Source organism: Mercenaria mercenaria, unplaced genomic scaffold, assembly GCF_021730395.1.
Source record: "Mercenaria mercenaria strain notata unplaced genomic scaffold, MADL_Memer_1 contig_3049, whole genome shotgun sequence".
Taxonomy (NCBI): Eukaryota; Metazoa; Mollusca; class Bivalvia; order Venerida; family Veneridae; genus Mercenaria; species Mercenaria mercenaria.
The window spans coordinates 1-67,144 of NW_026461153.1; the positions used below are offsets into that span (position 1 = coordinate 1).

At 34.1% G+C, this 67,144-nt stretch overlaps 1 protein-coding gene and 2 long non-coding RNA genes across 4 annotated transcripts; 1 reads left to right on the top strand and 2 right to left on the bottom strand.

Moving 5' to 3' along the window:
* Positions 1 to 27,555: 27,555 nt before the first annotated feature.
* Positions 27,556 to 31,438, bottom strand: LOC123546215 (uncharacterized). Of its 2 annotated transcripts, none has more exons than XM_053533744.1 (4): positions 31,178 to 31,438; positions 30,232 to 30,344; positions 28,519 to 28,667; positions 27,556 to 27,793 (listed from the first exon to the last, which is right to left on the bottom strand). In XM_053533744.1, exons 1-4 carry the CDS (start codon positions 31,295 to 31,297, stop codon positions 27,591 to 27,593), a joined length of 585 nt encoding a protein of 194 aa, XP_053389719.1. In that variant the 5' UTR covers positions 31,298 to 31,438; the 3' UTR covers positions 27,556 to 27,590. The 2 variants fall into 2 exon arrangements, with proteins under 2 accessions (XP_053389719.1, XP_053389718.1); XM_053533743.1 differs by having other exon boundaries at positions 27,576 to 27,793; positions 28,519 to 28,670; positions 31,178 to 31,416.
* Positions 31,439 to 32,267: 829 nt separating this feature from the next.
* Positions 32,268 to 35,736, bottom strand: LOC128552698 (uncharacterized). Its single transcript, XR_008369144.1, has 3 exons — positions 35,646 to 35,736; positions 33,535 to 33,708; positions 32,268 to 32,369 (listed from the first exon to the last, which is right to left on the bottom strand). It is a non-coding gene; the product is annotated as an uncharacterized LOC128552698 (long non-coding RNA).
* A 4,737-nt stretch (positions 35,737 to 40,473) lies between these two features.
* On the top strand, positions 40,474 to 60,302 carry LOC128552697 (uncharacterized). Its single transcript, XR_008369143.1, has 3 exons — positions 40,474 to 40,517; positions 48,685 to 48,763; positions 60,185 to 60,302. It is a non-coding gene; the product is annotated as an uncharacterized LOC128552697 (long non-coding RNA).
* The last annotated feature ends 6,842 nt before the right edge of the window (positions 60,303 to 67,144 follow it).

Below are 67,144 nucleotides of genomic sequence, written 5' to 3' on the forward strand. Positions count from 1 at the left end.
AATCTTTGTAGCCGCTAAATCATCTGTCGTCATTAAAACGCGAAATATAGTGTTCGCGAACGTTTCTAGGTTTACAGTATATTGTTTTCTACTGCCTGAAAATATCAAGTAAATATTTACGCTAACAAAAGTTGTTAAACCCAACAACAAAGTAAATCCGTTAGAACTTTCAGTTGAATAAATACAGTAATTAGGAGTACACTGGTTGAACACGTAGTGTACCGTCCGATGCGTGAATTTTTTGCGCATAACTTAAGGGTCACGATGGGGATTGTTTTTAAATATTGACCATGCATTCGAAGGTAACGACGCATGTTAACCTTTGTGTGAAATAATATGGTTGACATGTTTCAACAAAGCCACTTTTCTATCCTCTGGTTTAGTAATATGTAATCCGCAGAGCGCGTTCAGTCAGAGAGTCGTCTCAGTTAGGACGTCAGAGGTTATTTCTAAGGTCACGTTTATTTGGTCAACATGTGTTGATAACAGCTTTCGAGGTCAGTTGCTCAGTCAAGTGTGACTTACAACGCTAAGTGTTCCTTCTCAAGAGAAAGAACAACCATAGATCTTTCTGTGTATGTAATCAAAGACGTAATCCTATACTGTTTGTAACTAAGTACATTGTACAAGTGCCGACAATACGTTTTTCCACTCTGATCCCAAACAGACAATTTTGTTAATTAGTGTCCAATATATTTACATTGGGCAATTAGTTTCTTCTCGCATACATTGGTAGCTAACTTTTCCAATATGTTCATTTAAAACACGATAGAATGTCAGTAATGATCTGTTGTAAAGGAAAACTAATAGGTCTTAGTTCAAGAAAAATCAAAGATCAAGGTTCACTTCAAGATCATGATTACCTTGTTTATGTACTTTACGTATATGTTAATTATCTACATACCCCTTTAGAAATGGGACGGGAGAAGGATGCGTTCTAGGAAGGTGGTACTACTAATTTGATACATATTATTATTATTTATCAAACGACACTATTTTCACTGACATTTCAGCATCTGAAAAATGCGTAGATGTCTTCTGTAGTATCAAATACAAACGGGTTTTTTTTTCTTTCGTAAGCAAATTAAAGTCATTTAAGGGCTATGCTCATTAGAATTCTTCTAAACCCGTTGCATTTTATTTGTTTGAAAAATGACGCTGCTGGAACCTCAGAAATTTTCGGTAGAGCATAAACAAATCTTTCTCTTTCATTAGGTAAGTTGATGGAGATTTCCAGCAAAACTTTTTTCTCTAATATATTAATCTGTTCTTTTAATATGTATTGTAGAATACAAATAGAAATGATATTGTTTTGTTGTTTTTTTTTTTGTAGGTTTACAGATAGTTTAATACTCAGTTTATTTGATATGTTTTAAATCTGAAATGAAACGAGCAATGCCAGTCGACAATAACAATCAAAGTGATGCCTTCTTTCTCCACATAAATAGGACTATGAGAGATATCTCTATGTACGTCAAACCTATATAAGACTACACGATATAGAGCACTCTGTGGCAGAGTTGTCAAGGTCGCTTACTTCGAATTACTTGCTGCCTTTCACCGATGCGGGTTCGAAACCTCTCTTGAGGTATAGGATTCTTTGTTTGAGAAAGCCATTCAGTTTATATTTTACCCAGGTGCCTGTCCGTGATCATGATGAACAATGCCCGCAGTGGCACCTTGGGTCTTTGCCGGTGTGTCTCTAAACTAAACAATACCAACGACTTCAAGGTATGTCAACGTATGTACCAAACGGTCCTAAATTCAGTTATTAACTATGCATGACACCTAAAGATGCGCTCAAGACTAACTCTATTCTTTTGAATTCCCTTAATGGTAATTATACATTATTTGAATGAAACATTGGGCAATTTACAAGTACTTAATTTTAAACTGACAGTGACATAATGCTTGCCCAAGACAATGTGTTATATATCTAAACATGCAACAGTATTTTATGGATTAAGTCGAGTTTAGACCACACTTTGTTTCTACAGTGTAATATGGTTAATTTAGCTATGTTTATAAAATAATATTGGAAAGAGACTGACAGAATAAGTTTGCAGGTGAAGCTGTAAAAAAGCATTTATTTAGGGTCAACCCAAATAGTCAATCTGACATCTTGCTTTTCTGTATTATACTGGTATTATCAGATTAAAATGTTGGCTGATTTAGAAAGTTTCGTTCTAAAATATCACATTGGGGTACGCTTAATTTATGTACACAATTTGTTTTGTCGTTTCTGGCGTGAGCATCAGCAAGCTACAACAAAAGTTTGAAAGTTTGTTGTGTCGTTCTGACGTGCTCGCCAACTCGACAAACGAATGTAACACGACAGACATTAACAAAATCTAAAAAGCGACAAAACGAAATATTTTGTTTTGTGCTATTTCGTGCAGGAACAAGCGAAACCAACAAAAGAGTCGTACTGACCTGTAAGACAAATTATAATGTTTCGTCATGTCGCGTTGGAATGCGCGCGGCTATGTAGCACCTATAGAAGTCTCGTCCTGTTCTGTGCGACACAACAAACATTATATTTAATATTGGTGCGGACGCCAACATGCCAAAACGAACTCTGTGTTAATGACGCGCATGGCAACGTGAAATAGAATGTTTCGTTCTGTCGCGTGCTATGTTTCGTTAAATCGCGTTGTTAGTTTCAATTTTTTGGATTGGCGCAAGCGCCAAAAACGACAAACAAAACTTTCAGGAAGACATTACAAAATGTGGTACACAAACAATACCCACGCCAATGCGACATAACGAAATGTCATTAATAAGCAACCATATATTGACTTTCACGAAATACATTTGGTAGAGAAAAGTAGGCCCCCTGCATGTGGCGAGTCTTAAATTTATTGCTTTAAATAAGTAATAATATATTTAGCGTTAGATCATGCGGATTGTATCTGGTCCTTTCTTTTTGCTTAAACATTTGTCTTAAGATTTGCGTGTTAATGGTCACAATATAAACTTGGCGTTACTATTTCTTATCTAGTTCTACAAGAGTCAACTAGCAAATCCCTAGGTCATATGTAAATGAAATTGAGAAAAATAAACCAGAATCTAGGTCGTTTGAAAGTTAAGAGATACATTAAAATGCATCTTTAAATGATGTATTTGTAACAGCTATTCAAAGAATAATTGACTGGACAGGGAATTTTCCCAGGAAATGTCAGCGTGCTAGGTTGCGGTTTGAGAAGGCTGAAGTTACTTGTTGGATATATTTCCTTGTTTTTTTTTGCGTTCCGCATTTAAAGGGAAAATGTTTTTATGTAAATTATACCTGCCAGGAAGTCTTAAATCATTTACAGAAGTAGAGGAATTTTCAAAATCGGAAATGAGAAAGTTATAAACATTGAAATATTTTATCAAAATGGCGGTCCTTTTTTTTCATCAAACTAGCGTATATACTGATTTTTTAGATATATATTTGAAGTGCATTTATTTACTTCTGTAAACACATGTCTCCACTTTTTCTAGCTATTTTGAAAAAAAAGTCACAATATTTTACATCTTGCCCTCAAGGAACATAAGAAAGTAACCTATTCAAAATGTTTTTTGCTGAATAGAGAATAAGCAGTGTGTAAATGACGTCATAAACACACTAAAATTGCTGCCTCAATAATCAGCCATTTCCTTAAATTTCAAATTGCCATATCTTTACCAACAATGGTTAATCTTATTGAAGACGAACATGTAGCTTTAATTGAGAACACATTTGCAAGAGAAAACGTTAATTATCTGGCTTGCAATGAAACTAGAGCATTCTTTTCTAACAGTGTATTTAAGAGATACAACCTATGGAGTTGTGATCAAGTTTGTGAAAGTTTCTACTAGGTAATATATTTATCAAATTTGGCAATAAAACTTACAGACAAGTAATTGGTATCCCGATGGGAACCAACTGCGCCCCCTTCATTGCTGATTTATTTTTATACTGTTATGAACGAGATTTTATGCTTAGTTTTTCCACTGAGACACAATTTGAAATTATTGAAGCTTTTAATGGAACCTCAAGGTATCTTGATGATAATTTAAATATGGACAACCAATATTTTTCAGAAATGGTGAAATATATTTACCCTAATGAGTTGCAGCCTAAAAGCCTAATACTTCGGATTTAGAAGCGTCATTTCTGGATTTAATTTTAAAATTGTCAACTTTCCCCATCTTGATGGAGATGTCCCTCGAGCAACATCATACGGTGTGTATATTTCACAGCTTATTCGTTTTACAAGAGCTTGCTCAAAGATAGATGATTTTAATGACAGAAATCTTCATATCACCAAGAAATTGTTACAACAGGGTTACCGTTATCATAAGCTGCGGAAAGCTTTTAGTAAATTTTACTACAGATCGTCTGAACTGTTAGAAAAATAAAATACGACCCTTAAAACACTTTTAAAACTTGGACTTACACACCCGGAATACTATGGAGATGTAGTTTATAAAATTCGGAATACGATGCGAACATCGTGAAGCACAGTGCATGTTTAGTGATTGACCCCTCCTATTTGATGGTGCAATGACTAATAAAGTGTAGGACTCCATGATGCTTTTCTCCTAAATCCTACATACAACGGATGGGGGGAGTTGATTTTTGTCTTACAGTTTTCTTAGTCGTGCCCTTAAAAATTAGGCTCTTGTTGTTCTGACTTCAGACAAGTTGTTGAGTACAATTGTGTAATTGTACCTTAAATTTACCTTAATTTAATGTTTTGCTTTATTTATCTGTTACTTTGGCACTAATTTTAGAGCCTTTCTCAGCGGGGATTTTATTTACATTGTGTTGTTTAACTTGTTGATAATAGGGTAAGTGCGAGGTTGGCATGCCCTAAACGCGTTTAAACCCCCAGTTTCCTTTATTTAGGTTACTGACCGTTCCAAGGCGGTGCCCCTATTTTCAACTGGTTGTTTGGTCTGTCTTGTATTGTCTGTTGCGTATGTTTTCTTGTTTGTTGTAAGCGTTTTCCTCCGCCCCACTCCCCCTATTGCCCTCTCTTTTCCCTTGCAAGTTATCTACCGGATGCGCAGGCTGGTCTGGATCAATGCTGGTCGCAAACGCACTATGCTGGTTTTCTCATGGCGCGGCTCATTTTACTTTCAAATTGAATCATTCAGAAAGGTATTGTGTTTAATGTTTAACTGGTCATTCGGTCAAGACAGACGAAACAAGATCAACAGTTTTGAAAGACAGGGACTACTGGAAAACTATGTTGTCTATGTTGTATGCAGTCAGTAAGTCTCAACTCGTGCCCTTACGTGCCTCATGTGCCGCCTGTTTGTGTCATCTATGCACACAATAGGTTGGCAATGGTTTTGGTGCCATAACAAAGAATCCTTTAGAGTCAGCCTTAAGATTTGTGTTGTTTGATTTTAAGTCACATCGACATAATGTAGGTTTATGTGCAAATATGCAAATGGTGCCCTCGAGAATGCTCTTACAGCCCGAAAACGCGTCACTTTTGTTCTACGGACCTATTATTATTTTTGTATTGTTGTTGCTATTTTTGTTGTTGTTGCTATTTTGTTAAAAGGAACATCATAGGTTTTATAAGCTATCACAAAATCAGTCTTAAAGCGTCGTGTGGTGCCCGTATATGGCTTCCCGTACCTGGATATAGCGATATTATATTTTCCGGTGGCGTTAAGGGTGTTTCGACTTTCATTGCAGCTCAAAAACGGATTTGATAAAACTGACTTGACTATTATTTTGTTTTCTGATATTATTTATCTGATTACAAAGGTTCTTATGGATTTTATCAATTCTACTGATACGCGTATAAAGTTGTGTTCTGAAGTAATCATCCCCCAAGACCTAGATTCAGTTTTCGACCTTGAAAAATGGGGTCTAAGAAGTCCATGCAAAATATGTTTTAGTCCCTTCAGATAAAGTGTTAAGTGATTTTATTATCATTTGACGCCTGCTACTTTTTTAGATAATGAATTTGATATAGCTGATTTCCGATAGTACTGTGCGACTACATCCAGCTTAATGCTGTTGCTTAATACATTACTACTGGAGTCAAAGTTAGTGGCAAGCAGGACCCATTACTTATTATGTACTGGATTCCACAATTTCATGAACAGTATTATAAGGCTTGTTCCTTTGCAATATTTCTTTTCCAACCCTATAACATCGCGTCTCATTGCTGTCAACGACGATGTGAATAAGTATAAAGTTATCTTGGTCAGTAAAGAATATAGTACGGGAGGTCGTGGGTTCGATCCCTGGCTGCGTCATACCAAAGACGTTCAAAAATGGTACTAGCAGATTCCTCGCTTGGCGTTCAGCATTAAGGGGATAGTGCTAAGACTGGTCAGCCCGGTGTCAGTATAATGTGACTAGGCGGGGTATCATGCAACCTGTCTAACGCGTGATATTCTAGTGAGGCAGTACTATAAATGTGGGCATTGTACTCACTGCTACAAGTAGACACCGTCCTTTATATGACTGAAAAAATGTTGAAAAAGAAGTTATACCCCAGTTACACATACGGCGCGGAAAGCTACGTCTAGCCACGGATAAAAACGTAGTAATCCGTATCGACCCGTATTGAAACGTACCTGAGACGTACCTTAATGTAGTAAGCCGTATCAATTCGTACCAATTCGTACGGCTCAGGTACGGATCGATACGGGTTACTACGTTTCTATCCGTAGCTCGACGTAGCTATTTGCGCCGTATGTGTGACTGTGGTATTAAACCCGAACACACACTCCCAGTAAAGAAAAGCACAGAAATGATACATAGAATTATATTGTTTTCACCAATACAGATTACGACGGAGAAAACAAATAAACTTTTTATTTCACAAGGGATAGAAGGACAATTTATAAATCTGAACATTAATGTGTATGTTTATATCAGATCTCTATGTGACAACAAATTCTTTAATTTCAACAATGTTAATGCTGTGGGTTCGGGCGCGAAAACAACAGGATGGTGATTTTCTTTAGTAGCCAATAAAATGAGTAGGGTCTGTTAAAAGTACGTCAAAAGAAAAAGGCATACTCATCGGATGTGTTATATCTACACATGACAAGTTTCTAATTACAATTGAATACAATACAATACAATACAATACAATAATTTTATTTAGCTTTAAACAATGTTACAATGTTTCTGGCTACAAATAGTCGAAGAGAACATAAAGAGAACATGGAATTTCCATATCAAATTATATCTTATATATATTCATTGATAATCATATTTAGTTATTTCAAAAATAAACCTGATAAATGACATCTATAAGAATAGCTTAATATAAAAAAAGATTGGCTAAGACTTGACATAGAACGTTAAAGGAGAACATAGGTAAATTTTTTCCATGAGTACTTTGGAGATTTTACAACTTTTATTATCTTCCGCGCTTTAGGTTTGCAAAGTAGATAATATATCGTTGTTTTTTGTGGGGTTTCTTTAGGTAGTAGATATGATACTTTCAAACTTTTTTATAGTTGGCCAATGGCAAAGATAGGGTTTAAAAAGTTTCTTCTTAAATCCCGGAAATAAGGGCAAACTAACAGAAAGTGACACTCGTTTTCAATTTGGTTCATGTTACAAAATCTACAGAGCCTTGCCTCCCTATCTATATTTTCAAATCTATCAGTTTCTTTGAACATTACAGATTAATATAGATTATTTATAAAATCTTATCTATATCAAAATATTTGTATTGAAACATGTTTGTGATAATATTATCAGCTGAAAGAAATTACGCACGTTTATGCATACGAGACGGTTTCAGAACATTTGTAAATGAAGTCAGTCAATCAATTAGACAGAATCTAGATCGATCTTTATAAGTGATGTCAGTGGCGCAATTTAGTTATTTAGAATCTAGATCATTCATAAGCGATGAGCGGCGTAAATCAATTAGCCTAAATATATGTCATTCAAGCGGTAATTGTCCCATTTTAAATAATATTTTTCTAGATAATGTTGTATTCTCGCATTACACTTCATTCTGAATAAAGAAACCTAAAGACAAATAGATAAACGGCCTAAATGAGATGTCATAAAATAAAGCGATACTCGTATTACTTTCACTGAATCTAATAAAGTAACTATTTTATTCAGACCTGTACGTTTCACAGCCACATGTATTACAATATTTCCTCAGACTCATATGCTTCCTGTCTCCAGAATGTAACTAATGTGCACAATTTTGAGTTTAAACTCATTAAGCTAGTAAGTGGTAACCATATTCTTGTCAGACCGTGTCCTAGCTAAAAAAAGTAAAAATATGTCTCATCTCTGATTTTCCACCTTATTCCGCGTAGGTTGGAATATTAGTATTCACGAACATTCAAAATGTAGTTCATATATATAGCAATCAGCATTTTTTTCTGTTGAGTAGGCAGTCATTATAATAATAAAATATTTACCAAAACTAATCTAATTAGCCATTTCAGGCATTTGCGATAGAAATATTCAAATTTGAAAGTAGACATCGTTTGTTGAACGTAGCTAATATATGAATGCACAACCTTGCAGCTACGGTAACTTGCTTCATTTTTTATCGGATGTTTTAAGCTAGACTATCAAACTACAATTGTGTAGACAACAAGTAATTCGTCAACAACCTCCCAGCTTGACCTAGATGAGCTTATTTGAAAGAAGTAATCAGCGAAAAATTATATTTTGCTTGTACATGACATTGTGTACATCTATTTACATTAGCAAACACCTCTATAACCAGGCCACGAAAACATTTTCAATCTCAGCTGAGTTTGATAATGAAACTTTATTTGTCATTTATATCTAAATAGCATGATTAAAACTAAATTTTAAGTCAATAACGATTTTCAAACGACTTTTCAGTAATGAAGGTCAGTCTTAGTTGGAATTTAATATTGAGGTTTTAGTAAAATTGATACTAAATTGAATTGATACTAATTGAAACTCAAACTCAGCTGAGACCGAAGAATGTTTTGTGAACACGGGGCCAGGAATATTGTATACACCGGAATGAATGTATTATGAAGTAGATCAACCTTTGCCTAAAATCAAACACCTAGAGATTTTAAATACAGTCTTGACTCAATTTGCAATGACGATCTATAGTCCCGTAGTACCGGTTTAAGAAAGATATAATCCTCAATATGTATACATACATTGCCTCCTAAATTGAGGAAATCTTCCACAATTTAGTTTATAAAAATAATAAACGAGGCAATAGGTATGTTGTACATTTGTAAAAATCTGTAGATTTTATGAAACGGCGTCACCGTTTGGAACTAAAAATATATACAAGATCAAACTATTGCAATAGGAAGTAAATAGTTATGACTAAATAAATATTCTTGCGCAATTCATTTCAAACGCACTTAAAATGATGTAAGATATTCGTCGCAACAAAAGCACATATGAAGTTACATACAGAGAATAAAGTGGGAAGTTCTAATGTGGAGGACAAATGATTTCCAATTAGAATGCATCAATTTATTGTAGACAGTCTGTTCAAACTTGCCAATCCAATTTTAAATTACATTTCCTTGGATGGCTTTGACCAGTTGACTATGACTGCTTTGGCCATTTCACACAACAATCATACTTGATACATTAAAACGCCTTAAATTCGACGGCTCGTCAAAGATAGTGTACAAGAACTGAACAAATGCGAAATACTATGAACTGTGCTCCTGAAAATTGATATTTAGTTGAAATAAAAACGAAAAAGAGTTGCAACCAGGTTTGCTATTTTATGGCATGCGAAGAAACAAATTATTGTGAGCGTTTCTGAATGGTCAAAAAAAAAATATTTGTATGGGGTTCATTGTCTTTCTTTTTTGTAACATTACTTTTTTGTCCCCTATTTCAAAAGAAACACTGTTAGCACCATGCGTTTTCAAGCTATAGTTTTCAAATAAAGTGCAAACAGTCCCTGTTTTCAAACTTAAAGAGATATCACTTAGATCGACAATAATTAAAGGGCGGAAAATCGTACTCAGACAGAAGTCATAAAATGCACACAGTTGTTATAATTTATTTTTAGCAAGCCGTTTGCCGAAGTGTGGAAATGTTAAATATTTTAAAACTAATTCGTTTTTAAGCAGCAAAACTAAATATTTTTCAAGATCTTTGATTTGATAAGGTATACTAGTTATTTCCTTTTGAATTTGAAATATTAGATTTTTTTCTATTTATTACACCTTTACGTAAATGATGTTAAAAGTTTAATGAATATACCTTAATGTGTGGATTTAAAAATAATTTTTAATTCTGATTAATATGATCACGGTTGCTGTAAGTTGTATCACTTTTCCTGTAAAGCCTTATGCATTTTATAATATAATACTTATTATATGAACAAAACGCTGTGCTGTGAAATTATTGGAAGACATAAGGCATAACTGTAAATCTGTTTTACGCATAATTGTCGTTGTTCTTCTTTTAACATTGTGTTAAAACATGGCTATAATCAACGTCGATTTCTTGCTGTTACTACCTTTTAACCAATCAACAAAAATAAGCAGTGATTTCCAAACATATAGACAAAATAAATTTAAATTTGAAAAGCAATGTTCAAGTTTGTATAATTTGATTTGAAAAGCAATATTCAAGTTTTGTATAATTCAACTGATTACTAGGACACTCTAGCTGCCTGTGCTAATCTGAATGAAATCGAAAGCCCGGTCTGAAGATATTACCACTGTAACATATTTCAAAATTTAATGATTATCACGAGGTATAATGACCCTCAGCAAAATCCTGATGAACAAGATGTGTGTTCCTTGAACACTTCTGTATCTGTTTGTCTGGTTGTTATTTACTGAAAATGCAACATTAAATAAACTTCATTGTCTGGTAAAATTTGGGATGTTATCTTATAAGAAATTATATTTTTTATTTACAAAATAAGATTTCGTTTTAACGAACAGATATCACTTTATTTGTATCAAAGAAATAAAATAATAATAATTATTATAAAAATAAAAACAATAATAATAATATTTGGATCGATGACTTGCACGAAATTTTATTTCATTCTTACGAAATAGAAAAAGTACAATTATGAAATAGAGTTGGATACGGTGTTCCGTTGGGGCCATCGCAGTTTCGCGTTGTCGTCCTAGGGGCGAAATCGCGAAAACGCGATATTTTTACGCGAAAACGCGATACTTCCACACGAAAACACGAAGCTATAAAGCGAAAACACGAAACAAAAAATATCGCGTTTTCGCGCTCTTAATATCGTATTTTCGCGTTTTCGTCCTCGATTTGCCATCGTGTTTTCGCGTTTTCGCCTTCGTGGTAAGTAGGGCGGAAACGCGAAAACACGATATTGATAGAGCGAAAACGCGATATTTTTGCTTCGTGTTTTCGTGTGAAAGTATCGCGTTTTCGCGTTTTCGCCTTTGTTTAGCTAAAACGCGAAAACACGATATTTTTATATCGTAATTTCGTCTTCCGGTTTGACTTGCGCAAACGCTTGAAAGACATTTCTAGAGACCGTAAATTCCACCCCGATACATTTCAACCCCAACTTACGGTGTTCCTTGGCCATTTCGACCCTTCCTTGGCCATTTTGACCCCTTTTTCTTTTACATTTTCACACTACTGGTAGAAATAAAATAACCACCCAAATCGCAATAATTATTAATGAGTTTTATTTCCAAAAAAAATGTAAATAGCACGTAGGCTTGAGTTTCGTGATCAGTTGAGAATAAGGCCAGTGTCTTAAAATGCTCTCTCTATATTTTATCCATACATTGGGTGTCGTTTTGTGTGTCATTTGTCTGTCAGTCTATGTATCTGTCTTTGTGTCTGCCTGTCTGTCTGTTTATATACTTATGTATGTTTGTATGGCATTTAGTACAGATGGAGTCTGCGGTAGTTTGTCCTTGAAATGAACAAATACCCTGTGACAACTAGCGGGAGCTAAAAGCAGCAAATTCAGGTTGTGACAAATGTTGCATGACGATATGCCATGTGCAAGTCTTTAATAAAATTCCATGGAGCATTATTTGACCAGAGAAGTTCCATATAAGGAAAGTTAAAAAAACATCATGGCAAAAATTGGTAAAAGCGTGTATATATATTTGTATATCTTATGTGATTACTTTTTTAGTGAAAACACATTTGAAATATGACTAATTGTTTTATTGTTCCCGTTTTATTGACCTTCTCGGCCTTTTCGAAAAGTGACCGAAAAGAATGTGAACGTGATTTTAAAATAAACATGTATTAAATTTCATTCTATTCATTATTTATTTGGTTGTTGTTTTATTCATTTTTATTGACGTAGTCCTAGCTAGTTCAATCCATTGCTAATCAATTATAAGTTTTAGACACATTTTCAATTACAAGGCAATGCCTGGGTACCGTTGTAAAATTGCATTGTTTTTATAAATAAGTGCCTTTAATTCAGTTAAAAGGTATGGGTATATGCAAATGAACAATTTTAAGCACTGTTCTACATAACCTAGTTCTGCACAATTTTATTACCGAAAGTTATAAAGTAACTTCCCTGTTCTGAATAACATAAAATATAGCCTAGACCCGTAACATATGATCAAAAATCTATGTATGAATTATTGGTGTTCATGTGTATAATAATTGTAATTGTCACTTTCTATGTAACAGTGTAAATGTTAAGATGTTGACAAATAAAATGATTCCAATTATGTTTTAAAATCTGACATGAATTTAGTCGTATATTTCATAACATTTAAAAAAAGCACATAGAAATATACATTTAAGTTGGCCATATATTCCAATTTATATATCATTAATTCCAAATGTTGATAAGAATTTTTAATAAAATCTACAATGTAGAAAGTTTTATCATTTCAAAAATGTTATATTTTTTTTCAGCTACAAGTATTATCGAATATTTGTGGTTTTGCTTTCTATATACATACTTAATGTTTTCTCTGAAAAGGTCACATGTCCTACTGAATAGAACATCTTTATAAATGCTTCTTCTATGTTAAAATAAAAATGGCTGGCTATAAATACATATGCGCTTGTTTCATACCAAGTAAATGACACATAATATTATATCCCTGACTGGAAATGTGGATCTATTGTCTGTACAAAAAAGAACCCTCCAAATACCCTAAGATCGCGTTAAATTTGTTAGACTATCCTAATGAACGACTTTGATGTCCAAAGATGAAATCTTTAAAGGGACCACACATTCTAACATGACTCGATCTAATTAAAGAAATAATTTATAGCAAATGAGTGTATTTATGCACGATGGGCGTACGTCTGGCGTAATAATTTCACGAGGGCCCACCGAGTGTAAAAATAGTGTTAAAATACGGCTTTGGCATGAACTATTTCGATGCTAATATGCCTTTAATATAAAACACTAGATAAAATATAGTAGCGCTCTTTAAACCATTGATGTCACCGTACGTTAACGTGACATCATTCTAGCGTAAGAGTGTTTCATCCGTTTGTTAAGTGATTAACACAGCGAGCACCTGCGTATTATATATAGATCATCGAGGCGTGTCTGCACTTTTAGCTCATAACTATACTGCGGTGTCCCAGAGAGATCCGTTTTTATCAATCAGATATTCGTCAAAATCCCGTGTCGCACAATAATTAAAAATATTCATATAAAGCGTTTAGCTTGTATAAAATTGTTGCATATTTACGTCTAATTTTTAATCAAATATTTTCGATTTTTGATTTAATACGTTTATTGAGATCACTTCTTTCTTAATAACTATTTTTTTCTTTTGTTTTATTATATTGTTTTTATAGTCACATACTGTCTGCGCTATTCATCATTGTTTCTATTTTTAACAAATTTATTTCTAGTTTTTTCACACGCTCGCTAAGATTTTCTTAAATTTTGATAGAAAAGTCACAAACTAGTTTCGCCGTGAATGGCTCATCAGTGTGTCTAAATATATGGCAACAATAAATACATTAGAAATTTACATATATATTTTCTTGTATGTAGGTGCTACCAAACTGAAAACTATTTGTCTTTTATCATGAAGATTTTTAACATTATCTATTTTTGTAGCTAAAAGTTGCTGATATTGGTAACTTTTTGTATCATCCCATTTTATAAATCTTTTGTCGTAGTTTATTGTCCCTTCTCAAGGGAAGGAACAGTTATGGTGAACATGTCTCAATTGACTGAGCAGGTAATGGATACAAGGGTATCATCAAAGACATCTGAATTCCAGTAGGGCGCCGCCATCTTGGACTCATGCATATTCTTTACCAAAAAATAAATTATTATTAAGAAAGAAGTGATTAATAAAATTATTTCTGGTATATATATATTCACTTTTAAATATTTCTAGTTGCCAATCTTTATATTGGATTGAAAAGTTCAAGAGGGCATCTCGTTGGAAGAATCAAACAACAAAATCGTCGTGTATATAACATCAAACAACGAAATGTTGCTAGTACCAAAATATTTTTGCAATGGGATGTTTTAGAGGTTAAAATTCTTAATTACTGTATAAATTTATGTATATGTGCAAATCAATTAACATCCTGTAAAGTGTACGTTTTGTACAGAAATTACATTTTCACGCACGGCTACGATTTTTTCGTCACTATAAACTGGCACTGTACCTTCGATATTTTTTTAACAAACAACGATAAACATATAATACCGAAAGCTGAGTGAAGATAAATTATATGGCTACCGACTGGACGTTATTGTTTGAAAATTTTTATATCATAAACACACTTACTACTGCAAAATGTTTCCTCTGTTAGGTCAAAAAGTAAACAAATAACGCCATATTGAACTGCAAACAGCATTTTTCTCGCCTAAAAGGCAGGAAAATGCAAAATACGTCCACCCCCTGATTCAATTAACGGAGGGCCATTTCAAATATACCAAGGTCATTATCACACCCTATAAACGACTGTATTCCCTCTTCCTCTTGCGAGTGATCAAAACAATAAACTTACAGCTAAAAGCTGAAAAACAGCATTTTAAAGTGACTGATTTGCTTTGAATGTATGTATATTTACATTTTATTGGAAGCTAAACATGATTTGCTTCTGTATATAATGTGTTTCTGATGACAGGTAGAATTATAGCAAAAAACTCGATCGATGACTGATTTTGTCCAGAAATTGTACACTGTCGGCGTCAAAAGCACTTATTTTCTTGCTTGAAGAATGACCTACATGTAAATTCCACTGTTCCATGGATAAAGAAACAATACTAGTTTAGTAAAATACAATAAATCTTTTATAAATTAATCCAATTTGTTTATAACCGTAAATGAAAGAAGATTCGGTGTTATTTCCTGACTGTATGCACGCTTGCTTAATTTCTGTACAAGTGCTTGCGAGTTTGGTAAAAAGACTGTATGCCTGTTTGTGAGTGACTTCGTTACAAAATATCGGCGTTTCCTGTGCTCCTTTAGTATTTCTTCATATTTAGAACCCGCAACCAATGTTTGAAGGAGGGTGGTATAAAGCAATCATCATGTGGTCTGTCAGTTCAGTCTATTTGTATATGTGTCCTCATATATTTGGTCGTGCAATTACTTCAACGCTATTGCACCTACCTATCTCAAAGTTTACATACAAACATCGGCCATATGTAGTTAATGTCTATCTTATTATTTTCCTTTTTTCTTTTTAAAGTGACAAATGTGAAACATGGTCTGTTTTTCATGTCAGTGACATAACTTCTTTGTTCATTAAGTGATTTTGAAATAACTTGTCACAAATGTTCGCCATCAAAAGACCGTAATGCGACGATGTGTCGCATACAGGACTATATTTTCAAGAATTTCAAACCATTGAAACCAATATATAATCGCAACTGCAATTAATAAGGTGTGAAGATATGAACAGTAAATGGGGTGATTTGGAGTGAAACGGCGCCAGATCGAACCCGCTAATTCTTTGTAGATCGCTTTCATGACACCGTCGCACAGTAAACAGCTCTGTTTTAGTTTTGTCTTTTTATTTGCCATAAACGCATGCATTTTAAAATGAAACTTGTCTTATTTTACTGAAAATACATTCTGCGAATGACATTTATAAGTCCCCATTTTACAAGCAAAAGTGCCATTAGAGAAAAAAATGAGAGTTTATTACCTCACCTGAGTAAGTAGTGCTCAAAGTGAGCTTTTGTGTTTACCCTGTGTCCATCAACAACAACAACAACACCTACTACTTTTATTAGTGTCAGATTACATACATGTAATAACATGACTCATTTTTTTTCAAACAAGATGTGGGTTTAGATGGGGACCGGCATAATTATATATCATATTATATATAGTAGTCATCCGTCGTTAACAATTTGACTGTTAACACTGAGAGGTCACATTTTTGGTCCAATCTTAATGAAACTTGGTCAGAATGATACCCTCAATAGTCAATAGCATCTTGGACGAGTTCGATATTGGGTCATCTGGGCTCAAAAACTATGTCACCAGGTCAAATCAAAGGAAAAGGTTGTTAACAGTGTAGAGATCACAATTTGGTCCAATCTTAATGTAACTTGGTCTGAATATTACCCTTAATAAAACCTTGGACCAGTTCGACATTGGGTCATCTGGGTTCAAAAACTAGGTCACCATGTCAAATCAAAGGAAAACCTAGTTAACACTCTGGAGGCCACATTTGTGACCATTTATTAATGAAACTTTTTTTCAAAATGTGTTTTTAATGATATTTAGGTCGAGTTCAAATCTGGGTCAGATGGGTCAAAAATTTGGTCACTAAGCCAAATTAAAGGAAAAGCAAGTTAAGACTCTTGAGGCCACATTAATGAACATATCGTAATGAAACTTTGTCAGAATATCAATCTTGATAATCTATAGGTGAAGTTTAAATATGAGTCATTTGAGGTCAAAAACTAGGTCACCAGATAAAATTATAGGAAAAGCCTGTTAACTCTCCATCGGCCATAAATATGGCAATATCTCTAATGCCTACCCACAACTACCTGCTGTGATTTGATAATCATTTCTCATACATTTATACTTACCAAAATTTATACTTACCAAATAACACACAGCTTTCTATATAAATGTCGGAATTTGCCGATCATACTGAAACAAAGACGAGGTACAACTCACGCCATTTTTAAAACAACGGAAGTGGATTGAGCAAGACCTAGCAGGCTAGCAATGAAAACGACCAAATCCGCAAGGACAGATTCCCGGCGAGTGTGCGTTATCACTATCAAATGTAAATTATTTCTAACATTAGAAATAGAGGTAAATCTTGACAAATAGTAAACACAATGGTTGTACTATTCGCGCACGGTATTTGTAATGATAACATGTTTATGTTATTATTGAGGAAGGGGGAATCGGGTATTCGAGACAAAATAGTTGTACTACTTATGAATTTGGTTAACTGATTTACCATGAAGTAAACTCTGAATTACTAATAAGGACTTATTCGACTTTTCCGATAATGTTTTCGTAATATCTTTTTCTATTTACACGTCCATTCGCTGAAATATTTTTTTTTTCAAATCAAAGGATTATTTTGTTGCAGATGGACAGACAGACGGGGGTCAGCCTATAGTCCCCTACTTTCTCATCTCATCGATATTTAGAAATCGTAAGGTGACATTTCTTCGTGTGATTTCTATAGGGAATCGACAGTTAATTTCTTGCATGACATAATAGGGACCCTGTGTATACATTCAGTTTCTAATTCATATTTTATGATAGTATATTTGTGTAACACCAACACTGAATACGTGCATGTAAACGACCCTGAAGCATTCAATTAACTATTTAATTAAGTAGGATAGTGAGTCACAGACCCTCCACCCTAATCCCAATGGATTAGTACAAGCATCGCACGGGGATTTCGACATTACATGACATTATAAAAGAAACAATTTTGTATGCATATTTTTTACGCCTTTTAATGACATAAACCGCCTATTGTACTCGCAAGATGGAATACAGTATCACTCGCAAATACGCATTCACATCAAAAATCAAAATTGGCAAGTCGGCATACAGTAAATGTTTTTTCACCGACTAGATAAACATTAATTTCATTCAGTAACGCAACAGAAACGAAACATTGTATTTACATATATTTATGGAGTATGCATACTTATTACAAAAAACATCATGAATAATTGGATTACAAATCAATTTGGCGTGATATTCATCAGTTTCCTGACTTAGTCGAGTGAATTTTCATGCAATGAGTGTGATCAGTCATCATTTTATAAGTATTACCTTTCAATTTCATTTATTATATCACCATACACACACATTTATATTAGACTTATCGTTTAACTTAAATACACATACAGCGTAAAGCCAAATGCTGAATTTAAGACTATTCTTACTTTTTGCGTGTCTGTTTATTGTTTTGATCACTCGCAAGAGGAAGAGGGGGAATACAGTCGTTTATAGGGTGTGATTATGTAATGTAGAGTTACCTAAAATAAACAACATGGATTGACTTTATCACGAGAAATTCGTGTTGGTATATTACCATAGGTTGACAGGTTTGATAAATAAGTTTTGTGATTTATACACTCAGTTCCAAAAGAAAGTGTGCACTTAGTTTTCTGTTATTTTTTCTCGGTTATTTCAAAGAAGTATAAAATATAACTCTTTGGTTATTATCATGAAAACTTATAATGTTTGGTACCAAAATGTAAATCAGTTCGTAAACAAATTGGTGTGCAATTTAGATTTTGAGTTATACCTGAGAGTTAGTGTATGAAAAAATGAAACATAAACGTCGGGGAATTTTTTTAAATATTTAATCTTAAAAAGTGCACACTTTCTTTTGGAACTGAGTATATATTGGCCGTACTATAAAATATCAGATAGCCTCTACATTTATAACGCGACTATTGAAATCACTTAAAAGGAAGCATTTGCCATTTGAATATAATTTTTCGATAACTGAATCAATCTCTTCGTAAAAATCTAAATTTTCTGTGATAATTAAGTATTATTAATTGTAAGAAGGTAGAAACACAGCACAAGAATACATGTTCACCAAATGCATTCAAATAAATTTCTAAGTATTTGGATAATTTATCCCATTACAGATCTAATAGAATAGGTCGCTCAACATGACAAAAACGAAAATGTTGCAAACTCGGTTTAATTGAGCATGTTCTTGGACGGTAGTGGAAATGCATGCTAAATCATTTTTATAATGTCTATTCGATTTTGAAATGTCTATGAAGCAAATATTTATAGTGGAGGTTTATTGCTCCACTAAATCTCCCTCTACTCACATTTTGACTTATTTTAGGCTTTCTAATAAATGTACACTGTCATTGATAACCTTGTAGATTCTATGTCAAGGTTTATATTACTGGTAGATCTATTACTTTTAGATTTTAGAATGCATAACAGACGAATGTAGGACAAAAGCCCCTTGGTCCAAAAATGGTCATGTGGACAAAAGCCCCCTGATGTTTTTTTCTAGGTGGACAAAAGCCTCCTGATCAATTTGGAAGAGAGGACAAAAGCCCTCTGATATATTTTTAGGGTGGACAAAAGCCCCTTGATGATGATATATCCCCTATATCTTTAATTCGAACTGTTTTATCAATGTGTTTTTAGGTGTTAATTAGGTGTAATTTCAAACAGGGTCTTTCAAAAATGAATCTGAGTTTTGAGTGACCCTGTTTCAAACAAATACTGTATTATGCTTTTTTATGAAGTGTGTTTTGTCCACTTTAAAAATCCCGGGGTGTGTGCTTTTGTCCACTCTTCCAAACTGATCAGGAGGGCTTTTGTCCATTAGACCATTTCCAGACCAGTGGGGCTTTTGTCCGAATAACAGACATAGGGGAATTGGATAACAGAACTTCTATGCCAAATGAAGTTTGAATATTCTATAGAAACATAAAGCTATTTGTAAGGGATCGAAACGTCTATATGTATGTGTTAGGAAATTCAATTTTGGGGTCGAAGTGTATTGGGATTGGAAAGTGTCTTATTCGCGCGAAAAAAAAACAACAAAAAGAAAAATGGCGTCTGAAGAAGAGACACGTTAGTGATATTTATGCATCCTTTGATATTGCCCAAAAAATAAACTTAGCTCAGAGCTGGAGTTGAAATATTCATTGTGACAAGGAAAACCAATTTTGAAAGTGAAAGTATCCGTCATTGACCGTGTCAAACACAAACAGAATGCCCCCTTTTTTTCAACTTCAGTGTTTTTTTTTTTTTTTTGTTGTTTTTTTATTTTGTCACAACGGTATGGCGGTTCAGGTTTAGATCATTTTATCACAGAAATATTTGATATACAAACAATATCTTTAGTAAGCATATCTGTCGCCGTACTGTTTCGTGTTATAAATACTTGTTCTGAAAAAGTTGTCCCCCTTTTTAAAAACGTATGTCATTTGCAATTGAAGAAAACTTAGTTCCATCTATTTTTGTGAATACTATTGAGCGTTTTATATAGACTAGCTTTAAGTTTTATATAGACTAGCTTTAAAAATCTTCTAATGTCTGAAACCATACGACCTAGGCTTTTGATAGTTGGTATAATGGAGGAAGGTCAAGGTCGCTTTAAAAAATGGTGGTCGTTTTAAATCGGCTCGTGAAAAAATAATATTCTTCATGATTTATGAGGACTTATATGATAAATAAACGTGCATAAATACGTGGAAATAGTGTTGAAGTGTGATAGGGTATATAACTAAGCGAAATATGGTTAAGAACTATGGAGAAACGAAAACTTTCTAGTGACTCAGGTGAAACGCCCGACGCTAAAAACGCGCGTAATGGCGGCTCGCCGGACAGTTTATTTGGCTCTATCAGGGAAGCAAACAATGTATTACTAGATGATTCTATACAGGATTTATGTGGAAGTATGTCAGGAAATACGGGTAGTGCATTTGATGAAGGTAGTACATGTACGATGGAGAATGAGGTAAATAACAAAACAAGCAATGGATGCAGTGCTTCCAGTAGTTTTAATGAATCACATGAAATTTTGCAATATTTGAAAAGGATTGACAAAAGGCTAGATAATGTAGAGAGCAAATTAACCAAGTTGGATTCGCTGGAATCAAAGGTTTCTAGTATTGACTCAGATGTAAAGAAATTATGGATATATGTTCAAGATAATATTGTCAGTAACGATGAAAAAGTAAATACGTGTATGGATAAAGTCGATGAACTTCAATTTGCCTTAGGGCAGGCCAATGACTGTATAACCAGGTTGAGCGAAGTTCAAGAAAAATATAACAGTGAAATGGACTATATGCGTTCACAGTCAATGCGCAATAATCTTATAATAGGTAATGTCCCAGAGGCTATGAATGAAAAACAATCCGTAACAGAAAACAAGGTGCGTGATTTCATGGTCAAAGACATGGGTATCCAACAAAGTGTGGTAGATCAAATACATATTGAACGCGCACATCGTTCTACATATCCGCCTGATGGTTGCAATAGCGCTGATTTCACATATGACGACGATTCTACCGACGAAAGTCCCCGTCCCTATGGTCCAGCACGCAAGCCCCGTAACATTATTGTCAAATTTACGTCTTTCAAGGACAGAGAGCGTGTTCGCAATGCCAGTAGAAATCTTAAAGGTTCGTCCTATTATGTGCACGAGCAATTCCCGAAGGCAGTAAATGAACGACGTAGGGCTTTGATCCCAAAGCTCAAGGAGGCAATAAGCAATGGCAGTAGAGCTTGGCTCAGTTATGACACTCTGTATATTGATGGGGTTCCCCAGCCTCATAATGCTCAGGCTCCTATATCCCAGGCTAGACATGCCTCACGTGACCCTGAAGTTGGCAATCCCAGTACACCTGCTGGCGGACGTGGTCGTGGAAACGGTGCTCGTTCTGGTCGAGGAGGCGCACGCGGTGGTCGTGGAAATCGTGGCGGCAATAATCGTGGCAGAAGACACTGAGGTTCTGCGGGGGTGGATCTTCGTATCCTTTCGTGGAACATACATGGCTTGACTAGGGCAAAACTGGAAGACAATGACTTCATTAAATATATAGCAAACAATGATATTTTATTTCTATACGAAACTTGGGCAAGTAAAAATAGTGTTTTTGATATTTCTGGTTTTACATGCGTGAATTTCTATAGGAAATTTCAAAATAGAAGAGCTAAACGTTGCAGTGGAGGTGTTGCAGTATATATAAAAAATGAGTACGTAAAAGGTGTGAAAATTATAAAATCAGTACATGACTCTGTAATATGGCTAAAACTTGAGCATGAATTCTTTGGCCAGGATGAAGATATCTTTATTGCAGGCGCATACATTTGGGTGGAAGGTTCACCAGCATATGACGTAATAATTTGTGACTTTTTTCAGTTATTAGAAACAGATATTATTAATTTTCAAGAATTGGGAAAAGTACTACTATGTGGGGATCTAAATGCAAGGGTTGGTAATACAAGACCTGATTATATTGTCTTTGACAGACCTGTAGATTATTTAGATGGTGAGTTTTATATACCTGATAAGCCACTTCCTAGAATGTCAATCGACTCTCACACAAATGCAAATGGTTTAAGACTCCTAGATCTCTGTAAATCCACATCTATGAGAATTGCAAATGGGCATCTGCCTGGTGATCAAACTGGTACTTTCACCTATGTAAATACAGCAGGGTCTAGTGTTATTGATTATTTACTTTTACAGGAAAACAACTTTGATATTGTTAATAATTTTAGCATTGATAAATTTACAGAATGGTCAGACCATGCGCCTATTTCCTTTGATATTTGTTGTCATAATTCTATAACAAATAACAACAGTGATGAACAGCCCGGTAGAAAACGCAGTCAGTTTACCTGGAATGAGCAGTTAAGAGATGATTTTAGAAGGAAATTAATTTCAGTTTTACCAGAATTGAATAATGTGGTACAAAATATTGATATTAGTCAAAAAGAATCTGTTAATAATAGTGTTAATGCTTTTACAGGTATCATCAGAAATGTAGGTGACCCATTGTTTGCCAAAGAATTGAAAAGTAATACTCAGCCTCGTTATGATAATTCTTGTACGTTAAGTAAAAAAGCAGACTGGTTTGATGATGAGTGTATTGCAGCAAAGTCATTATATACAACAGCTCTATATCAGTATAATATATGTAAGTCTGACCAGAATAGAATAGCTATGTGTAACAAAAAAACAGCATACAAAACACTTATCAGAAAAAAGAAGCGTAGATACGAATATAATAAACTTAAACAGATTGAAAAGCTGAGACATGCCAAACCAAGAGATTTTTGGAAATTATTTTCAAAAAAGAAATCTAAACAGAGTAACATAAAAGTAGAACAGTTTTTTTGAATATTTCTCCAATTTAAATTCTGATTTATCAGGCACAACAGTACCGGAAGCAGATGATTTTTGCTCTGCTGGAGAATGTGATCCGGATGATGCTACTTTTGAGGAGCTTGATGTTGTAATTACTCTTGGTGAAATTAAGTCAGTTTTAAAGACTCTAAAACGTAGCAAAGCATGTGGCATAGACTGTTTGTTAAATGAGTATTTTATTGAATCATTTGATATCATAGGAGGGCATTTAGTTGATCGGTTTAATTCTGTTTTGAATTCAGGTTATTTTCCAGACCAATGGTCTAAGGGAATTATTGTTCCGCTGTTTAAAAAAAAGATGTTAACGATGTAAACAATTACAGAGGCATTACTCTTGTTAGCCGTCTTGCAAAAATATTCACTGGTGTATTAAATACTAGAATAAATTCTTGGATTGAAAATAATGATATTTTAAGTGATAATCAATTTGGTTTTAGACGCAATAGATCTACAGTCGATGCAATTTTTGTGTTAAATGCAGTTGTACAAAAAATTTTGAGTGAAAAGGGTCGTTTGTATTGTGCTTTCATTGATTTAAAAAAGGCATTTGACAGCATATATCTAAATGGGTTATGGTTTAAGTTGGCAAAGTTAGGTGTTACAGGAAAAATGTTTAATATTATACGCAGTATGTACCATAAAGTCAAATCTTGTGTACAGGGTTGTAAGACATACTCAGAATTTTTTGAATGTGCTGTTGGTTTAAAGCAAGGTGAAGTAATGTCACCAGTTCTGTTTTCATTATTTTTAGATGATTTAGAATTATTTTTGCAAAATGATCAGACTTGCGGTTTAACGATAGATGATATTACCTTTATACTGATGTTGTTCGCAGATGATATGGTCATCTTTGGTAAAACACCACAAGACCTTCAGAATAGTTTAGATTTGCTGAAATTATATTGTGACAAATGGGGGTTAGCTGTTAATACAGAGAAAACTAAAGTTATGATATTTAGAAAAAGGGCTAACATTAATAATGATGAACACTGGAATTATGGGGGCACTGACCTAGAACTAGTAAATAATTTTAATTATCTTGGGAATGTTTTTAATTACACAGGAAATTTTACATTAAATCAGGAATATCTAGCTGGAAAAGGTCTAAAAGCTCTGAATGTATTAATGATAAAAATAAAACAACTACAACTGAAACCAAAAACAGCATGCCAATTATTTGATGCCTTTGTATGGTCTACGTTAAATTATTCATGTGAAGTATGGGGTTACTCCAAATCAAAAGAAATAGAAAGAATTCATTTAAAATTCTGTAAACAATTATTGAATGTAAAAAAATCAACAAGTAACATGGCAGTATATGGAGAACTTGGCAGATACCCCTTGTATATAAACAGATATGTAAGAATGATTAAATTTTGGTGTAAAATTATAAATAGCAATAACATCATTATTAATACAATGTATACAGAATTATTCAATATGATAGGTACATCTAATGGCAAAAATTGGGCAAATGAAATAAAGTTACTTTTAGACAACTACGGATTTTCTTATGTTTGGAACAACCCAAATACTACAAACCTGAAAACTTTTCCAATTGTGTTTAAGCAAAAAGTCTATGATAAATTTGTACAGACATGGAGCAATAATTTATTACAAAATACTGGTACATTGTTTCTATATAGGAATTTTAAGACATTATTTAATTATGAGGATTACCTTAATTTATTGCCTGTCAAACATCGAATTGCTCTGTCAAGGTTAAGACTGTCATCCCACAAACTACGTGTTGAAACTGACCGGTATTCTCGGAATAGAATTGATCGCCAACTCCGTTACTGCACAAACTGTAATGAAAGAGATATTGAAGATGAATACCATTTCATATTAAAATGTAAAACATATGAACAATTAAGAAAGACATATATTAAGCCATACTTTTTTAGGAATCCTAGTGTATTTAAATTTAACGAATTAATGGAATCAAAAAATCCTAGAATCCTCAGAAATTTAGGTAGATATGTATATGAAGCTTTTGCCCAGAGAAACCAAGTGCTAAATATATTATAGTTTTACTCTTTAAACATTTCCTATTTTGTTCGTTTTGTTCGTTTTGTACATGACATAGATTGTTTAAGTATGTACACACTAGTTATTAGTGTAAGATACATGTAAATACCAGTGTATATAATGATATATGTACAGTTCACTATTCAGAAATGAATAGTATTAGTTAGAATCCTACATGTTTCATGTACGTGTTAGAAGGTTATGGTCATATAAGGCACTAGTTTTATATATTTAAAATACTGTTTATTTGCCAATTGTTATATTATATATATATAATTAAGCAAAAAAAAATATTGTAATCTACACATTATTGTATTAAACTATACTTTTTTGGTTAATAATGTTACCTACCTTATCATCCCAACTTTGTAGATCTAAACCATTTAAGATCTTGTATAATTATCCATCTTTACTGTAAACAGTCAAATACACAACTCTGGAGATCATATTCTGTAACAGAAAGCATGTACAAATTATTAATGTGCTAGATCTATTTCTTCTTTTTATGACATTATGGACAAGTGTGTTCACTGTTTTAATGAAATTTGACTGTACATAAAAATATATACATTATAATTATAAATCATAATAATGGATGTAAATCTAATCTGTCATATATGTACATCTAAATGGAGCATAGTTAGTCCATCTATTGGTAATCTGGTGACAGTGTATGACGGATTTGACATATGTGTTACCATAATTATAAACACGTGTTGCACTGTACCACGCGACCCTGGTGTGACGGAAGCAAAATGATATTTTATCACTTTCTATGAAAGTGTGAGACAAAAAGACAATTTAAAAATTTAAAACATTTACCTCTCACAATTACTTACCTGAGTTTTTAGTCAATTTTTCCTTCAAACAAAACATCCGCTTGTTTATGATCCCATGCGCTCCACTCAAACACCAGGTGCGCACGACCTGATTATTGGATTTCCTTATATGGTACTGATTACTATAGTTGTGTAATACATTTTAGTACGGATATTTCGATTGGCTACTGCATACGATCTAGTAGTAAAAATATTTAATCAATGAATCTAGTTAATAATGATAGGCCTACATTACTTAAATTGTATTAGCTACTGTGACTACTATTTTTTGTTTTTCTCTTTGTGTTAGTTTATATACGATTGAAAGAAGTTCATTCTTAGGACCACCCTCAGAATTTATATAATTTATTACTTAGATTTTGATCTGTATTTTTTGTATATATTATAATTACGAATTGTATTGGTATGACGAGAAACTGTAGTTTATATACGATAGAAAGAAGTTCATGCTTTAAAGGACCACCCTCAGAATTTATATAAGTTATTACTTAGATTTTGACCTGTATATTTTTGTATTTATTATAATTATGAGTATTTGTATGACGAGAAACTGTATAAGTTTAAGTCAAATAAAACATTCTTCATCTTCTTCTTCTTCTATAATGCATTGTCTAGTAGTCCTCTACCAAAATTGTTCAAATTATGCCCCTGGGGTTAAAAGAGGTCCCGCCCTGGGGTCAGTTAGTTATTATTTAAGTTATATAGGAAAAATACTTTAAAAAATCATCTGATCCTATTTCCAAGACTGTTTAATTATAATTAACTGATGACCCCAATTAATATGATGTCACTTGACTGTGACCTTGACCTACTTTCTTGTTTTTTAAGATACAGCCTTGAAATTTTTATGACATACTCCGTTTTGCACACAAATTGTAAAACTGAATTTTATTGAGCATGAATGTGACCTACTGACTTTCTTAATATTTTATCATCATTTTGACATTTGAAACATGTAGCTCATATTACTCAGGTGAGCGATCCAGTTGTTGATAGATTTCATCTATCATTTACAAAACTATTAATTGGTTGTTTTGAAGGGAATACAGATCTATGATACACAAGTTGTTGCTTTTTTCTAGGCTTGCTTTGTAGGCTCCTACGTAGCACCAAAAAGTCACTTTAACGTTGGGCCTGTTTCGCTATTTGCTTCAAAGAAACAGTTAGCCAGAAATCACAACAACAGATGTTGCTCAGAATACTTTTCAACTTTCACTATTTTCAACGATTTCTTAGAGAGAACATGTCAATTGTCGTATAAAAAAGAACATGGAAGTTGAGACTTTATACTTCATGAATCACAAGGAATTGAATTGAATTTATAAACTTTATAACAAATCAACATCTTTATTTTTTCTTTTAAGGAAATAACAAGACCGACGAAACCGCCCCACTCTCAGTAAATCTTTAGAACGAATGCCTTTAATGGAATATCATTTCTGCTCAAGCAGTCAGTCAAGTTTGCTTATAAGCCAGGTAAGCAAGTCGATGGCTTCAGCTGATGTATCCGGCATACGCATTCCATCCAGTTTCATCATTTGAAGAAATCTTCCTTCTAGTTCTTCGTCTATTCCAGTGCTAGATGGAACGTCGCAGCTATCACCCAGGCACTCGCAGTCTGCCTCATCAACTGGGAATTTGTAGTCATAAGTTCCTGTCCGGTTGAAAAAAAATAGGTGGATAGCATTAAAGGTTACTAGCATTAGAATAAGGTCAACAACGGTAAATAGGTTTTTCAACACATGACCATCACGTGGCATAATTTACATTCACTCTGCTGTCACAATTCTGTGCACATAAGTAATGTCAGTGTTCCATTTTAACGAACATGACATTCCCTTCAATTTCAGTTTATTTTACCCATGTATTTCAGTTTCAATACGGAGGTACGAAGTAGAATATAATACGTTACGATCTCTAGGGAAAGGTAATCTTTACGATAGGCGGTCAACTTCGGTTGAACACGGAACAGTTGCTAGAGTCATTTTAATATGGTTGGCAATGTAAAAGACCAAAACAAACTGACCATCAAGGTTTCGAATCCCATCCGACGTGTTGATTTTTATAGAACAACTAACTCCACTTTAGTTGCAGTTAAATACTGACATCTGTTTTGCATGTTTTTATCAAAATCATTGACGTATGAAGTCGCATCTATTCCACAGTCCATTCACTTTTCTTGCTATACTTATTGTATGTACGCAACTTTTGTTGGGTCATTGTTAAGCTAACTTGACCTATTCCTGCAGTGTTGACACGGGTATACATTTTTACACCACAATTACAAGAGCAGAATAAATACTTAAAAAGTTCGTTTTTGTTCCCTTTTCACTCAGTAAAAGGTTTATTGTGGCAAGACCATAATTAAAATTCGTTTACCATATAATTCTGGACACAAATATAAAATGTCTGGCTTTCCACAAGGTGTTCCTTCCCGTGTCTGCCTCCTTATATAATGTGTATTCCACTCTGCCCGTATTAAGTCCAATTCATGCTGAATAAGTTGCATAAAACAGAATCTGACGCAACTTCTGCAACAAGAATCAAACACGATAACAATTATAACTGAGAAAAAGTAACAAAAAGTAAAACTGGCAATTGTTTTGCAGCGCAACCATGTATTGTCCACAGAATATGACATAAGGCTATCAAAACATACATTTACAAAATAAGTTTTCTGTTCCATAAAACCTTTTTCTAAGCATGCTCGGATCCAGTGGCACCCACCGCAGTCGACTGTCCAGCGACCACATATTCTTTCAACATAGAGCAATTGAGGAATATTGTAACAAATATCTAAGGTACTAAGTAACAATCAAGGTACATAGTGACTTGCTAGAGATTATTATGAGTGCCGATTTGTGGGGAAGACACGTTTTTGACTACACTTTCTTTATCTAAAACATTGGAACATAGATAAATTATGACTCGAACATTTAGCTGTTAGCCTATGTATCACATGTGCCATACTTGTGTGTCGATATGTATTTGAAACGGCATGTATCGATATTATATCGATCTTCTGTGTATCGACATCCTTAGTAAGAAACGGTCATTTATGACAATTTAAGGAACATATAACTATGAAAATAAAGAGCATGACCAGAGAAATACAGAAGATGCAAAAATTTATATCGTGAATTCTATAAATGTAATTACAATAAATATGTCTGAGGAAGGAGCTCAATATGAATATTTCAGGGGCAAATAATTCCGCTAGGCTGGAGAAACATTTCAAGATGCGCAAGTTCACATCATGATGAATATAAATGAAAGGTTTCATGATTCTACAACAGAACTTTTTTTATCTAGGACTGGTGTACTAAAATCACAAAATGGGCAGCCTTTTTGCTATTTCAAGGACAATAACTCTGCTTATAAACAGAAGGTGTCGCCTGACGAAATTAGGTATGCGAGTCCTCATAATGACTAAACATGATTTACTGTAGGGATGGGCGCACCCTAGTGCGTCGCCAACTTTCATGTGGTTTATCTTAAACATATTCATTTTACAACGACTGCAAAGCAAACTTTCACAAGTTGGCACCGGTATTACAGGCGATTGTTGTCTTAAGAAGTGGGAGAAACAGGATGGCTCAGAGAAACCCATTGTTCTGGAATATGTAAAAACAACCAAAATCACATACACCCAGAACAGGAGTAGAACCTAACACGGATTCAGAACTAACCACTTCACCACTGCCCTAAGCAGACATTTAATATTAAAAATAGGTAAGATAATAATCAATGGGAACCGACAATGTTTAAAACAAGAGCTGCCGGAGGTCAGCAACGCTTGACTATTCAACAGTCTTGTCAACAGAAACACGTCGAAAAAGGAGCATAATTCTGTAAAACTGCATAACAGTGTTATGAAACCTAATCACCGCATGTTAGAGCATCACAATGAACAAATGTGTGAAGTTTCAAGCCATTCCCATTAGTGAGTAATAACAAACCAATTTACATATAAAACTTAACAAAGTAACAAAGTCGAGACTCCGACGACGAAGCATACATGCCAATCCAATAGACCAACTTATTCTTTTAATAGTGGAGCTACTAATCTTCAACCTTATAACAATAACTTACACATGAATACCGTCTGCTGTTGAGAAAATCCCTTGCTCTTCCATTTGACAAAATTTATCTTTCCATGCCGCTATGCATCTTTGATGTAACTGTCGCCACCAACACTCTATCCTCTAAAAATAAGGAAACAATAATGTGTATGCAAATTTAAACTTGGAGTCGCCAAATCTTTTCAATCAGTGTTTATACCTATTTATTTGTTTGCTGGTTTGAATGGGGTTTAACTTAACGCCGCTTTCAGCATATCGCTAATCAGTTTACCAGTACTAGTTGCTGAATTATTCAAGTACCTGACAAGTTTCTTTTCACAGGAATTATTTTAGCTTATCTCACGCATTTCAAAAGAACCCGTGCAAACGCAAGGCATGATATCAAAACCACCCGCCTGCTGGAATCTTCAGTTTCAAAGATTTCAATTGTTAAAGCCCATTAAGTCGGCTCTTACGATGCGCGCATGGCTTCAAGGTGTTGCAGTTCTGTTCATTTTTCCATTAAAGGGAGCCCAAAACCACAAGGGCTATACCAGTTTGTGTAGCGACAAGGATATATTATATGAACAAAATTGAACAAGATGTGTCCGGAAAACACTATTCCCCCTCAAGCAACCTTTTCGTTAAACAGTTATGTTTTATGGGTCAGATTAAAGTTTCACTATCAGGGGTCACGGTGACCTTTACCTTTAACCTTGTAAAGGGTCAAGACAGTTGACGGATGTGGAGATAAACAAGGCTCATCTACATATGAAGTTTGAATACCCTAGGTGGAAGCGTTTTCATTTTATGAGCAATGTGAAAATTTTGTGACACAGACGGACTGGCGGAATGACAGAACCAAAACAATATGCCCCTGATTATTCGATCCAGGGAGAGGGTGTAAAATGTATTGTGACGCGTGCAGCTCAAATTCAAAGAACAATAACGTATTGCATTCGGACACTTTTACTAACCTGGTTTGTATGCGAGCTACCAACGATAACACTTCGTTCACCAGCCATATCGTCACCGTGATACCATCTGAATGCTTTTTGCATATCCTCGACAACAACATTTTCCGTACCCGCATCCATCCTGATACACCGTGGAACCCCTTATATAATAAACGTTAAAAAGAATTCACAACTATTGGCTATATCTATACTTTATAACGCGGAATGTACAAGTAACCTACACTGATATCCAAGGCTTGATTTTGGTATAGTTTTCTGGTCCTTACGGATCATTGATCTCAACACACAGAGGTAGTACAATACAGTTAGTAGAATCTGTAAAGTAAATCAAAGCCTTGAAATGTCTGATGGTTGCGGGGTTTTGGTAGATTTATTTTTTGTTTAAATGCCAGTCTATGAATATACATGAATGAGAAACAAATGCAAATTTAATATGCCTCATATCAAAGACGAACTCTGCCTGACCCAGCTTGTGATGTAACCACGGGCTGGAATACTTTATCATTGATAGATCTTATATAATCTAAATGGTCAGTGTGAATGGATACAGGTTGAATAAGAACTGCTTGTTCATTGATAATTCATCCGCAGTGTTCATGAAATGGGACTATTTTGTGCAGCACATGAACATCCTTTGGATGTAATTTGGAATCAAATAAAGATGCTATGATTGTCAGAAATACGCTTTAAATTTTTTAACGGGATAAACCCGGTATATTCAAAGTTGAACTACTTTTTACTAGGCATCAGTACTTGTCACAAGAAGCTGTGCATTGTCACACCCTATATGGCTCCCTTCGGATACAGCTCCTCGGGGAATAATTACACAAAAACACGTGGAGCTATATACGGAACAAAGCTACAGGTGTTCCGTTTATAGTTCTTGTTTTAGCAAGGAAGCTATATACGAAACGGTGCTCCGAATATAACTCCCTGCGGAGCTATATCCGAAGGGAGCTATAAAGGGTGTGACAGTGCATACATGTATAACATACGTGCAGTAAGCAATAACCACGCACAGTACAGAAATAACCTTACACCACATCACAGTGAAAATGATTGGTCATTACTATTGTAATTAGTAACTTGCTCACCTCCTATTTCTTTTACGAACTCTAGAAAATAGGCAGCAATGATATTCGGATTATTATTGGAATGTGCAACTTTCAGCCAAAGAATCCGTCTCGAAAAGCTGCAAAAAGGATATTAACTGAGTAGAACTATATTAAAAAAGTATCAGACATACGTGTATTCTAAACATGAGTTTCTTGCGGTTTATTGTATTTACATGTATTTCAAAATTGAACCCATTTTTATAAGGCCTAAATATTCTTTGTGTCTGGTAACATGCTCAAACGGAAATTATTTATTATTATTTTTTTAGGACTAAGTGATACTATTCAGATTTTTTGTTGTCCAAAAATAAATACAAATAAGGGGGTCACGCAGTTGATTTCTAACATCACTGACAATGTTTAAAGCATAAAAAGTGCAATTCTGCAACTTTTTTTCTCAAAAGTTAAAAACAATATTGCCAAAATTTTAGGGTAGGTAAGGAAACAGGAAACAAAAAATTATTCATGGAAAACTTGAACTTGTTTGGCATCTATGATTCTAAGGAAATCAATTTACGATATTAATTAATTACATTTAATATGCCTAGTCTAATACATTTAATTATTATCATCAATGAAAACTTGTCTGTATTTAGTTTGAGTCCTACTTGCGTTGGCGTTTACATGAAAACATTGAGGATATTTCTCGATATATTTTTCTGCACGTTTTTGAAAGATTTAGAATTATCATTGCAGGTAGCTCATTGATAGATTTGCAAAACAAAAGCTTAATTTTCGAAAACAAATGCATAAAACGTGCATTTTCACCATTACTTCAGTTATTCTTCAAAATGTTTAAACTAGTACTCACACGTTTACAATTACGGAGGTTTTAAAAAGTTTTCATCATCATTTCTATAATCAATTTATCGGACATACGATCAAAATCTATAGCAACTGAACAATCAAAAGGGGGAAATGTTCATAGAGTTTATGTAAAATTATCAGTAATATAAATAATAAAATGTAAAAATTGATAACAATTAGCATTTAATACATTCATTTGATCAAAGTGTATCCTCGCTATTAAGGCAACATCTGCTCTCTCAAAACATGGCCTAAACAGTAAGCTGGTTCAATTTATTTCTTATTTGGGCTGAAAATGTTTCAGTTAATCAAAACATATTGGTCCTAATTCAAAGATGGTCTTGAAGGATTTTGTTGTTAAAGACAGATATCGGCCAAAGTTATAGACTAACAATGACAGTTAACTGACAATGAAATGACTTGAAAAACTCATACCCACAAATGGCTCCGTGGATTCCAAACCCATACTTCTTTATCTTGTCGTAACCGTCAATGTGAATTAGAAAATTCGGACCTCTGTTAAAGTATTCTCTTCTTGAAAGCCTGTTTGACAGTCTGGCCTGAACACCTTCGGGATCTATGATGTTTTGATATTGCAGTACCTTATGTCTAAAATATTTGGTTTAAACATATTTATTCATCTATAATGTATCGCATAGTACATGTAATTACAATTATACAGTTTTGCACTTAGTATATCTAAAATATTTGAATAACGATATCATAACTATTAGTAGTGGGTGTCCCAGAATAAATTTCCACTTCACAATGATATTAACTTTGCTAAAATAAATTTCACATACTAGTTTGCATGACTGGTCAAAAAAGAAAGGCTTTTTAGACTTACAGTAGTATGGTAATAAATATGGATGAAATCATTATTAAAACAGTGCATTCCGGTCCTTTTCTCATATTCTTTATCTCACGTATTGTCTTTTATGAGGTTTAACGTAGTTTATCTATTAGTAAGTACTAGTACGTATCATAATTTATTCTAAGATTTTCTTTTCGTATACATGTATATTGATGAACAGTTTGTAATGTATTCTAAACAAACTCACTAAAGAAAAAGTTGAAAGAAAAGTGGGGTTGAAAAAAAACACACAAAAAAAAACCAACATAAATATTGTTTCATTAATGGCGTCATCATCAGATAGTGTGATACTTAATGATATAATTCTGTTTGTATAGTTGTAAAACTTACATCCATTTCCTTTCATTTGAGACCAATCATGCTTATCTGTAATTTATTTTTAAGTGGATATGTATTCTGGGACACACTGTATAACCAACAGTAACATGAAAACACAATCACAATTTTCATAACAAATAATAAGAAAATATTTAGTACTTTCACTCATTAGTAACATCACTCCAAAAGACACTTTAAAGAAAAAATAGCTAGAGTTCTAGCTAACGAGTTTCACTGACAACAAAATGTGAAACAATAAACTGATGCAACCTTCTGGCGCATTTAAGATATAAATATAGCATGTTAAGTATGTTAAGCAGAAATTTGAAAATGCCAATAACTAAGTCACAATGTTTCAGTGTTACATGGTACAGAGCAGCAATACAAACCTCCCTAACATTATTCCATACTTTTTTCGCAATCACTAGCCATGGCCCGACAACCGAGATTTCCACCTGTACCCTGACCTTCAGGTTAAAAAAGAATTTCTCGAGTCTCTATGCCATCTTAATGGACAGTTGCAGTGTTAGTACTGATTATCACAAGTTTGGATAACGATAGCGAATTTGCGCCAAAAATCAAAACGGTATCTGTTCACCTCGGACCTCATTGGCCAGCGAATAGATATTTTAATTGGCATCAGATTGGTAATCATTGGCAATATGCTCTCGCAACATGTGCCCATTTGGCTTCAACATTTAACCAATCAGAGATGTGGGCACACTTTGGCTTCTATACAAAAGGGTAAAATAACCTAGACAGACGTTATATATAAACCCGATCATCATCGTCAATCCTTCAGTCAACATCCAGGGCAGTCAACAGATTAAATAGTTATCTACATGGTAACTACTAGCTAGCTAGAAACCTTACTAAGAGGAATAAACAAGCCCAACAAACTACCTTGTAGCTTTCAAGAATCTTTATCGACCAGACAAACTAACAACAACATCTATTCATTGCGCTAGTCTCAGGTCATCGCATATCTCGAAGTTGCTATATATGCCAGTACATTATATTCCTATTGTGATACATTTCAACGTTTCGTATCTCAGACGTAATTGTGATACAAAACGTTTCGTATCTCAGACGTAAAATTGACATGAATAGAGCCATATTACTCTGGGTCTATCTTTTGTTTTGTACTGAGCTGCTTGTCTCGTAACACATACATTTGGAGCTATATCTCTATCAGAACACCAATGGGATACCAACTCTAAAGAAGGTCTTTTTCAGCTATCTCAGGAATATTCATATTTCGTGTATCATTATCAGTCAGTTCCTTGCATCTCAAGCAACAAGACTTAAATTCCTATTTAAAAATTTGTGAAAATGAACTGATATAGATATTTACCAAAATAGCTGCTTGAACGACAGCACGATTCCAGTTTGGCCGCCTCTTTAGACCAAGTCTTTTACAATGCCGTTTAAGTTGCCGATAGCTAGAATAATAAAAGAATGTCAATGCGCAGCGCTAGTAAAAACATCAACAAACAGGTGAATAGAGTATGATAATACATAGTGTGGGTTTGATCTCACGATCTTTAATTCAATTACTGACGAGTCGAGTTATTTTCATGGTATACCGACGTTTATTTAACAGTAATGTCAGCAATGACAACAAATGCAACAACTGCATGATTTGTGTGTGTTTTGCAATGTTTGCACTTTTATATGTACATGGTTTATATTTGTTGAAATACTGCAGTTTTTGTCAATTTGACAGCTCTACTTTCACTTTCATTTTGCAATGTTTGCATTTTATATGTACATGGTTTGTAACACTTTTAACTCCTGGAGTACCTGGACAAATATGTGAGAAGCACAATGATAATAGAAGTGATGACAAAATACTTTTGAAAAAGAAGTTTGATATCTAACAGTCAAAGCACATGTGATATAAGACAAAATGTGTTGTCCGTAAGGGAATATCTTAAAAGTTTCTTCTGCTTATTATGAACAATTTGGTGTATTCTTTATGATAGACCAAGGCCTATGTGACGTAAACAACTAAAACAAAAATTCACCCGAGGGGTGGGTTTCAAAAGACTTTACATGAACCGTAAATGTATACAACATGTAAACAACTTACAAAGTACGTGATATATGCATGTAGTTCAATCACACCTTGATCACCTAGACGTATAACTTACCTAAGAATAACATTTTGTTTAATTTCTAGCAAGGTCAGTGTTTCAGTTAATGAAAAACCGGCTGAAAAATACTCTCGGACATGTGAGTCCACTTCGTTTTCCATGTTTACGCATGCAAAACCGGAAGGCTAAAGTGCGATATTAAAATGTCGTGTTTTCGTATTTTCGCCTTCGCGGTCAGCAGGGCGAAAACGCGAAAACGCGATACTTTCACACGAAAACACGAAGCAAAAATATCGCGTTTTCGCGCTATCAATATCATGTTTTCGCGTTTTCGCCCTACTAACCACGAAGGCGAAAACACGAAAAGACGATGTTAGATCAAGGGCGAAAACGCGAAAACACGATATTAACAACACGAAAACGCAATATTTTTGCTTCGTGTTTTCGTGTGAAAGTATCGCGTTTTCGCGTAAAAATATTGCGTTTTCGCGATTTCGCCCCTAGGACGGCAACGCAAAACTGCGATGGCCCCAACGGAACACCGTAGTTGGCGAATGTCAAAGTATTTCGTCTGTATAAAACTGTCCTGTTTTGGTAAAATTTTAAAGCGCGTACTCATCATTTTTAGAACCTACCTACCAGGTATCATGATCAGGAAAAGACAAACAAAGGGGTGATTAAAAAAAACTATTTCATATTCAAGACTTTACACACATGAAAACATACTCGAGGGTTAGCAATATATATATTTGAGGCAAATGTAACAGGTAAGTATTGATTAAGTTTAGAAAGCTTAAACCTAAAATAATACCAATATGAAATGAATGGAAATGATCACTGTGACTCTGTTTTATAAATCTTCACTGGCGTCTTTTACATTTTCAGATATTGTTTCTTTTGATCAGTCGGCTGAAAAGCTACCAACTACCAACCAGAGAACACAAAGCATAGATCCTCTTTTGCACAGCTTTCGACTTAAAAATTAAATTGAATACACTCTAGTATTCAGTGTTGAGTTCCATATCACCCTGATGTACGAAACAAGATCACCAAAAATATGTAATACTATGAAGAACAAACATAACCCAGCAGTAGCACAATTAACGCATAGGGAATAGTATCAACCAAATTGTCAAAATTAACCATCGTGCAATTCATTTATATTTGTTTGTAACAAACTGCTATGAATTAACACTATGACCAAAACTGCGTTTTTCTTATAAGAATAAAGCCTGAACTTCTAAAGACATTTTTAGACTTCCTCTTTGAGTTGGATCATTCAGATGACAGCTGTTTGAATAACGTCGACCTATGACTAATTTACATTTAGTTTCAGCTGCATGAAACGCACATTATGTGGTGGTTTTAGTCTCCCTTCACCAAACACAGAATGAACTGTATAAACATTCGATCCTCAAATAAATGACTGGGGATATCAAAAGTCTCCGAAATCCTATGTTAAACATTTATGCTTTTTACCATTTAATAGTCGATCAGAATTTAGACTAGACCACCCCATATTTGAAAATTTTAATGATACATTTCAAAAGGTTTTCAAGATGATAAAATGTACTAATTGAAATTTGTAACATGCAAATGGCAACACGTCTGCTGAAAAGTTGATTGCATGGTACATTATGTTTACAGCCAGGCACCAATGAAACGAAAACTTTCAAAAACAAAATGATAATACAGTCATGCAAACATACATAGGTAACTCTGAAAGTTGAAGGCGAAGGAAAGACGACATTCTCTTATCAATTTGTTTAAAAATATCCAAGAAGATTCAGCTAACTGTCGAAAGGGCATGTTGTTCAAGTGATTATTACTTTATGAGTTGCACCTTTTATGTAATTTGTTTGTGTTGCGAGTTTGCCTAAATGAGGAATAAAACTTGAAATTAAAGGTATCTAACTCCTGCTGTCTTAGTCATGTTAGCAACTCAACGCAAGTGTACTAAATAAGGGTAGATATATTTAAAAAGATACAAAACATTGGCAATAAATAAATCAATTTCAATTTAATATATTTATAAAAGACAGAATTTCCAACCGTATTTAGTAACAAATTTCGGATTTTTCAACCCTAAAAATAAATATCCAATTCTAAATTAAGGGCTTTGTTAAAACTATATCACATTACCAATATTTTTTAAAATAGCCACCGTTTGCTTAAATCAATATTAAATTATGTCGCTGAAAATATGCCTTTACCTTTCATAAGTATGTAAATAGAGACCTTCTAAACGAGTAATTGAAAAGAGAGTTGGTTAAAACTGAACTCTTTACAAAGATTTTAACCTTTTATTTTTGTACTTTTAATTTCAATAAAATACGCATGACTTTATCATTAAAAACAAACGTCTATGACTTATATTTACAAGTAAGAGATCTTAAAAATGGCACAGAGGTCTTTGGTATACGCAAGTTATAAAAGTTTCGGTAACTTCTTTCAAAGAACTTTTTTATTTGCTGTAAATAATTATATTTAATCCCCATTTTATCGAAGACAGCTTCAACAAAAAAGAGTAAAGATAAGCAAAAATATTTAAGGAGGCGTACAGGACGGGATATTTTATTTGACATTTATCAAGTACTACGGGACCATATGCAAGATTTATGCTACAATTGTTTCATCCAAACTTGTTTTCATATTTGTTTTGCATAGTGCCTTCTACCTGACTTGGATATAAAATATTATTTCATGCTCACTTATAAAGTTTCTACGGTGGTATGTTCAGGACATGCATTTATTTTTAAGATTAAATTATCTCGTGCACGACATCTTATCTCGTGCGCACGGCATCTTATATCAAGCGCTCAACAAATTATCTCAGGCGCAGGACATCTTATCTTGAGCGCACGACATCTTGTCTCGAGAGCACGACATCTTATCTCGAGCGCGTGACATCTTATCTCGTGTACACGATATTTTATCCCGAGCGCACGACATCTTATTTCGAGGGCTCGACATCTTATCTCGTGTGCACGCTATCTTATTTCGAGCGCACGATATTCTATCTCGTGCACACGACATCTCATCTCTAGCGCTCGACATTTTATTTCGTGTGAAATAAGACAAGATGTCGTGCGCATGAGATAAGATGGCGAGTGTAAGAGAAAAAGTGTCGTGCGCTCGAGATCAGATGTTGTGCGCTCGAGATCAGATGTCGTGCGCAGAAGATAAGATGTCGTGCGCACGAAATAGGATGTCGTGCGCTCGAAATAAGATGTCATGGCCACGAGATAATCTAATCTTTCTAAAAATGAATCATGTCTCAAAGATACCATCGTAAGTTTCAATGAAACCTATTACGTCAATATTTTCCATATTGACGTTTAAAATTGACGTCATTTATGACGTCATTTTCATGTATCTCGTCGTGTTTAAAAGTTCTTAAACGACTTAATGTTCCATTTTTCTCATGTTTATTATTAAGAACAAATATCATTGATGTAATGATTTGAAGTATGAACGCGTATGTAATAAAAAGGTTACTAGATTTGCATCGAGAAATATGAATACGGTCTTTCTCGGATTAATATTGCGCTCATATAATAGCGCAATACTCATGCACGTTTCTCGACACAAATCTAATAACATAAGGTAATTTTAGTTCTAGTTTTTTTTTTTTTTTCATATTTTGCAAAGTTATAATTCGATGCAGCACACTCCCCTCCCTCTTTCCAAATAATAATGATAATGATGATAAATAAATATAAATATAAACATCTTACTAAAACAAATCGGTCACATATTAGTTGAAGGTTCGGAATTATTTGTTAAAAAACAATTTAATGTATTAATTTAATATTTACTTTCAGGTAAAAAAGTTTAAAATAGTTTTGATTTGTAATTTATAATGATTTGCATTTAGATAATTTCCCGGTATGGTCTAACGTTCTTTTTGTCTTATCATTTGTCTGTGTGTTGTCCAGTTTAAAATTAACTTAAACTTAAATTTGAAACAAATGATATCTTTTGTCGAAAAGATTATGTTACAGTAAATATTCAAGCGTATCAATCTGTGTTGGCGGAAAACCTAAAACTATAACTTTAAACTCTTGTAGATATATTTAGATTATTGGAAACCCAGCGAATGTCGCAAAATGGACGTTCTTTCATATAAGGTAAATATTTTTTCTTTCACAATATATTTATTCCATTTTAAACCCGCTGAACAGAAATTCATGCCTAGTAAATAATCGTCCTGTTTTTTATTTTGTCAAAATTTTGCGCCCTTTTATAACAGAAGTTTGTTAAAGTTTGAACGGCATATCTTTCAGAAATGAACTAACCAAATGTTTCAAACGCTACAGACATCTTTGACATCATAGTTTAATCACATGGGCTGTATCATAACACTGCCAACATTATGCCTATTTTTCACGAAAGTCTTGCATGTAAACAGAACTTTTATTGTGCTGAATACTGTCTACCTGTTCGGATATATTTATGTAATGTAAGCAGGTATTCGATTAGTTATTTTGACAACTTGTTCATAGTTATAGCTTCTGGTGTTGTATTAATATTAGTTAGGATTAGTTTGTCACAAATACTATCGTTTTAATTCGTATCTATGATCTTACAGTCTACGCTATATGTGAGCAAAACCTGTACCGGTGAGCTCAGTATGTAGATCGTTGGTCTACGGATCGCAGGGTCGTGAGTTCAATCTACGGGCAGGGCGTATGTTCTCAGTGACGATTTGATAAACGACACTGTGTCTGAAATCATTCGTTCTCCACCTCTGATTCATGTGGGGAAGTTGACAGTTACTTGCGGAGAACAGGTTTGTACTGGTACGGAATCCAAGAACACCGGTTAGGTTAACTGCCCGCCGTTACATGACTGAAATACTGTTGAAAAGAGGCGTTAAACCCAACACAAACAAAACAAAAACACCGGTTCCATTCTTATAAATATTACTAGATATGGTATTATTAAAGAAACAGGAAAAATACATTTTCTGGAAGTTGAAGACGTTATCTTTTAAATACATATATGATAAAGTATATTGTGTGAAAAGAAATACATTTATTTTAGAGCTTCTCCACGCCTCTTTTAATGGTCATTATAGCCTTAGGACAGTAGACTGTTTTGTTTTGATCACTTATTAGAGAATGCTGTGATTCATTGAAGTCAAACTTAATAAGATGATTGTTTTATAGGCAGTATGTTAAAGGTCATGATCGCAGTTAATTTGAGACTTAAACGGTTTCAGATTCATTAATGGAGAACACTAAGCTTACAATTATTAACTTGCTTAGGATGTTTGTGTAATCAGAAGACTCTGCTTTCATGATTGACGAGTCAAATGTCAAGGTCACAGAAATCTCAGCACTGCAAAAGTTTCTGATCAATTACTGGAGAATAATTAGGCTAGGGATTGTCAAGTTTAACATGATTATCGAATGTCATCACACAATCTTCCCTATTGGGTTAGGGATTGGTTGGTCAAAGCCAAGGTCAGAGAGACACCGAAAACAGTTTCCGAGCTATAACTGGAATATCATTTGACCTACAGCAGCAAAAGTTAATAGATGTTTATCTTGGTCGCTAGATAACTTCTATTGCTTTTGTGAAGGCATGTTAAAGGTCAAAATTACAGCAAACTTGACACCAAAATGATTATATCTATAGCTGTAAAGGCTAAGACCATCAAATTTTATACATATTACCTTGTTGTCTATGGTCTAGACGGCCTCAGGCAGGGCAATGGTCAATGTCAAAGACCAGGAATGTTTAATAAAGGGTCTTCAAACTTGAAATCATGATTGTCAATGGTTAAAAGGCTATAATGTCAAAGGTCGCGGTCGATTTGTATGCGAGATGTTTCAGAAATTTTAGTAACCTCCTATATACTTATAATCCGCGCGGAATATTTTTGATGCCTTTTTGGCTGTGTAATGTATGTCCTAAATGACGATTTTACCCTTTCGATTTTGATAATTTCATATTGAATGTCTGGCCTGCCCATAGTATCAACTTTAAAAACATAAACGAAAAAAGTAATGTTCATGACACAGGTAAGAAATCAAAGAGCATAGAAGAAAGCAATTTTTGTCGGACATTACTTGAAAAAATTCCTTTCCTTTTTAATTTTAATTTGATGAATAAGAAATAGAAATAGTTTTGATCCATATTATGTACATTTCTAAAGCGATATTGATGGATAACAATTCTTTTTAATGTAAGCGAATCCAAATTATTCGAATAATCAAAATTTTGTTTAGTGTGTTGCAATAATTACTTTTAGCGTAAATTTCGTAATGATATTGGCAGAAGTCGCGCAGATGTTTCGCGCAAATAACCAATCTACGTGTTTTGTAATCGCGCGGCACAAATAACTAATTTCTGATTTATGGCATACTGATTTTATCTTCCGACAAATATCTGATAGGAACTTTCATATAAGACTCTAATCGTTCATCTGTTAGAGGTACATATTTACGTGCCAAGAATTCATGTAGACATTAAAAATCACAGATTAATTTTAATGATTTGGTCAGTAGTAGTAGGACTTACATACACTTTTTAATAAGAAATCAAGACAGTATCAACGTGATGTGAATAAGAAGTTATTGAATTTGAAATCATCTGATCCAAAATCTTATTGGAGTTTGTTAAATAAGTACTCGTCTGATGGTAAGGAAGTGTTTTCAAAAATATCTAGTGAGGTCTTTTTTAGCATTTTGTAAAACTGAATCAGGATAATCATATGGCTCATATGATAGCAATTTTGAAGAATTAGATTTTTACACTATTGCCAATAATAATACACATTTGAATGCTACTTTTCCTCTGGAAGAAATTCATACAGCTGTTAATAGATTAAAAATAATAAAAAGTCCATCTTTGTTCGATAACATACTTAATGAATATTTTAAATATTCCAACAAAGCAATCTTTCTGCCTCTTGTTTGTAAACTTTTGATTATGCTGGATTCTGGCATTTTTGCAGACTTGAGGAGTAAAGGAACTATATTGCCTTTTCATAAGAATAAAAGTGATATTAAGGACCAAGTTAATTATAAGGATATAACCATACTAAGTTGTTTCGGCAAGTTGTCCACTATGGTTTTGAATTCAAGATTTATTTACATACATATTTAGAATCTCGTGTATCGTATGAAGAGCAAGCTGAATTTCGTAAGCATTAAAGCAGCACTGTTGATCATATTTTTTCTTTAAAAGTAATCATAGATTTTTATTAAGCTTAAAAGCAGAAACTGTATTGTGCTTTCATCGGTAATAAAAAAAGCTTTTCGTGATATGTACTCAAAAGCAAAGGCTTGCGTAAAGGTGGATAACTCACTTTATAATTTTTTCGTAAGTTTTGCAAGTGTTCGTCAAGGAGAAAAGCCCCCACTTCTCTTTTCATTTTTTTAAAATGATCTGACTGAATTTATGTTTATTAGATTTAATGGCTTGGCATCCTTATCTAATGTAACTTTTGATGTCCTAAGTAATGATGATGTTGAAGTTTATTTAAGATTGTTTTTATTACATTATGCCGATGATACTGTAGTCTTAGCTGAACATCGTAATGAGCTTAAGAAAGCTTTAAATGCTGTGTATGATTATTGTACACAATGGTGTTTGAAAATGTATGCCATTACATGTATGACCAAAGTTGTTATTTTCAGTAAGTCCAAAAGAAACGTATGAACTTGTGTTTTTATTATAATAATGATAAACTGGATGTTGATGAACACTTTTCATACCTTGGTGTGCAATTTAATTAAAGTGGCTCGTTTGTTAAGACAAAAGCACGGCTTATTGAAGCTAGGAAAGCTATGTTTGCATTGTTAAAAAAGGCTCGAAATTAATTTACCATTTTCAGTTCAGTTACCTTTTTTGACGCTATGATAGCACCTATTTTGTTATATGGCAGTGAAATATGGGGTATAAAAATACCAAAACACTTGATCAGTATCAGTTGAAGTTTTATAAAGTTAATTTTAAATGTTAAAAGTCTGCTTCAGACTACCTATGCTTGGTGCCAAACACCTAACTTAACATACTTTCTGGTACATTTTAAATCTGAGCATTCTGTACGGCTACTTTTGTTGGTTTATCAATTCCGTTTAGTCTTGTACATTCCTTAAATAATACGTGTGCTGTTTCGTTTTGGTTTCATTTTGACATGTCTTGCTACTGTTTTTCAATTTTGTGTTTTTCTTATTCTTATCACATGCTTGTAATAAGCCTTCATATTGAATAAACTTGAAACTTGAAACATAAAATTGTTAAATGATACAAATGGCAAAAAAACAAACAACAACAGACATCACTGAGGGTATGAATTATCCGAACCAAGTTTTTTTAAGTGTACATTTCTTTAAATAATAAAAGGGCTATCCATATATTTATGCAGTTATAAGAAGAAAATATTTATATCAATTGGTAATTTACGTGCTATTTCTTTAAAAGTCGTTTTAGAGTTACTTATCATGATCCCAGGTGTATTTTAATGCTTTGAAATTTATAGTTCAACATTTTTAAACTGAAATTGTAATTTTCACAAACACACGAATAAGATATAAAAGCATGGCATCTATTTAAGTCTTTTTCATAAAAGGGTAAAGAGGCTGAAAAAAGGCCCTGCAACAACCACTTTAAACGTAGACTTTTGCAAAACTATGATTCAAGAATATTTTTCAGTTTCGCAAATTATTGATTAAATACTCCTGCATATTTCTTCTCAGCTGTTATTAGCACAAATGCTTAAATTCTTTTATACACTGTGTAAACAAATGATTTAAGATAAACATTTTCACACATAACCCAAAGACAAACAAGAGGGTCATGATGACCTTTGAGTGCTCATATGAGTAATATGAGCTGCACGTTTCAGCTGTTGCTTAAATATCAAGAAAGTAAGTCAGGAATTCACATTCATGGTCACTGAAAGTCAGTTCTAAGATCGATGTGCAAAACTGTATGTGCCATCTAAATTTCAAGGCTCTATCTTAAAAACCAAAACAAAGAAGGTCAAAGTCAACTGACCTCTATTTACTTGGGGTCATCAGGTAATAAAACAGTCTAGAATATACGATCAGAAAAAATTTAAAGTATTTTTTTATATGAAACATTTAACAACTGACACTCGGGACATGGCTTCTTTTCTCCCCAGGGGTATAATTTGAACATTCTTGTTAGAGAACCACTAGGCAATACAAATATCAAAGGCCTAGGCCTTGAACTTTCAGACAAGACATTTTTTTTCAAAAGAAAATCTTATATAAGTCTATGTAAAACGTGGGACCCCTGGGGTGGGGCCTCTTTTCATCCCAGGGTTTTACTTTGAACTATTTTGATAGAGGACCATAAGGGAATGCTACATACCAAATATCAAAGGCCTAGGTCTTGTGGTTTGAGAGAAGAAGATTTTATTTTCTTTATAAGTCTGTATCAAACTGGGATCCCTGGGCGAGGCAATTTTTCACCCCAGGGTAATAATTTGAACAAGAAGATTTGTTTTCATAAAAAATCTTATATAAGTCTATGAAAAATTTGGGACCCCTGGATGGGGCCTCTTTTCGTCCCAGGGTTTTATTTTAAACAATTTTGTTATAGGACCACCAGGCAATACTACGTACAAAATATGAAAGGCCTGTGTCTTGTGGTTTAAGATAAGAAGTTTTCGTCCTACAAAACTTGAGACCCCCCGCCCCCCAAGGCAGGGCCTCTTTTGACTCCAGAGGCATAATTCGAACAATCTTGGTAGAAGACCACTAGATGATGTCATATACCAAATATCAAAGTCCTATCCCCTGTGGTTTTTGACAAAAATATTTTCAAAGTTTTTTCCTACATAAGTCGGCGGGGCCATATTTGACCCTAGGGGGATAATTGGAACAATCTTGGTGGAGAACCACTAAATGATGTTACATACCAAACAACAAAGCCCTAGGCCCTGTGGTTTTGGACAAGATTTTTTAAAATCTTTTCCAATATAAATCTATGTAAACCATTTGACACCCCACCCCGCGTCCCCCACCTCACATCTGACCCTAGGGGGGATAATTTTAACAAACTGGGTAAAAGACAAGAAGATGATGCCACATACCAAATATCAAAGCCCTAGCTACTGTGGTTTTGGACAAAAATATTTTTTTAGTTTTTCCTTTCGGTTGTTCTGTATGAAATTCATTTCTTTGACTAATTTTTAATAAGGGTCATACAAGGAACGTTCCTGGGTGCGTTATATTTTGCACAAAGTGTGCGTTTATTTCTGTATCAAAATACAAAAAAAACACCTAAGATTTTGACAAAGGACTATGTTGTTTTCTACTGCCTATAAATGTCAACTATGTATTGAAACTAACATAAGTTGTTAAGGTTACGAAGTAGGCCTTGAGAAACAAAAATCAAACAACATCAAATCATAGAAAGAAAGAGTTGTTTGACATGAAAATTGAACAGCACGTACAACATGTATATTACTTTACGAAACAAGTGTCAGTATACTGATATAAACACTGAATTCCAGAAAATGACTGCCTATAGGAGCCCTGCTTCCGGAAAGTCAAACGCCTTCAAAAACTCACCATTTTCAAAGAACTGTTACACATGTTCGTTTTGATGCATTTGCAATAGCGTGCGAGTGGTGAAATTTCACATAACAAGGTGGAACACAGTTTTCAGCAATTGCTTATCTTTATTTCTTTACAAATGTCATTCATTTTCAAAGGGAGACAACTTTTTCTCGACGATTACTTAAAATAATCGGAAAAAGTTGTCTCCCATTGAAAATGAATACCATTTGTGCTTAAAATAATCGCAAAAGGTTGTATTCCTTTGCAAATGAATGCCATTTGTACTTAAAATATTCCAAAAAATTGAATAATTTTAATGTCGGAGGTTATTTCTAAGGTCATGGAGTTTGACTGGCGAGCTTGTAATGACAACAACTTTCGAGGTCAGTTGCTCAATGAAGTGTGTCAGTCAATCAAGTGTGACTTACCAAATCAAAGTGTTCCTTCTCAAGAGAAGAAACAATTAGCATGTGATCGATCTCTATACAATAGACCATAGTTACTGAGTGAGTGAAAGAGCTGTACATATTTTTACAATGTATAAAACAAACCAAAACTATTTTTGCCCTCATTATATCTTCACCAAATCAGTAAAATTGTGCCTTGTTCTGTTCAATTAAATGTTAAATTAATAGTATCACAATCTAATTATATCATGTCAACATATGTTTTCAATATTCGGTGCCTTACATAAACCAAACTAGTGACAAAGTTTTTTTACCCACATGCCCAATATTTGAGTCCAAGATTCCCTAAATATAAACATTCTGACAGTTTCGGGAAGATTGGAGCAAACAAAGTGGCCTCTATAGTGTATACACACTTTTCCTTTGATTTGACATAGATACCTAGTTTATGGCCTTGTGTGACCTATATTCGAAGTCATTCAAGACGTTATGATAAAAATGCTCTGACCAAGTTTAATAACATTTACTGTTTTTTATGTAAATCCTGATCAAATTTCCTCAACATCCTACTTAAAATGTAGCCCCTATTGCAAACACAATAATTTTTAATTTTTTAGACCTAGTTTCTGACCCAAAATGGCCCATACTCAAACTAGATTTTATCAAGGCAATCATTCTGACCAAATTTCATGAAGATCAGTTGAAAAAAAACAGCCTCTTTTGCACACACAAGGTTTTTTATTTCACCTAGTGATCTAGTTTTTGACCTCAGGTGATCTATTTCGAACTTGGTCTAGAATTTACCAAGTTCATCATTCTGACTAAGTTTCATGCAGATCAGTTGAAAAATACAGCCTTTATCGCATACACAACGTGTTTTTTTGATTTGACTTAGTGACCTAGTTTTTAATTCCAGATGACCCATCTTCAAATTTGGCCTAGTTTTTATCAACGTTATCATTCTGACCAAATTTCATGAAGATCAGTTGAAAAGAATCAGCCTCTATTGCATACACAAGCTTTTTTATTTCACCTAGTGACCAACTTTTTGACCTTAGATGATCTATTTTCGAACTTGGTCTAGATTTTGCCAAGTTCATCATTCTGACTAAGCTTCATGAAGATCAATTGAAAACAGCCTCTACTGCATACACAAGCTAAATGTTGACAGACGACGGACGACAGAGGACAGACGACGGACGCCGGACATCGACAACTCACCTGTGCATTGCTCAGGTGAACTAAAAATACATTGGTGCAAATTATGCTTACATTTTAAATGTTTAGAATAAAAGTTTTACGGATCAAAGATATTTTACTTTGTTCCTTATTATTTTTAATTTCAGCGCGTATGCACACTACTATTGGTTTGGGATATGCTGATTTTACTGTCGACGCTGACACCAATTCAAAGAATGGTGGGAAGTAAGTGCATCCATTACATCAAATAAATTAAAGCATTTTTTAATGAATTTTCATGAAATTTACGTGTACACTTATATTTTACACACAAAGGATTTTTCTTATCTCATGAAATGACTAGTTCAGTACAATGAAACATACCAATGCCAGCAATCGCACTAGCCATTTTTCATCAACATTACGTTGGCGGTTGGTCAGCGGGTTAGCTCCTCAGCAGTCCCATCCCAACCCCAAGCCCCTTCACGATGACATTTTTCCTTTCAAAAATCATTTTCTTTACTTCCAGTTTCATGTGTTTTGCTCTTGTCCCTAAGTATCCCTTCATCACACACCAACATTATCCGGGTCCTAGATAACCTACATTCTACATCAGTATTTCTAATTTTCGTTTGCTACGCCTTTTAGTGTCTAAGTTTCCCTTTACAAACCCACCCACATTATTCCTCCTTTTCAACCCCACAAAAAAAAACTATTTTAGTAATTGAATGTTCGGTTACTTGTTTTCCGTTTTCTGTCATATAGTTGCGTATTCTTTCTTACCCCCTCCCACCCACTCGTTTCAAAAAAGGCATTTCTTTGACTTTTAAATATTTGTAAATATTGCTTTTGTCATTAAGTATTCCGTCATCAATCCTGTCATCACTCGCCAATATAATTCCCCACACAACCTACTGCCCAGATTATCTTCTTTCCTTTTAGTTTGTTATGATTTTTATAGTGTTTCTTAGCTTCACTTCTCAAACCCGCCCACATTATCCCTCCCTCCTATCTTTCCAGCAAAACTATCTCAGTGAGTTAATATTTTGTTACTTGTTTTCTGTCATATGGTTTCGTGTTATTTATAATACCCGTCCCCCAACACTATCACCAAAAAAAAACCCACCCACATCCCCATATCTCCATTTCCTTATTAGTTCTTATGGTTTCAATTGCTTAAGTTTCTAGATATTGATTTTTGTTTTCCCATACCCCGCGTGTCCCCAAACGTTTTAATTGTTTTAATTATTTCAATTATTTTAACGTATTATGTTATTTTCACCTAATTGTTATTCTTATAATTGGTTTTTACTCAACACCCCTTCCTCCCAACACCCGTCCTCGGCCCTCCCCTTACAGACAATAATACCCGTTTATAGATATTTTGCCGCTGTGAGCTGCAGTAATGATAAAAAAACAAGATGTAGACATCTAAAACATTTTAATGAAGTGCTCATCAGGCACTGTCTATAGTTTTTTTAGATTACTTTGTGAAAATATGTCATTTTAATGGAACAGAAAAAATTTCTCGTTATTCTTATTAATGTCTATGCCAAAATTTATACAATAATGCGAGTTTAAAGCATTTCTATATCAGGCCTTGGAACATTTGCATAAAATACCTTTTGGTGTCTAGTACAAACAAGCGAGCTGGCTGACGCAATGATCCAATGGATAAAACGCCGTGCTATGAAATTAGGTGTTGTAAGTTCGAGTCTCGAATTTCCAACTAAAATTATTAACGTTTGAATGGACGTCTCGCGTATTGATGCTTTACACCTGGCACGCCCAAGAACCACGTAAGCTTCTGGGAATGGAGCATTTTCTTATCCAGCACTGTACTATCCTCAATTAAAATAACCAACATTCTTCATCAGAAGCAACCCATGTGGATAACCTGTGACAACTATAAATATGTTTAGATACACACATAATGCAAACAAAACAATCGGCATTTCAAGCAGAGCTGAAATCTCTGACCAGTTTTGGATAGCGACATTGTACAGTTGTGGATAGTGACTGGGCATAATGTGGGTAAATGCATTAAAATAAAGACTGCAGATATCCACTTTTTGGTATCCACTGGTGCACAGGCTTGTCTGGATCCATTCTGGTCTTTAACCCACTATGTTGGTTTTCTCATGGCGCGCCTCATAAGTCATTTCTATCTAAATAGCATGTTTGAAACTGAATTTCAAGTTAATAACTATTTTCAAGTGGCTATTTAGAGTAGCCAGAGTAGCCAGAACTCTGGTCACTATGACTGGCCAGAGTAGCCAGAGTTCAGCAAGAGTAGCCACAATTCTGGTTACTCTGGTTGGCCAGAAAAGCAAGAGTAGCCAGAAATCTTGTTACTCTGGCTGGCCAGAGTAGCCGAGTAACCAGGATGTCACTTGCTCTGGCTACTTTGGCTAGCCAGAACAGCCAGAATGTACGAGATGTCCATTGGTTCTAGCTGCCCGGGATAGCCAGAATAGCCAGAGAAAATACTGTAATACCTATTGCGACATGACCCTTTTGGTACTATCAGGTTTGAGTTTATAGTGTTTTATATGTATCAAGTGTATTATCGTACCATCGTGCATCGCGGTTTAGTATTAAATAAAAAGTCACGATTGTCCAAACGGAACGCCGTACAAGACAGTGTGAAAATGATGAAAAGTCAATTTACTGAACAAAATTGATTGGTAAAACTAAGTTAGATTAAATGATATTTAATAGTTACCATTATATATTGAATGACCCCCGTACACTATACTTGAAATTTTTAGCTCGTGTCACTGTGTGACAAGGTGAGGTTTTGTGATCAACTTTTGTCTTGTCTATCAGATTGAGTTAGGCTCTTTGACTGAACTCAGTACTTACTCCATTTTATATTGTAAAACCTTAAATATCTTCTCAAGTATCACAAGACCCAGAGCTTAGATATTTTGCAAGAAGCATTGGCAAGTACATCTGTTTCAAAATTGTTCAAATCATGGACTCCGAGGTCATATTGGATCTGCACTGGGGCTTTAAGTTTCACATAGAGTTTTCACATAGGGTAATATATTAAATCCTAGAAAATATTCTTATTTTCCTTTTGGACCAGACTTTATATATTTTGTATGTAGCATGGCCTGGTGAATGTCTCTCTTACAATTGAGAAAATCATGTCCCCTGATGTCAAAATTGCCCCCGCTTGTACTAATGAGCTTGCAAAGTCTTACAGGAAATGCTATATAGAATAAAACATGAAATACTTACATAGCAAAAATCTTTTTCAGAGCTGAAATATTTTGCATGTAAATTAGTAAAATTTATACATCTTTCTGATTATATCAAGTTTGAAATGGATAAAGGTCATCTCATAGGCATGATTTTACTTGATCTCCAGAAGGCATTTGACACTGTGGATCATTCTATCCTTCTTATGAAACTTGAAGGCCTTGGTCTTGGCCCTGATGTATTATGTTGGTTCAGATCATATTTATCTGACAGACAACAACTTGTAGATGTCTCTGGAACCTTTTCTAAGCCTTGTAAAATTACTTGTGGTGTTCCGCAAGGGTCAATACTAGGACCTCTTTTGTTTTTAATTTATGTGAATGATATGTCTGCAGTGGTTAAAAATAAACTGTTACTCTATGCTGATGATTCTGCTATATTGGTCTCTGGTAAAACTAAGTCATCTATTGAAAATGATCTAGCTAAAGATCTTGAAATGGTTAGTCAATGGTTAATTGATAATAAATTGTCTTTACATCTGGGTAAAACTGAATCTATTATATTTGGTTCCAAGCCTAAACTTAGGACTAATAGGGACCTTAATATAAAGTGTAATGGTCAAATTATTAATCCTACCTCAGCTGTCAAATACTTGGGTGCAACCTTAGATCAGAGTTTAACTGGTAAATCTATGGCTAGTTCCATTATTAAGAAAGCTGATGCCAGGTTAAAATTTCTTTATAGAAAGAAGGCCTATCTTAATGAACATACTAAAAGACTTTTGGTTTTATCCCTTATTCAATGACATTTTGACTATGCTTGTTCATTTTGGTATCCTGGTTTAACAAAATTTTGGAAGGACAAACTACAGGTTACACAAAATAAATTGATCCGATTTGTATTGAACTTGGAACACAGATGTCATATTGAACAACATCATTTTATTTCCCTAGACTGGTTACCCGTTTCCAGATGAGTTGAACAAATTACTCTTTGTCATGTTTTTAAAATAAAAAATGGTCAATCCCCTGATTACATGGATCATCATATCGTTAAACAGGATTATGTTCACGCATACCAAACTAGATCTAGCCAAAATGGGTCATTTGTGCCACCGAAAGTTAAAGGTTTTGGCCTAAAGTCTTTTTCCTACTTGGGCTGCAAGTTATGGAACATGCTGCCTCCCCACATAAGACAATTGCCCAACATAACTAGTTTTAAAAGGGCGGTAAAGGACCACTTTCTTAACGATAAGTTTCATTGCTGAACTTATGTGTTCTTTCTGTTATCTAGTCCCTGGTTGTAATGCATTTTTTTAAGAAATTATATTTTTACAATGTACTGTGATATTGATGTGATATTGGTGTCTATTTATTCATATGTCTTTCGTTTAATTAAGAATCATAAATTGAGCAATTATAATTACATATGCATAACATATACGTAATTTTATAATAATGAACTCGGTAATTTTTTATATATATTCATGTTAATGTTTCATGCCTCTCTATGTCAGACCATTGGTACCAAGGACCACAATGGAAATAAGAGATTTTTTTCTCTTTCTTGTGTCATCCTTGATATTGATGTGACTGACATAGTTCATAACACATTACTTCATATGACAACTTTTATATGTGATTATAAATTTTATTATATGCATGTATTGTAACTATGTTATGTTTGCTCAATTATCGAAATAAATCTATCTATCTATCATGGAGTTCTTTCAAACTTGATTGAATCACGACCCCCAGGGCAATATTAGTCTCTAATTGTGGATTATCAATATAATTCTGATCTTATACAATATAAGTTTAAAATTTCCAGAATGCCCAGAATTTAGAGTTAACAAATTTGAGTGTAAAAAAAAAGGATTTTTATTTCAAGGCTTCTTGGTTTACAAACTTCGTAAGATATTGGGTCATGGTAATTTTCCAAATGTATTTGGTAAAATTATAAAACGTTTTATTAAAAGAGGTTACGATCCAACTGTTTTGAGACATACCGCATGTTTAGTGTTCAACCCGTTTACAGTTGGACACTACGCTTCCCTCTTTGATTGTGTCTGACGGAAGAGGGGGAGGACTCTATGATAAGCAGTTTATAAATCCTACCATGACTGAACTGTTTTGATATTTGTCTTCTGGCCTGTTTCGTCGGGCCCTTAAGGGTGTTTCTCTTGTTGTTCTGTCTTCTGAAAAGGCACTGAGTACATATGTTTTTGGTTCTTAAGGTTTGCTTTTTATATATTTATACACCAGCATTTTTGTGTTTTACATGCCATGCCTTTTTGTTTCCATTACGTGTGTAAGAGATTCACCTGGACGGGATTACTTTTATTTACACTGTCCCGTGTCTTTGGAACATGGTGGGGGTAAGAGTGAGGTTGGGTGCGCACCATAAACCGGTTCAAGCTCCCCAGTGGTGTTTTTGCCACTGACCGTTCCAAGGCGGTGCCCCACTGTGTTCCTTTGTTTGTTCGTTTTGTCCTGATGTGTTGGCTTTGTGTGTGTGTGTGTTCCTTTGTTTGTTCGTTTTGTCCTAATCTAATGTGTTGGCTGTGTGTGTGTGTGTGTGTGTGTGTGTGTGTGTGTGGGTTTCGTTTTGAGGAGGCTGCGTTTTTGGTGCGTGGCATTCCCTGTTTGATATTTGTCTTTGTTTTTTTCTGTTTTTTTATTTATTTAACTAAAGTGTTTGCCTTGCTTCATTTTTAGATTTACATCTCTCTATTTATGACAATATTATACATACCAAAATTTATGACAAGAGGGATGATTTTAATTTTAGTGTTGTAAATTTTCCCCGTTTGGATTGGGATGTACCTTAAGCTACATTTTATGGGGTATATATTTTTCCATTAATTCGGTTTGCCAATGTCAATCATTTTAATGAACGTAATCAATATATTACAAGTAAACTTCTTCAGCAAGGCTACCGTTATTACAAATTGCGTAAATATTTTGCTAAATTTTACTATCGTAATTCTGATTTAGTTTTAAAATTCAATAGTAATTTAAAGACACTTCTGCGAGGAGGTATTTCTAAACCCGTTTTTATAGGGATGTGGTTTACAAACTTCCTAAGATCTTGGGTCATGGTAATTTTGCAAACTTATTTGGTAAAATTATAAAACGTTTTATTAAAAGAAGTTACGACCCAACTGTTTTGAGACATACCGCATGTTTAGTGTTCAACCCGTTTACAGTTGGACATTACGCTTCCCTCTTTGATTGTGTCTGACGGAAGAGGGGGAGGACTCTATGATAAGCAGTTTTTAAATCCTACCATGACTGAACTGTTTTGATATCTGTCTTTTGGCCTGTTTCGTCGGGCCCTTAAGGGTGTTTCTCTTGTTGCTCTGTCTTCTGGAAAGGCATTGAGTACATACGTTTTTGGTTCTAAAGGTTTGCTTTTTGTATATTTATACACGAGCATTTTTGTGTTTTACATGCCATGCCTTTTTGTTACCATTACGTGTGTTAGAGATTCACCTGGAGGGGATTACTTTTATTTACACTGTCCCGTGTCTTTTGAACATGGCGGGGTAAGAGTGAGGTTGGGTGCGCACCATAAACCGGTTTAAGCTCCCCAGTGGTGTTTTTGCCACTGACCGTTCCAAGGCGGTGCCCCACTGTGTCCCTTTGTTTGTTCGTTTTGTCCTAATGTGTTGGCTTTGTGTGTGCGCGCGTGTATGTGTGTATGTGTTGTGCGCGTCTGCGTGCTGTGGGTTTCGTTTTGGGGAGGCTGCGTTTTTGGTACGTGGCATTCCCTGTTTGATATTTGTCTTTGGGGTTTATTTTTTTTTTCTTTTTCTTTTTTTTTTTGAATTTGCACCAATTAACTTAACTTAAGGATAATATAAAGAAATTGGACAATAAATTGTTCATACTTGTTAACAGCAACCAATTCCTGAAATTTGCATTTTAAAGTTGTGGAAGTTGACGAAATGTTGGCATGTGAACACATACACTTAAAGCGGCTTAATAACGGTATTTCATCTAAACCCTTGGAAAAAGATAGGTACCTATGACATGCCAATCAAAACGCAAAATGCCATTCAAAAATTGATTTTGGTCACCTTATGCCATTAGACAATCAACATTCCATGTTGTATTAACTCGGTATTACTTGTGTACGTGTATGCAACGATATTGACTGTGTTTGGATTAAACAGTTATAGGACTGTTAACTGATAAGTAAGACAATTCTTTGAAGTCCGTTTGATGAATCACTTGACAGATGAAACACTAAAAAAAAAACGAGGGTACAAAAAAGGATCATTTCGCAACATGTTAAAGCCCTAGAAACTCTGGCTACTCTGACAGAAGTCCGTTTTATTAATCACTTGATAAAAATTCAACCTTAAGAGAACCAAAATTGTCAACAATCTTCTCACACCTTTCCAATATAGCTTCCGTTCCAAACAAAGCTGTGAGGCTCAACTATTATCCTTTACACAAGAAACTTTTGACAATCTCCAATCTGGAAACAAACAGGTCTCATTTTAATGGATTTCTCGAAAACTTTCGACAAGATCGATCATCAACTCATTCTCTATAAAATCGTAAAACTATGTGTCTACAGAATCTCTCTATCCTGGATTCAGTCTTTCCTTAGTAACCGTTCTCAATCTGTAGTATCTGAATGCTCACATTCTTTACCAGTTCTATTAGGGGGTTCCTCAAGTTTCAGTGTTGGGTCCTTGTCTCTTCCTTTGTTTTATCAATGACCTTCCTGACTCTGTTAAATGTAGAATACGCTAATTTGCTGATGATACTATCATGTACCTCAACATAGACTCGTTAATAGACTCTTACAAAGTTCAAGATGATTTGACAAAGTTAGAAGAATGGGAACGTAATTGGTCTATGGAATTCAATCCTGATAAATGCGAATAGGAATCTCAAAAAAAAGAAGAGAAAAAATATCATCTTTCCATATAAATGACTTAATCAAGAACTAATAAACTACAGGAAATGCTAAATATCTTGGAATTACTATTAGTGATGTCTTAACTTGGAAACACATATTGAAATTACATCTTCAAAAGCTAGTAACACTCTCAGATTTATAAAAAATATATATATACAATGTAATAACAATAATATTAAAGAAACTGCCTAAAATATACGTTCGTCCACAATTAGAATACTGTAACACCATGTTGCATCCATTGCTCAGTATATGAGATTATTATCATTATTATATCATTATCATATTCATCATCATCACCATCATCATCATTATTATTATTATTATTATTATTATTCCAGATTTGTTGAGCGCCCATTTAATATAAAATATACGTTCAAGGGCGCTTAACAATTAAACATGTGACATATCGCAGATATGTAAGAAAATCACAAAAACATGGCATATGTAATATTAAAACTGAAACTGGATTAAAGGTTATTTGTACAACATTATTCGGGATGCATGTATTCTTCTATATTTTGGTGTCTTCCATTTAAGTTTCAAGCATTGATGTTACGCTGCTTTGGTATGAGTAGCCAGAACATGTTAAAATCCTAATAAAGTCTTGTTACTCTGGCCTATTCTGGCCACTACGGCTACTATAAATAGTAAATTGAAAATAGTTATTAACTTGAAATTCAGTTTTAAACGTGCTATTTAGAAAGAAATAACATATAAAGTTTCAAGAATAAATTCAGCTAAGACTGAAAATGTTTTGCGAACACGGGACCTGGTTACTCTGGCTACTTTGGCTGACCAGAGTAGCCAGAACATGTTAAAACCCTAGAAACTCTGGCTACTCTGGCCAGCCAGAGTAACCAGAGCTACTTTAATTAACCACTTAGTTATTAATTTGAAATTCAGTTTAAATATGCTATTTACATAGAACTGACATATTAAGTTTCATAAACTCAGCTAAGACTGAAAATATTTTGCGAACACGGGACCTGGTTACTCTGGCTACTCCGCCTGAGCAGAGTAGCCTGAGCAGAGTAGCCAGGACATATTAAAATCCTAGAAACTCTGGCTACTCTGGCTGATCTCTGGCTACTCTGTTAGAAACAGCCAGAGTAACCAGAGCAAATGATATTCTGGTGACTCGGACTACTGTGGCTACTTTGGCTGATCATACTAGACAGAACATGTTAAAAATCTAGAAACTCTGCCTACTCTGGTTGAATTCTGGTTTCTTCGGCCAGCCAGAGTAACCAGAGTTCTGGATACTGGATGAACTCTGGCTACTCTGGCTGAACTCTGGTTACTCTGGCCAGCCAGAGTAACCAGAGTTATGACTTCTCTGGCTACTCTGCCCAGCCAGAGTAAACAGAGTTATGACTTCTCTGGCTGAACTCTGGCATTTCTGGCTGGCCAGAGTAACCAGAGTTCTGACTTCTCTGGCTACCCTGGCTGAACTCTGGCTACTCTGGCTAAACTCTGGCTGAACACTGGCTACTTTGGCTGAAATCTGTTTACTCTGGCTTCTCTAGCTGCTCTGGCTGATTTCATGCACATTAACTATAGAACCATTTGACCCATAGTCTTCAAACTTCACAGGATAACTGGTCACATTAAGTAGATAACCCCTATTGTCACTGGGTCAAAGTCACAGCGACCTAGTAAAGGAAATTGGTTTCCGCCTAATAACTAGAACGCTTTAGGCTAAACTCTTAAAATTTTATATGGAGGTTGGACACCAATAGTTCAAAACCCAAAACGCCAAGAATTGTTCAATACCCTTGCATCTAAAGTTAAGACTGGCGTAGTAGAAAATCGCAATAATGTTTTGCATAGAATCTTATGTAATGACCCCTACCCGCACTTGTCCAGTTATGTAGTCTATGCCAAAACCAGCCAAGCCTTTCCTTTTTAAAAGGAAACTTTATTTCGGTTGTACACATCTTTATTTGACATGGATTATACTGAACAATAGGTATACCGTCCATGACAACCGGATTAGCGATAATATTGATACACATAACGACATATTCCGCAACCCTCAGTTTTCATAATAGACGCTCCTTTCTTACAGTTAAAAAACCTTTGTGGAAAAGGTCCAAATTTTGCGATAATGTGTGTCCGTTCCGTAATTTTAAATAATTTCAATATATAACTGATTCATGGGAAAGATGTGTGAATATTGTTGTACCCGTTTCTACTTCAGCCAATAACAAAGTTGTTTGAACGAGGTGATATTTAATGGGATATGTAGAATATAGAATTTGAACAATTTGTTGAAAGAAGAGATGTATTACATAACAGTTGAACAGCCTGTTAAACATGTAAATTATTCTACAAAACGGACAGATCCCTTGAGTTCAAGAAAAGGGACAACATGAAGAGGCCTAAAGTCCACGCAGTTCATCGTCTTTAAAACTGACCATTTTTCAAAGACCTGTCTTCGTTTATATACATTTGCAATAATGGCCAAGTGCTGACATTTTACATACATAGTTTTTGATTCAGATTTGTTATATCTTCTTGTCCTTTTGGATCATAGAGTCTATTTAATATCTTTTTAATCGAATTCCACTAAAGCCAGTGCTAGTGGTCGTGAGAGGTGTTGCACTTTCTATTACCTCTCGTGAACAGACTCAGTGAACAGTCTGCTATTATTTTGCTGGGTTGCTTCCAAAGGATCTTTTTACAGATTTTATATTGTTAGTCAGTAATTTTGCAATTTCAAAAATTAAAAATATTTATACTAATATTTACCCTATTCAGAGTCTCATACATGTAAATCACAGTGAAAATATCAAATATATTTCAGTCATAACGATTCGCTGAAAAACAGATAATTCATATACTTAGCACTGTAATCGTATTATCCTTTGAATATAACTTAGGCCATTGTTATCCTATACTTTTTTATAGAAAATAAAACGTATGCTTTCAAATATGCCTAGATACGTATATGATCGGTTCTCCTTATAATGTGATGTAATAAACTTATAATATTATATATACTTGTATACTTGTTCAGAATATATGATATGCTAAAGCATATATAACTAACTGTTTATGATTCTAAATGCATTGCTGTTTTGGGATGCCTTTCAAACGCCTTACACTGATATTGCTATCTGACTACATATTCAGTTTGCTGATACAATGTATATGTATAAGGGAATATAGAATGCAATGTTTATTTACCGTTTCTAGCTATAATGTATCTATGTTCTTACATTCCATTTTCTGTATTTTTCTTAAAAAGTATAAGATTATTTAAACAGTTGAAATAAACATTTGAATTTTCTGTTCAAACAAATAAACAAATGTGATTTTGCAGAAACAATATGTGTTTTGATTATGGTATATACATATCTTACGTGTATTCCTAACACTTTGTGTGATCCGAAAAAGGAAAGAGTAAGTTCTATGAGTTGACGTCTAGTAATCCTTTTTCTACCTTTCGTATTTTAATAATTTTCTTACTTGTGAAAATAAATCTCTTTCAAATCAGTTTATTATTTTGATATTTTGTAGGACTTGCTGCGGATTATTATGACACCAATTCCCGTGGATCCAGGGAGGACGTACACTTATTGCTTGAAGATTTGGAATTAGATTCGATCATAGTTCAATATCAAAGTAAGTATTAGCACAAATACAAATCTGCTCAGCGTCGTAAGAATCTTTACTTGGCTGATGTTTCGCCAATAGACATTGAATGTATCTTATTGCTTTGAGGTCAGAATGAACGACAAGAGCAAAGTGGCTCTAGATATCTTGAGAATGTTTTTACATAGAATCCTATTGCTTGTCAGGAACATTGCCTATTTGGTATTGGATTACCCCTATTGACTTTTAATAAGTGACTAGAGCTCAAGTTACGAACTGTTAGAATAAAAGCCGCTTTTTAATAGTTTGAAAATGATTTGACCTGCGACCCTTTAACTTTGCAAAAACACTGAATCCGGGTGGTAACGGTTTTAAGGTCAATTGTCAAGGTTACAGCAGCTGTAAGAACAGCTTTGTTTTCCGTTCAATAGTTTCAAATATTGTCTTGCCTACGACTCTCAAACTTGGCAGGTACATTGTTCATGTGCATTGAAAGCCTCCTAGTTATTGTAAAGTTAATGTGTGTAGAGCCCGTTAGTTAAAAAATTCACTATGGACACTTCTTCATTTTAAGACATCAGAAAATGAGCAAATGTACATATAACGGGATGGTGCCGGACGATACCGTGCTTTGGGCGTGTCATGCTGTACACGGCGGGACCCTAGCTTGAACTTAGATTTGTATTCAGATTATAAGTTAAAAACTTCTGAAAACGATATGTATACTATAAAGAGATATTAAAGTGCACACAAAACATGGCTCAGTTTTGATCGATTTCAAATTATGTTAAATATTATATTGATAGTTCCTTGTCCGGAGCATGACTTCAAAAGTAGTTAATATTTAAATTAAACTTGAATTACATACGGATACAAGTGACAGGGAATGCAGTTCTAAAGAACCATAACTATGTATTGAAAAAAAAATTGACATATTTTCCTCTTTTTGCGGTAGATGCTTCTTTTTCGGGTGAATAACTCCGAAAGATTTAAAGACATTTCATTTAAATTTGAAATATAAACGGACATTAGTGAGAGGGAGTTCAGTGCAGAAAACACTTTACTCATCTTTGATAATTTTTCAAATTAACTCCCTTTTTACTTTGTCTTTCACTCTCGTAACTAAACTCCATCCGTTCTGAGGACATTTCAATAAAATTTGGATTAAAGATATTAAAATATAGGAAGTGCAGTGCACAGACAAAATAGATCTAACTCAGACCTGTTTAAAAATATTTTTTACTTGTTTTCTTCTTGACAATACCTTTGCAACTACATGATCAATGTCAATAGCGGTCAGAATATCTTTCTAACACTAACTTTCTCGTACAGGTCATATTTTTCACCGTGTCTTCAGCTCGCTTTGCATTGTACAAAATAAATATTTGAAAAAAAACCGATTTTCTTCTTGGACTCTAAGTTCTATACCGAAGAAGAGGCAATATATTATTATGGTCTCATTATAGAAGTACTAACAGACGCAACCTATTATGATGACTATTATACAGAATTCTAACACGATCCGAATCATTTTTCTATAAGATCAACTGTTACAAAGAAGGCTGAAAACAGTGAATATTTATACAACAATTTACTGTCCTGACGTCACAATTATTACGTCATAGCGTCAATTGGTCTAGCGGCGCGCTGGAAAGAAACCGATTGAAGAAGGGTAAATATTTAATGAATGCCGTCAAGGATGAACTTTAAAGTATTTTGTAACGTGTTAGAAACGAAGTGATATACCTTATTTAGTGATTTGCTTTTGAATAAAATCGTTGTCGTTCAGATGCGTAGTATTACATTTCTTGGGGTGCTCCCTCGTGATTTCAATCCTTCGCATCTGAAATATAAACAATAATTTATTCGGCGACAGATCACTAAATGAGATATATAACTTATTAAGTAGAGACTACCGTTCATGATAAATCAGAAGCAAATGCAACCTTTCCGTGTGTCATTTCCTTACCTAGGTAAATTTTAACTGCTCCAGACAGATTTCTTTCTTGAAGAGAAAATAATGCAGTTTATAAAATTTCACAAAGAACAAATGTCTTGCATAACTATAAATAATGCAACCTGTTTATTGTGGTCTCTTCAGGATTTGTCTGAAGTGATCGCAATAAATAGTCAACAGCTTTATGTTTTTACATGCTGGTTTTGTAAAGGGGACATATTTTGTTTCACATTGTACGGATGGGTTGGTTTGCAGGTGGTTGGATGTATAAAACCAGTGTCCGCTGAATAACTAGAGTATTTTCCCAGAAATCAAACTATTACATTCAAATCGAGGACAAGGTTTTTTTTTAACCAGTCCGTTTATTTTCACTGTATAGCTAGAGAAACCATGAGTTCGTAAATTTGTGACAATTTACAGTGTCCACTCAGTAATGTGTTTTTCTCACAAAATAAAACTTATACAAAAAGATTAAACTACAAAGTCTGCCTCAGGTCTCATAACAAACCAGATCAGACTAGTATGTTCAGAGTTATGGCCCTTGAAGTAGTAGGAATTATAAAATTGATAGTACACTAACAGTACCTAGACTTCTTTGTCTTGGAACTAACCCAAAGTTAAGCAGAAGCTGTATTACTAAAACATCCAGGTCACATTTCATAACCAGTCAGTTTGAACTAGTACGGCGTACATCGCGGCTACTTAGCCCTAGTCCCGCCACAAAAAAAAATGATAAAAAGGAATAGATATATTTCAAACATCGGAGAATGTAGTGTCACGTGAGAAAATTTTTACTAACAGTAATTTCGTTAAGATATTATGTCAGTTGTAGTGTTAAGAACTTTTCTCCTGATTCCGACGTTTATAAATTTTGACATTTGTATGCATTCCAACTAAATTTCGATGCATATATTCACTATATAAACATTATCGCGCATGCAAATGATCTAAATGTGTATAATACTCACACAGATATATATTATATACAAATCACCCGTAAAAGAAATGCACCGTAATTTTAAAAAGTGGCGGAGCTTTCGCACTATTGGTGAAACTATACAGTAGCGGTGGCGCTGAGGCTGACGGTTAGCGTTAGAACGTCTGACTACAAATAAGTAGTTTTATTCATGAGAAATAAGGTATGGTTTCAATGACTGTAATTTACCTTTTTGAATTTAATGTCTTAAGTTATTTTCGAAGTAAAAGAATTTAAAGTATGTGTGTGAACATTTGAACGACTCATTTTTAATCACGTTATAATGCTTTTATATATTCAAGTATCATGCAGACAATGTTTGTCCGTTGCAGATGGGAAGTCTCAAGCGAAAAAACTCATAAATTAGGCAAATAAGTCGGTTGATTCCTTTCTTTTTTTTTAAAAAAAAAAACCATTTCAGAAGTTCAGAATGTTCTGGAAACATATGAAAAAGAAAATATAAAAATTGTGTTTCTGTCATTTTAGTGTCGCGGCCAGGAAAATTCCAAATGCTGATGTTAAAGTATGTCGTTTCTAGATGTAATAAAATTATTCGATGCAGATGGATTTCAGCTGATTACATATAAATAATGTTACATTTCTAGAGGCATAATGGCCATAGGAAATATTATGTGGTGGACACTTTAATTTCAAAAATGTTTAGCTTTGAACTTTTGTCTGTCTTCTCTGTATGTGTATTATTTTAATGATTAGAAATGTTTTGGGTATATGAGAAATAAAAATTATCAGTTTGTTCAGATCTTAAAAAGGTAGTTGTTTATGTTGGAAGTCTTTATTGTACTGAAAACGCATATTATAGTCACAGCGCCACTACAACTGTATAGTGCCATCATTGATGCGATAGCGCCACCACTTTTTTTAAGAGAAATTTCATTACTGCTAATGTTTGTCAACTTGCATGCGCGATAATGTTCTTATAGTGTGTTTTTGCATCAAATTACAGCTCGGATACAAACAGAAGTAAAAAGTAGAGTAGAGTTCTTGTCACCTCAATTTTTTATAATATTAAATGAAATTATAGTCATCCTGTAGAAAAAGTGTTTTATCACGGAAGGAAATATATCCCCCGCTTATTTAAAATAAATTAAAATGAAGGGCAAAATCTAAACATTTACATTTTAAAACTGATGACACCTCTACCACGGAATTGTCGATAGCTCTTTTCCGTATTTCCACTTTTTGGCGGTGGCACTAGGGCCTAGTAGCCGTGTAATTATAGTCCTTAAGTTAGTACAGAATTTGCGATATTGTCAAGTATCCGTTCCATAAATTGAGTAATTGGACATTTATCATAATATTACTTAACAGTGGTTTGCAGAGATTCTTCAACTATATACATTTAAGACATTCTTTATTTGATGCATAACAACTATTTCCCTGATATGATAATTCCTAACATTGAACCGTGTTCTAAGAACGCTTATATTGTTTCGTAGCCAAAGTGCATCATGGTTATATCTGGAACGACGGTGTATCTTCACGTTTCATGATTAGTGTGAATAGATAAAAAATGGCATTGTATTGACATTTTACCTTGAGCAAATAACAAGAGAGTCCGTTTTACCACCGTTAGCAGAAATATACACTGTTGCGTTAAACACAATTCAAAATGCCCTGCATGCTTCTTTAACCTTAACACTATCCATAACCCCGACTTAACAACTTTAACAAAATGCGGTTTTATTAGGGGAGTCATTGATGTTTGGGACTGAAACAGCGATCTTATTAGAGAATAGCGGGATGGTCTTTTTAAACGGATATGAGACACTTAAAATGTAGAGAATAATATTCCGGACTGTAAAAGAATGCTCTGAATGAGATGGTGTTAGTTTAGGTGTTGTCTCAATGCTGGTTTTATTATGAATGACATCTTAGAACAAATATATCAAATTCTGTGATTTAAATATAGTGATATACAACATAGATATAATCTATTTCATCTAAAAGTCTGTCACCCCAAAGTAAGCTCAAAATGTGGTTGCTAAAGAAGCATGGAATTTAAATAACAGTCGATCATCGTGATAAATAGCTCCACTTCACGACACTATTTTCAGAACATAACTTGTTTATTTTTTAAAGATATGTTGATACTATTACACCCGTTTCTACTTCGGCCAATAACACATTTTTCTAAATGACATATCGTTTAGGATAATATTTGCAATTTCAGACTCGGAAAAAAATCATAGGAATAAAAACAGTTGTTTAGCATTGTAGTGCACCAAACACCCATTTTTTATTTTACATTTAGTTCTATCAACATTTTCTAGGGTTATGTGTTGTACAGTGTAGACAGCATTAGTCAAAAGTTTTTAGGGCAAGGCATGATTGAGACTAAAAAATACACATCCACTTACCTTTGAAAGACTTTCGTAGGTACATATATTTTTAATTTTTATTCATAAAAGATCCTGGTTTCATAATAATTAGCTAAAATTATATATTTACTAGTTAGCTTGAGTATATAAACTTCATGACATCATATGACACAAGGTGCATCAATTTAGCAGAAATATGATATAATTATGTCCCTTTTATACTTTTCAATGAATGTACCTCCACTCTGTTATCATAATGTGGATTTGACTCAAACTGTTGTTCCAAAATCATCATTTTAGTTGAATATTGATTACTTCTTTAATCTGCCATATTCCACCATGATGTCTAAAGTAAAGGCCACCAAATGGCTACTTTGGACTTGTTTGCTTAACAGCAATTTGATTTATGATTGGATTTTAACCAAACTTGCACAAACGTTGTATCATCATTCGACAGGAACAGGTAAGTCATGGAGATTTATAGGTAAAATGACATGTTTAAACGCCCATACAATAAATAGCTATTGATCTTTACGGTAGACAGTCTAAAGCTACGTAACGATATGTAGCTTTAATATACATCCGACTTATTACAGAGTCGAAACTAGCAGTTGAATTAGTTTACAATTTTGCAAATATAAGACCTCGCAAGCGTACTAGATATTTCAAATTCGCGAAATTTTAACACAGCGAAAATATGCGCTATAACAGTTGCTTGTTTATTTCAAATATGATAAAACTGGTTATGACCTGGAAGTGAAGCATTACTTACCCTGGGATTGGCCATGTACATGTTATGTCGAACATACCTTAAGTGTATCAGGTAGTTCATCTTATGGTATTATCTTTCAATCTTAGGATAAGTGAATAAACTTCAAATTGCCTTCTCATGAAATAAGATAATGCTAAATTTTATTAGCTCACCTGAGCCAAAAGCTCTAGGTGAGCCTTTTCTTACCACTTGATGTCCGTTTTTTGTCGTCTGCCGTCTGTCGTGCGTCTGTCAACATTTCTAGTCTGCACAATAGTGGTTTCAATTATGATTTGATTTTAACTAAACTTGCACACTACTTGTATAACCATAAATTCCCGGATCCTTTATTAAAACAGCAATATTCTATCATAGGTGCTAGAGTTAAGGCCCCTGAAACAGCTAGTGTTGCATTTTCCTGCTCATGAACAGAAAAACTCAATAAAACCGAGTCTGCAATTTTAACTGTTTGCCTTGTTCTCGGTGCTTCTGAGGGATCTACTTTTCAGATTATATTGTCTGCACACAGTAAAGGCCATTTATGGCCAAAATACCAAATAAAGTCAAACAGATCGCAAATAATTGACCTTTTATGTAAGTATTATACAAGATGTATGTAACAACCTCGTGTGAGAGCGATTATTAATAAAATTAGTTATAGGACTTCTTTCGCAATCGACCTAAAATAAATTATGTATAAAGTAATAACATATAAAATTATAGAAAAGTATCAGGATGCAAATTTCTATTTTAGGGGGTAAATCTTAAAAATATTAATGATACTGTGGATTTCTGGAATCGACCCATTAAAACATACTTTTCAATGAATGTACTTCCAGTCTGTTATCATAATATGGATTTG

Bases quoted from the DNA above. Each gene is read 5' to 3' on its own strand.
- LOC123546215 (XM_053533743.1), bottom strand. From the start codon at position 31,297: ATGGATGCGGGTACGGAAAATGTTGTTGTCGAGGATATGCAAAAAGCA. The intron at 28,671-30,231 runs GTAAGTTATTGT...TTCTTGTTGCAG, and splicing joins ACAGCAGACGGTATTCATGT to AAGTTGCGTCAGATTCTGTT. The intron at 27,794-28,518 runs GTAAACGAATTT...TCAACCGGACAG, and splicing joins TTTGTGTCCAGAATTATATG to GAACTTATGACTACAAATTC.